We start from the raw sequence: 72,089 nt of genomic DNA, 5'->3' as shown, positions 1-72,089 counted from the left end.
CTCCAGTTAGTGCAATAGTAGGGATAGCGTTGGATAGCGTAGGGGTAAAAATTACTATTCCCACTCCAAAGAGTGCAACTGTAGGGAAAGCGTCGGATAGCGTAGGGGTAAAAATTACTATTCCCACTCCCGTGAGTGCAACAGTAGGGAAAACGTTGGATAGTGTAGGGGTGAAAATTACTATTCCCACTCCAAAGAGTGCAACAGTAGGGAAAGCGTTGGATAGCGGAGGGGTAAAAATTATTATTCTCACTCCAGAGAGTGCAACAGTAGGGAAATCGTTGGATAACAGGAGGGTAAAAATTACTATTCCCATTCCAGTGAGTGCAACAGTAGGGAAAGCGTTGGATAGTGTAGGGGTAAAAATTACTATTCCCACTCCAGTGAGTGCAACAGTAGGGAAAGCATTGGATAGCGTAGGGGTAAAAATTACTATTCCCACTCCAGAGAGTGCAACAGTAGGGAAAGCATTGGATAGCGTAGGGGTAAAAATTACTATTCCAACTTCAGAGAGTGCAACAGTAGGGAAGGTAATGATTTAATATTAAAATAAAATTAAATTCATTATCAATACCAATAAAATATTTATTAAAAACAATTACCCCAATTGATACAAATTAATTACCAATTAATAAAAATTAATAACCAATTAATATTGTATTATCAAATAGTTATCAATACATATATATAAAAATAAATATTTACTTTATTACAATTAAATTACTTCCCACCCTATTTCCCTATAAACCCACAACCCGCTTCAAATAATACAATTAACATAATTATCAATTAATCAATTAATAAAAAATAATTACCAAATAATACAAATTAATAAACCAAGTAATAAAAAATAAATTACCAATTAATAATCAATTATCAAGCAATTAAGTATCAATACATACAAATAAAAATAAATATTAACTTTATTACAATTACATTATTTCCCACCCTATTCCCCTATAAACCCACAACCTGCTCCAAATAAATAATACAATTAACATAATTATCAATTAATAAAAATAAATTACCAATTAATAAAAACTAATTACCAATTAATAAAAATTAATTACCAATTAATAATGAATTATCAATCAAGTAATTATCAATACATGTAAATAAACATTAATATTTAATTTACTATAATTAAATTGCTTCCCACCCTATTGCCCTATTACCCCACAACCCGCTACGGAATTAAATTACGCAAAAATTAAATTACATAACATTCATTACTTTAAAAAAATTAAACATACATTACAAAATTAATACATAATTTTAATACATATACTACCATACATAACACTGAAAAAAATTCGATATTATGGAAATCGATATTTTAAATTTGATATTATGGAAATCAATATTTCCTACCCCAAATTCGATATCCTGACTAACTATATTTTGGTTATTCGATATTCTGTCCTATCTATATTTTGGAGTTGATATTCTGTCCATTTTATATTTTGAATTCTATATTTTGGTCGTTTACCTTCAAAGACACTATCAGGGATGCTTGAGACATTTTTTGCAGTGAGTTTTTCCTCGCTCGATTCGATAAACATGTTTTATTTAATTTGGAAATGCGTTTTGAACATGTAGCTAACATTTACTGCTAATCATTTAAGAAAGCATCACACGAAAATAGCTGGAACTGTATGAGTGTGCAAATTCACTGAAACAAGCAGAAGCTAAGTGAAAACTCTTTCTGAAAGCAGTGTTTGTTTATTTCAGAAGAAAACTTCAAACCAGTGGTGTCAATTTATTTAAGTCATGAATACTCAAATCATGATTTATTGCTTTGTCAAAAGCACTTCAGGTCTTCTTTTGTCTAACTTAAAAAGGCCCACTGTAGGAGCTGTGGCAATTCATTTTTTTATGCAGTTTTTCCTTTAGATTAAAAATTCTTCATATATACATATATGTATAAATAAGGTAGTGTCAATCAAGAATCAACCCTCATTTGATGGTTTTAATAAAGTCATTGTGGAAATCCATTATGGTATCTATATTTTTCGCATTTCGCAATTGGATAAAAATAAGCATAGCATGGCAGTGAATTTGGTTTTCCTTGCTTGCTTGCAGAGACAACATATAAAAAAAAATTCTTGATCAGGGAAACAGAGACTATTGGCATTACTAGGATTTTGGCTAAAAAGATACCCTGCACATAATGGAAAGAGTCCTTGTCCTCCAACTCTAAATAAGGCCCATAGTCTCCACCTCACCCAAAAAATATTTTCTATGCTCTAATCTGATTTTGGTGCACTTTTCGGCTACCCAACTGATACAATGAAAAAGCTTGTGTGTCTATTTGTCTTTATTGTTGACATGTGATCAGCAACGCTGCCTGTTGCCTTATGCCGTAGAATGCCTCATATGTCATGGGCCTTAATTCAAGCAGGGAAACTGCACTTGGTGCCATCCAGTTGTGTACAAAAATACATTTGTAATTGGTTGTTAGGGGTGTGCCTTTTGGGCCTTACCCCCAATCCTTAACTGGGGTTTACTGGGTCCATAGGTTATTGTGACACTCAATCAATTACCTTGATGATAGTGACGCCCCATGCCTCATGTCATGTAATAAAACAATTAAACTTTTAAACTCAATATTGCTGAATAGCGTCAGGCAGTGTGAAGTTCTGAAATGTAACTTTTTTATTTGGGGGGGGCGCTAGAGGGCGCGCTAACAGAATGGCAGCCTAACGATGAGGCTCCTGCAACCTGGAGCAATTATCCTGACAAAATCCTCACCAACTGGAAGAAAATCGGCCCAGACAGCTACAGCTTAGGTAGCTTATGTGATTACTCAGACTCGGTCTAAGTTTGGAACAGCTACAACCCTCGGAGCCCGTGATATCGGCCGGGACAGCTCTCCCCGGGATTGACGTCGGAGCTCCGGTGCTGAGCGGGGGCGGCTGCGGGCGCTGGGAAAGCCCGGGGATCTCCACGAGGCAGTAGGCCCGGCACTGCCGGTAAGCCTCACTGGCATTGAACTGCCCGCTCCTATAAACTGACAGAGATTGACATTCACCCTCCCCTTGGATGCCGCGGAACAGAGCGCAGCATACTTTGAAGTAAAGGAGAGGGGCAGCGATTGTGATCAGGGACTTCCTTACTGGCCTTGTATTAGCTGTGGGTCATCTCTCCCACCCCTGAACCTTGGAGGCTGAGATGGCGTGGGAGGAATCAGAGAACCCGATGGCGAGGTGAGTGCTTGTCAGCACTGCTAAGATACGCCGGAAACCCTATGTCTGCAGGTGTTCCCTGGGCGCCGTGTCCTAGTTATAACAACCCGACAGAACACCTGGGCGCCGTGTCCTAGTTATAACAACCCGACAGGCTGCGGCGCGGTGAGACAGCACAAGAGGGACAGATACGACCCCCACAATTGAAGCGTAATGCTGAAATAGGCCCAGAATCCTACTGGTGTAGCTGCGCAGTACAAAAGGGGGTGGTGATGAATGGAGCATCTGAACCAATCAAACACTCACACCCTGTCAAAAGATCTGGGTTTGATCCATCACCGTTCTTTAGCCCACTCTGCCACCCCAGTTCAGACATGGCTATATGCAAATCAGTCTGACCCTGTGCCTCATGGGAACAGTCCAGCCCGAACTGCAAAGCCATGCCTTCCCTGGACGGGAAACAAGCTTCCGAGGACCGGTTTCTGGCATTCCAGCCGTCTTCAGCCCGGCTTGCTTGAATCCAGTGGCAAAGTGAGCAAGGGACTCACGTCTGAGGATACCCTGCCACACTTATGGCGGCCAAAAGCGGTACAAAAGGGGGTGGAGATGGACGGAGCATCTGAACCAATCAAACACTCACACCCAGTCAAAAGATCCGGGTTTGATCCATCACGTTCTTTAGCCCACTCTGCCACCCCAGTTCAGAAATGGCTACATGCAAATCAGTCTGACCCTGTGCCTCATGGGAACAGTCCAGCCCGAACTGCAAAGCCATGCCTTCCCTGGACCGGAAACAAGCTTCCGAGGACCGGTTTCTGGCATTCCAGCCGTCTTCAGCCCGGCTTGCTTGAATCCAGTGGCAAAGTGAGCAAGGGACTCACGTCTGAGCATACCCTGCCACACTTATGGAGGCCAAAAGCGGTACAAAAGGGGGTGGTGATGGACGGAGCATCTGAACCAATCAAACACTCACACCCAGTCAAAAGATCTGGGTTTGATCCATCACCGTTCTTTAGCCCACTCTGCCACCCCAGTTCAGACATGGCTATATGCAAATCAGTCTGACCCTGTGCCTCATGGGAACAGTCCAGCCCGAACTGCAAAGCCATGCCTTCCCTGGACCGGAAACAAGCTTCCGAGTACCGGTTACTGACATTCCAGCCGTCTTCAGCCCGGCTTGCTTGAATACAGTGGCAAAGTGAGCAAGGGACTCACGTCTGAGCATACCCTGCCACACTTATGGCGGCCAAAAGCGGTACAAAAGGGGGTGGTGATGGACGGACATCTGAACCAATCAAACACTCACACCCAGTCAAAAGATCTGGGTTTGATCCATCACCGTTCTTTAGCCCACTCTGCCACCCCAGTTCCGACATGGCTATATGCAAATCAGTCTGACCCTGTGCCTCGTGGGAACAGTCCAGCCCGAACTGCAAAGCCATGCCTTCCCTGGACCGGAAACAGAGCCTCCGAGGATAGTGGCCATACTCGACGACGTCTTTTGTGCTGGGTGATCTGCTGCATTACGCTGAGCCTTATTCTTTGATGCGTGGCACCACAGCTGCTGGATTGCGATAGCGCTGGGGAAGAACGCGATGGGAAGCAACACCTCCCGGCCTATCACCAGTTAATCCGGATTTGACACACACATCGTTCTGCTACATACCGAACCCTCAAAAAAGGGACACTGGTTGCAAGATAGCTGTTGTTACAGCACTATTCGTTGATTGCAGAGGGGCAGGCCCACACAGCAGACATTGGCAACACTGCAGGCATCCACTGGTGGAGGAGCTGTGCATAGATTTGGCGGCCACTGCAGTTCTTGCTTACCAGAGGCACCATGGTGAGACAAGACAATCGTCAACCTAAACTTACATTCAACGCTGCTAAAAAAGGATCGAAGACACCGACGGCGGACTCGGCCATGAACAGTGCAAGCACGGCGAACAGCGACTCTACCCCAGCAGGATCGGACATTCAGCGGCTCCTGCAAGAGATGCGACAGGGGTTTGCCATGGTAGTGGAAAAGGTCGACAGGATGTCCTCGAGAATGGATGCCCTAGTACACAAGGTGGATCAGCATGAAGAGTGGATAATGACAGCCGAGCAGCGCATTTCAGACGCTGAAGACACAACCGCCTCTCACACAACTCAATTAGCCCGGATGGACAATCTACTGAGGGTCATGGCGGCCAAGAACGAGGATTTGGAGGCCCGCAGTAGACGCAATAACATCCGCGTCGCGGGCATTCCGGAGTTCACAGACACATGCAGGATGTAGCTTTATGTGGAAAAACTACTGCGAGTAGCTGTGGCAGAGGACGCATTCTCGGCTCAGTTCATTGTGAAACGGGCGCACAGAACATTGGGACCCGTCCCCAAACCGGGTACTACGCCACGGCCCATAATCGCACGGCTGTTGAATTATCGCGATCGAGATGTCGCCTTGAGGGCAGCCCGCACCATGCAACAATTGACATACAATGGCATAAACTTCTCCATCTATCCAGATATTACCCGTTCAGGAGGAGAGGCGCAAGTTCCTCGATGTTAAGAAGAAATTACGTGCTGCACAGATAGATTATGTGTTGCTATACCCAGCGAGGCTACGTGCGATGCACCAGGGGAAGCAGCGCTTCTTTACAAATCCCCAAAAAGTCGAGGACTACCTAAAATCTGTCAAGAAGGATCAGAGAGGTGCCCAAAGTCGGGGTGCTGTGAACAGGGATAATCAGTCGGATGCTGAAGGAGAAGTCTGAACAGACATATGGCTGTCCTGACTTGCGCATTGCTGGAACATTGTCTTATTGGACTTCGAGAGAGACTGAGAACTGAGGACATGATGCAGTATCAGAATTGGACATAGCAGGCCCAATCCAGTGGTAATGTATTCCAGGGGCCCCTATCTCTCTCCAGCTGAACTCAAGGGCGGTACAGATGTCAAGGCTGGAGGAAAGAGCAGTGGTTGTGCGCTCTCTAAGTGTTTCCCCACAAAGGTGTACCCCCTACGTGGACGCTGTCCTTTGGGAACTGTTTAACCTCACTGGAGGGCAGGAGGGAGGGGGGTGGGTAGTTCCTTCTGGCAAGTTGGGGATGCTTCAGTGGGTGGGGGTGGGAGTGAAGATGGGAAGTTTGCATAGATCAAATGATACACGGTTACTTACTATGTGCGGGGATAAAGTTGGGGAAGACGGGGAGGGAATGCCTGACATGGTTGGGGTAAATCAGCTAATGGGTGTGGGGGGGGAGGGGAAGTTACTATAAGAAACAAGGCACAGCACAGGTCCAAGTTTATAGGCAGACAAGGGATCATATAGGTGTGGCACAGGGGGAATCCTTCACAGACATTCATACTGCAGTACTGATCAGTAATGGCTGAAAATAATGGAGTACCTTACCTAACCGTACTTTCCTGGAACGTCCGAGGGCTTAATGATGCCAGAAAAAGCAGAAATGTCTTTGCTTATTTAGAACTCTAACAGGTGCACATAGCATTATTACAAGAGACTCACCTTGCACCTCGTCTGACTCACCCCTTTACGACGAAGTGGGCAGCAGTTAGGGTGTTTTCCTCATACTCATCCTATTCCAGGGGCACTGTCATTTTGATCAAGAAGACCCTCCATTTTACAAAGTTTGGGGATTTAAGTGATGCAGAAGGGAGATATGCTATAATTTGGGGTAGGCTTGGTACTGATACGATTACCATTGTCAACTGTTATGCACCCAATGTTGATACGCCAGAGTTTTTCACAATATTGTGGGGGAAAGTTGTCAATATTTGATCCATACATACTTTGGGGTGGGGATTTCAATGTGACATTGACACCTGCATTAGACAGAGCGGATGAATGTGCGCAATATAATAGGAAATCCAGAGATGTCATGTGTGGTATTATAGAAGAGGTAGGCTTAATCGATAGCTGGCGTTTTCTACACCCTGGGAGGAAGGAGGGAACACATTTCACATCCCACACCAACACATGGACCCAACTTGATTACTGTCTTCTCTCCAGAGGTCTAAGCATGGATATGGGCAAGGCTCCCCACCTAGCCAGGACCTACTCGGATCATTGCCCCATACTAGTGCAACTGCGGCTTCCAGGTTATGAGGGAGCCAGGCCCCCGTGGAGATTGCAACCCATGGCCTTACTAGACAATGTCTTCAGCACAGAACTAGGTGATGAAATTACTAATTTTTATCCTCGTAACCAAGGGTCAGTGGAAAATGTGGAGCTGATATGGGAGGCATTTAGAGTCACAGTGAGGGGTCTTTGCAGATCCAAAATCTTTGGAATACTAATAGATATTAGGGGTACCATACACAAATTGGAGAGAGAGTTGAAAGCACTGGAGGCGCAGATGGTCAGGAATAGTGATGCGAGGTTACACAGGGACTTTAGAAAGAAATTGTCAGAATTTGAAGAAGAAGCGGCCAGAGAGATGAAGTTTAGGGGGAAACGTTGGGTGGCCCGCAAGTACTGCGAGGGTGAAAGACCAGGACGGGCATTGGCGGAACTCATTAGGCATCCCCGTTTCGGAAGCACTATACAAGAGGTCACTACAAAGGAAGGTGAACACTGCCGGGACACAAATGGTATTCTCTGCGCCTTCCAGACATACTACAGAACACTTTACACGACACAAGGGCACACGGCTGAGGGTACCGAAGCGTACTTAGACGACATTGCGCTATGCTGGTTAAGCAAAGTACACAGGAAGTTCCTAGCGGCCCCTCTAGAGCAGGATGAGATTAGGGAGGCAATTATGTCATTGAAAAAAGGCAAGGCGTCGGGTAGTGATGGGCTGCCTGCTGAATTTTACAAGCAGTACATTGACATAATGGCCCCAGTCCTTAAGGAAGTCTATGAAGAGTCCTTGGAGATTGGTATTTTGCCCTGCTTGATGCGGGAGGTAGTTTTTACTTCCCTCTTCAAACCCGGGAAAGATCCCGCAGACTGCGATTCTTATCACCCGTTGTCCCTCATCAACTGCGAAGCTAAAATATTGGCCAAGATATTGGCCACACGTCTCTCCCTACTTATGACCAAAATAGTACTCCCAGACCAGGCGGGATTTGTTCCAGGACGTTCCACAAGTCATAATCTGCATACCCTGTTTTCACTGATTCAAACCATAGCACCTGAATTTCCGGTAGCCGCTGTGTTCTTGGATGCCACAAAGGCATTCGACTCGGTTAAATGGCAATACTTGTTCACCATACTGCATAGAATGGGATTCCCCAGATTGTTTATATCATGGATCCAATTACTGTACATGCAACCTACCGCTAAAGTCCTGATTAATGGCAGGTTATCTACACATCTCTCGATCACAAGAGGCACCAGACAGGGGTGCCCCCTTTCTCCCCTATCGTTCGCCATGGTGATAGAGCCATTGGCTTGTCGGATACGACAATTGCATAAGGCGAGCGCTTTCAAATGCTTCCAGCGGCAAATAGGGGTGTCATTGTATGCACATGACTTGACGTTGTACGCCACTGACCCCCAAACGAACCTTAACCCATTGCTGAGAGAATTTTTAGTGTTTGGAAGGATGTCAGGCATACAGGTAAATTGGGGTTAGTCACAGTTTTTTCCCCTCACCGCAGCTGTTAAGGAGTTTCAGCTTGATTACCCACTTGAATGGTGTGGCTCAGACCTTCGATACCTGGGAATACAGGTATCTACAGACAAGGATGAGACGTTAAGACTAAATTATGGGACGGCGATTACCAAATTGAGGGATAATATAACGTGCTGGATATCCTTGCCGCTTTCCCTGGCGGGTAGAGCGTCGCTTATAAAGATGGTCATCTTACCACGCTTCCTTTATCTATTCCTTAATATACCCTACTACCAGGGTGCATTCTTTTTCGCAATGCTACAGTCGGAATTATTGCGGCTGTTTTGGGGAGGTAAGCTACCACGCCTCAAATGAACTACTGTGACACTGCCATATGACAAAGGTGGATTTGATGTGCCAGATTTTGAAGTGTACTATATGAGTGTGCAGGCGCATTACACTTATCATTGGATGTTGCCAACACCATACATGCCGCAACCAGCAGCGGAGGACTGGGTGGCACACCTGCTTCCATTGTCCGGCCTTATACATGGTCCTGTTGCAGCAGTAGATACCAAACCCACCACGGTGTCGTGCACAATAGATGCCTGGCGACAGATAGCACATAAGTTGCAGCTACAGCTGATATACTCCCCACAGATGCCACATACATATCACCCTCAGATGCCTCTACTGCAGGAATCAGGATTCCAAGTTTTGTGAAGGTGACTCGGGATTGCTAGATGGGGGGATCTATTCCAGGACGGGCAACTTCGTAATAAGGAGCAACTGTTTCAGGAGCTCCAGTCCACTCCACTTGAGGTGATCTATTATATCCGCCTATCCCAAGGGTTGAAGGGGGTATTGCCAGATTACCCGATGGAGCCTGCTATAGCGGCGCCATTAGATCGGCTGTTTGGCTCTGATGCTGATGGACACTTAGTGTCAAACATATACAGGAGCATAAGAGCACACAGCCAAGAGGCTGAAGGCCCGGCTCGCACGTGATGGGGGACGGATATTGGAAGTGAAATTACAGACGCGCAGTGGTACTATTGCTGCGCTATAACTGCTCACATATCGGCGAGCTGCCGGCTTAAAGTGATACATTACAAGTTCCTACAATGGATTTATTATACGCCAGTGCTGAAGCTCAGGTTTCGATTGTCAGAGGACAATAGATGCCTAAGATGCAAGGCGGAAGGAGCAGGGTTCATACACTTAGCATGGGAGTGCCCTGGAGTGTGGGAATAATGGACAGAAGTGCATACGGCCCTCCAGGCTATAACGGGGCATGCCTTTGATAGAGACCCACTAATCATGCTTCTGGGTTGCACTATGCAGATACCCAAACAACATCGGAAACTGTTTGACATAGCACTGCTGCTTGCCAAGAGTAGAGTAGCATGTCTTTGGGGGCGAGGCAGGGCACCGAAATTCAAAGACTGGCTAGCAGATCTCACACACTGCCAGGAGCAGTATGCCGTATATGCTAACACACTGCCACTGAAATGTAGACCTAGGGATATCTGGGGCCCCCTCCAAGTATATTTCTTGAGCATCACAGAAACATCGAGTGACACTGAGATGGCTGCGTGCGAGGAGAGTGCCTCCCCCCTGACCTAATCTGTAACTTAATATTTGTGATTGCAAATGGCTGGAGTAGGCGTAGATGATATATGTTATACAAGAGACCTACAAGAGAGGAATGCATGGTTGATCTGAGACTGTACTCACATCGTCATTACCAATAGAACTGTTGTTCTCCATTGTTAAACTGCCAAAAAGTAATGTTACAGAGCTGTAATGTGACTCTCGGATGTAATGGAAAAATGACTCTTTATTTTTCTCCATGAAGCTTGCCGTGTGATCACGGACTCCTGCCTTCACGATATAATTATTTGATAATTACTCTGCTGTGCGCAACAGATGCTGTGATAATGCTCTAGTGCTTCACCGATACCAAACGCTTTTTTCCTTTAATGCCTGTGGAAATGCCTTATTGAACCTTTGTAATGTACTGAAAAAGCGTATAAATAAAGTTAAAAAAAAAACTTTTTTATTTCCATTATTCTCTTCAGGAAGCCCAACTTACCATATCAAGTGGAGTTTTTGCTGCATGCTGAAGACCCTAGGGACATTATAGGTTACTTTTTCTATGCCTTTTGTTGAGTGGGGTATATCTCACTAAAGTATACCGCTCCCTAGTCAGCTCCAGCCTCTGAATATGATTTGTCTGTTCCATTTATTGACAGTCAACATTGTTTATTTGGTGATTCTAAAAAATTAGGTTATTGGTTGACTGGGATGTGAACTCTGATCAAGCAGCAACGACAGTCCTTGTCAGAGTGAAGCACAGGACAACCTTGAATAAACCTGAGCTCAACCCTCTGGTAGCTTGGCATAGAGCAGTCAGGCTTAAACTGGATGATTGTTTATGCACAGATAGATAGGGACACCTTTCTGTAAATGAACAATAGTTTAAGGCAATTTGCTCTTTCTATGTGGGTATTCAGACAAGATATTAAAAACAAAAATATTTTCATACCAAAATATTGTGTCTAAAATGTTGTGATGTAGAAATATCAGCTGCAAGAATATCATTGTCAAGAATATTGATTTTAGGATAAGTATTATCGATTTTGAAAATATCGGAATCATTAATATTGTTTACAAATATATAGGGGTCAATTCAGATTCGGGAAACAAATACGTACGGCGATTCATATTCGAAGCCGTTTCCGTACGATTCGTACAAATCCATCTGAATCACGTAGTACGATCCGTAGGATAGAAATACGTCTGAATCCGTGCGAACCTTACGAAATACAAGGCAAAATCCGTACGAATTAGACTCTCACAGTGAACCGTACGATTCGAAAACATGCCATACGACCCGCCAAGTACGATCCGGACCAGGTAATGAATACGCGTTTTGTACAGAACACGTCGCGTATAGGCAATTTGTTCGGAGAGACACGCATTCACATAAGCACTTTACCCCTAAACGCAAGGGGTATATGCACGGGGTGTATGCAGCATACACCTACGGACTTGGGGGGTATGCCAACATTCATGGGGTGTACGCACAGGGACATACGCACCGTACCCCTGAAATCCAGGGGTGTACGCACCGTACCCTGACACACCGTACCCCTGCTATCATGGGGTGTACGTACCGTACCCGGGGGGTCCGTTTCATACGCATTTCGAGGCGAAATATGCTTTTATGGATGTTTTAAGCTCCCGTAGATAAAGAGTCGTACAGAGTGTTGTCGATACGATTCGTAATTGCTGGGTCGTAAAATACAGCTTCGATTCGTACGGCCTTCACCTACTACGCGTTACGAATGTGATTCATACAGATCAGTGAGTTGTACGGTCTTTGGTACGATTCGCACGGAGAACTGCTTTGGGTACGCACCGTACTAAGTCGTACGTACAGGTTCGGTTCTCCATACGAATCGTACGGGAAAAAAACTTCGTACGGCTATTCGGAGGGCATTTTCCCGAATCGGAATCGGCCCCATAGTTGTTTATAATATTGTTTTTTAAATAATTTTTATATATTTTAGAATGCATGTTAAATGTATATGTTATAAATGTTTTGCATAATTACTGTATGTTTTTTTTATCATAGTTGTTAAGTTTTTATTAGTTATTACATTTTGTTTAACCACATGGCTGCTGAAGGAATTCCCCTCCTGTGCTGGAAATTGTAATACTCCATGGATCATGACGAACTCAGCTCGTCATAAGCACACGACCAGTGTACTGCATGACGAGCTGAGCTCGTCATGAGCAGGGAAGGGATTAATAAATGTTTGTGATATTCAGTATCTGTAGAGGGTGGTAGGGTTTATAGGGGTACAAGGTGGGAAGTAACTTAATTATAATTCATTATTAGTTAATGTTTAATTCATAATATTTATTTCATTGATAATTAATTATGTTAATCGCATAACAATTTATCTTTATGTTAAATTTTAGGTTTCGGTTTTGTGTTTTGTATGGGTATAGGGTGGGAAGTAAATTAATTATAATGAATTAATACTAAATTAAAGTAATATTAATGATGTATTGTTAATTAATTATGCTAATTGTGTAATTACATATTTTTAAGTTAAGTTTCAAGTGCACTTTGTGGGTTTTGTAGTGGAATAGGGTGGGAACTAAATTAACTGTAATGGATAATTAATTATGCTAATTATGTAATACAATTTTTTAAATGTCACATTGTAGGTGCAGGTTGTAGATTTTGTAGGGGTGGCACTGACTGGAGTGGGAATAGTAAATTTTACCACTCTGCAATCCAACACTTTCCGTAATGTTGCACTGACTGGAGTGGGGATAGTAAATTTTACACCTCCACAATCCAACTTTTTCCCTATTGTTGCAGTGAGTGGAGTGGGAATAGTAAATTTAGCCTTCTGCAATACAACACTTGCCATACTGTTGCACTGACTGGAGTGGGAATAGAACATTTTACCCCTCTGAAATCCAACACTCTCCCTACTGTTGACCTGACTGGAGTGGAAATAGTAAATTTCACCCCACCGCAATCTAACACTTTACCGACTGTTGCATACACTGGAGTGGTAATAATACATTTTACCCCTCCGCAACCCAACATTTTCCCTACTGTTGCACAGACTGGGTGGGAGTAATACTTTATACACCTTTACAATCCAACAGTTTCCCTACTGTTTCACTGACTGGATTTGGAATAGTATTTTGTACCCCTCATCAATCTAACACTTTTCCTACTCTGGAACTGACTGGAGTGGAAATAGTACATTTTATCCCCCTGCAATCCAACACTTTCCCTACTGTTGCATATCCTTTACTGGGAATAAAACATTTTACCTCTCCGCAATCCAACACTTTTACTACTGTTGTACTGAAAGGAATGGGAATAGTATTTCTTACCCCTCGAAAATCCAACACTTCCCCTACTGTAGCATAGATCAAAGTGGGACTTCTAAATGTTACCCCTCCTCAATTCAACACTTTCCCTACTGTTGCACTGAGTGCCCTGAGTGCAGTGAAAATAGTTAAATTTACACCTCATAAGTCCAGTTATTTTTCTACTCTTTCACTGACTAGACTGGGAATAGAAAACATTACCCTTCTGATATTAAAACTATTTCCATACAGTTGCACTGAGTGGAGTGGGAGTAGTACATTTTGTTCAACATTTTTCCTACTGTTGTATAAATTGGAGTGATAATAGTGTATGTATTATTTATACAATTTTATATTTTAGCTTTCTTTATTTAAAATTATTTAAAATTAAATAATGTTTTTGTGTGTTAAAAATATAATATTTATAATTAATTATCTTTTCCATATTTAATATATTTTTTGTAAATTGATAGTTTTTATGTTGTTTACTTTTTTAATTGTAAACATATTGTTATGTTTTTTAAATGTAATATGTATATGTATATATATATATATATATATATATATATATATATATATATATATATATATATCTCCACAAAAGTACTCCATTCATCCAAATAGACGTCTCCGACACTCAGAAGTTGCTGTGCACGTAATTTTAATCAGTAGGAAAACAACACGTTTCGCTTTGCAGCTTGATCACGTTTACATGAGGAGACAAAACAATTGTCCTTTTCCTCTTTCAATTGACATAAAAAACGGACTATCACCCTTGTGTGAGAAATAGGTACCAAATGCGGTGGACATGTTTAGGAAGAAACAACACATATAGACAATTAGCAAAATTGCATTCAATTCATATTGTCAAGACTTTTCTAGTGCTTATTATATGCCCAAAACCTTTCTAACGGATATTATAAACAAAGTCATGATTATAAATAAAGTTGGTTGAAATGTACAAAAATATACATACATTTGCTACATAGCATCCACAGGTTGTAAATGTTCCCCGATCCCATATTTACGTATTTCTATGTCTGTGATATACTTGGGAGCAAATATGAGAGCTGTGGAGTTAAGTCACTAATGTTGCGTTTCAATAACGAGCACAATAAAGTTTTGAACACAATCACGTTTTTTTACAATAAAGTTTGACAGCATGCGTTGACTGTCAATCAAGCTGGTAGTTCCACCCTAGTGGGTCAAGGCAATCAAGGTAGGCCATGCCCAATTGGGCTTGCAATAATGCATGCATGAACAACCTCACAGAATTTGCTAAGAATATGTAAAAAAATTTCAAAAAGTCCGTGCCCCAGTGGGCAAAATAATATTATCAGCATAATCAACATTATGAACAGCTCTCCAACACAAAATGTTTTGGAAAAAATTGCCTGTGTTTTTGGGCAGCCACTTGGTCTTCAACAATCAATCATGATTAGCTCCATATTCCTAGTCACACCATTTCATCAATGTACCTATGAAAAAAAAATACATAAAACTTTTAAAACAAAGACCTACGGAGGTTCAACTGCAGAAAATATTCATAATTACACTTCATTTTTCCCACTAGGCAAGATGTACAGCTAATTCTTCATTTATGTTTAATCCATTTGGAGTCGACATTCAAAGTCAAAAATTGTACCTTGACTCCATTTTACGTAAAGCAAGTTTCGTATTTCCTCCACGTACTCCCAGATCCACCCTATCTATGACCACCATCCTCAACAGATTCTCATTTTGGAAATGGTGATCAAAGAAATGCCGAGCTACAGGATACTGTGGGTTGTGATTTTTGATCGCTCTTAGATGTTGTAGGACCCTTTCTTTGGCTTTCAGTGTTGTACTGCCCACATACCACCTGTTACAGGGACAGATGAATAAGTACACGCAGTACATCGTATGACATGAGAGAGATTTCTTGATCATAAACACTCTCCCTGATGTAGGAACTGTGAGCTCTTTACAGTTCACACTATTGCGACAGGCTTTGCATGACCTACAACATTTGAAACCTGGATTGTCTTTGGGTTAAATTTTACTCACAACAGTATTTTGGTTGAGATCATCTTTAAGTGATCTACACTTTCTAAAAGTGATCTGGGGGTTAGGATTCAGATAGGATTTGAGATGGTGATCAATCAGGAGAACATGCCAGTGTTTGTTGAAGATCTTTCCAATCCCATGAGCTTGTCCAGAGTAAGTTGTATTAAACCTTATTGTATTTTCCTCTTCCCTGATTTTATTAGGATTGAGTAACTCATTTCTGATGGTGGCATCCACCCTCTTACATGCCTGTACAATGGTTTTGTTTTTGTACCTGCGTTCCTTGAAACGATGGCACAGTATTTTTCTCCAATTCGTACGCAGCTTCAGTACTACAATTTCTCTTGGCCCCTAGAAGTTCCCCATAGGGTATACTGTCTACAAGGCCTCGAGGATGTGTACTTCTAGCATAAGGTTTATTACAACTTACTCTGGAAAAGCTCATGAGATTAGGAAGATCTTCAACAAACACTGGCATGTTCTCCTGACTGATCACCATCTCAAATCCCATCTGAATCCCAACCCCCAGATCACTTTTAGAAAGTGTAGATCACTTAAAGATGATCTCAGCCAAAATACTCTTGTGAGTAAAATTGAACCCAAAGACAATCCAGGTTTCAAATGTTGTAGGTCATGCAAAGCCTGTCGCAATAGTGTGAACTGTAGAGAGCTCACAGTTCCTACATCAGGGAGAGTGTTCACGATCAAGAAATCTCTCATGTCATACGATGTACTGCGTGTACTTATTCATCTGTCCCTGTAACAGGTGGTATGTGGGCAGTACAACATTGAAAGCAAAAGAAAGGGTCCTACAACATCTAAGAGCGATCAAAAATCACAACCCACAGTATCCTGTAGCTCGGCATTTCTTTGATCACCATTTCCAAAATGAGAATCTGTTGAGGATGGTGGTCATAGATAGGGTGGATCTGGGAGTACGTGGAGGAAATAAGAAACTCGCTTTACGTAAAATGGAGTCGAGGTACATTATTGACTTTGAATGTATGACTCCAAATGGATGAAAGATAAATGAAAAATTAGCTGTACATCTTGCCTAATGGGAACAATGAAGTGTAATTATGAATATTTTCCGCAGTTGGACCTCCGTAGGTCTTTCTTTTAAAAGTTTTATGTATTTTATTTTTCATAGGTACATTGATGAAATGGTGTGACTAGGAATATGGAGCTAATCATGATTGATTGTTGAAGACCAAGTGGCTGTCCAAAACGCACAGGCAATTTTTTCCAAAACATTTTGTGTTGGAGAGCTGTTCATAATGTTGATTATGCTGATAATATTATTTTGCCCACTGGGGCACGGACCTTTTGAACATATTTTGCATATTCTCTGCAAATTCTCTGAGGTTGTTCATACGTGCATTATTGCTAGCCCAATTGGGCATGGCCTACCTTGAGTGCCTTGACCCACTAGGGTGGAACTACCAACTTGATTGACAGTCAACGTATGCTGTCAAACTTTATTGTAAAAAAACGTGATTGTGTTCAAAACTTTATTGTGCTCGGTATTGAAACGCAACATTAGTGACTTAACTCCACAGCTCTCATATTTGCTCCCAAGTATATCACAGACATAGAAATACGTAAACATGGGATCGGGGAACATTTACAACCCGTGGATGCTATGTAGCAAATGTATGTATGTTTTCGTGCATTTCAACCGACTTTATTTATAATCATGACTTTGTTTATAATATCAGTTGGAAAGCTTTTGGGCATATAATAAGCACTAGAAAAGTCTTGACAATATAAATTGAATGCAATTTTGCTAATTGTCTATATGTGTTGTTTCTTCCTAAACATGTCCGCCTTATTTGGTACCTATTTCTCACACAAGGGTGATCGTCCGTTTTTTATGTCAATTGAAAGAGTAAAAGGACAATTGTTTGGTCTCCATATGTAAACGTGATCAAGCTGCAAAGTGAAACGCGTTGTTTTCCTGCTGATTAAAATTACATGCACAGCAACTTCTGAGTGTCGGAGACGTCTATTCGGATGAATGGAGTACTTTTGTGGATATAGTGGGTGACCGGGAGCCCTACTCCGACCTACCCATGAGTGTGACTTACCGGAACTCTGGTTTTCTTGCAATATATATATATATATATATATATATATATATATATATATATATATATATATATATTTATATATATATATATATATATATTACCTACTGGCGGTCGCCAGTAGGTATATATAGTTAGGATTTTTTCTCTATGGGATTTTTGAAAATTCTATGTCTAATAACTTTGGCGTTTGTGGAGGGAATTGGCTGAAATTTTCAGGAAAATGGAACATTTTGTTTCTGAGCAGCCCCTGACAATTTGGGGGGGTTTCATCAAGGGGGGGCCGAGAAAAAAGGGGGGTCCCAAAACGCGTTTTTCCCATGTTAATTTCCATAGGGCGGTTGGCCTCACTTTTAGCTCGAACGGCTGAATGGATTTGCACGAAACTTGGCAAAATTGTAGGGACTGTTAGCCCGATGTGCCTTTGCTAGGTCTCAATATATGTGCTCCAGTGGAGTTTGAGTAATTTAGGTTAAAAAAAAGATATATATCTGGGCGGAGCCTAACCACACATCTGATCTGATTGGCTGTCAGCACTTCATCCAAGAAGTGTTGGCAGCCATCTTGGGACCAATATACATAATAGCACCTCATTAAAAAGCATTGTAGTTAATAGAGGGTTTTAGGACTTTAGTTACATTATAAATCATTTGTTGATGGTACCATACTCGTTTTAGGAATTGTGGTGGGTTCTAAGGTGATTTTACCATGTGAAAAAACCTTCTGCTGTGATATCATGAATATTGTTTGAAAGAAAACTAATATCTCATGATTTTCCCACAGTGGTTTGGAAGGGGATCTATAAGCTAAACTGAAAGCATATTTTCTGTAAATTCACATTATCTTTCTCAGTCATGTGAAAATGAAGTCTGACATTCTCAGTAAAACATGTACATCCAACAAGGACATAGACTGTCAGTTGATTCCTTTGTGTTCTACTGCAGCCTCCTAGAGTGTTCTAAAGAACAACTAGAGTGCTAACAGTCCTACTTATTACAAAGGTATGGCACACCTGAAGCCATCTTGATTGGAATAAAGTGGTAACTCTTAAAACATTTAATTTAAAAAGAAACAACATGAGGGGGTATATTTTGCCATAGAAAGTATGATTAGTGCTGCAGAATGAAAAATTAGGGCACATTTTGAGTGACTTCTCAAATCCTTTTCTATTTCATTAAAACATTCTGACATGCAGTCTCCCAAAATGGCCACCAGAGACAAAAGAGCCCAAATGTAGCCCAAATATCACCCAGATGTAGCCCAATGACAGAATGTCCCAGAGTGTTCTAAAGAACAACTAGAGCGCTAACAGTCCTACTTATTACAAAGGTATGGCACACCTGAAGCCATCTTGATTGGAATAAAGTGGTAACTCTTAAAACATTTAATTTAAAAAGAAACAACATGAGGGGGTATATTTTGCCATAGAAAGTATGATTAGTGCTGCAGAATGAAAAATTAGGGCACATTTTGAGTGACTTCTCAAATCCTTTTCTATTTCATTAAAACATTCTGACATGCAGTCTCCCAAAATGGCCACCAGAGACAAAAGAGCCCAAATGTAGCCCAAATATCACCCAGATGTAGCCCAAGTATAGCCCAATGACAGAATGTCCCAGAGTGTTCTAAAGAACAACTAGAGCGCTAACAGTCCTACTTATTACAAAGGTATAGCACACCTGGAGCCATCGTGATGGGAATAAAGTGGTAACTCTTAAAACATTTAATTTAAAAAGGAACACAATGAGGGGGTATATTATGCAATAGAAGGTATTATTAGTGCTGCAGAAAGAAAAATTAGGGCACATTTTGAGTGACTTTTCAAATCCTCTTCTATTTCATTAAAAAATTCTGACATGCAGTTTCCCAAAATGGCCACCAGAGACAAAAGAGCCCAAATGTAGCCCAAATATCACCCAGATGTAGCCCAAGTATAGCCCAATGACAGAATGTCCCAGAGTGTTCTAAAGAACAACTAGAGCGCTAACAGTCCTACTTATTACAAAGGTATGGCACACCTGAAGCCATCTTAATTGGAATAAAGTGGTAACTCTTAAAACATTTAATTTAAAAAGGAACAAAATGAGGGGGTATATTTTGCCATATGAATTATGATTAGTGCTGCAGAAAGAAAAATTAGGGCACATTTTGAGTGACTTCTCAAACCCTCTTCAATTTCATTAAAAAATTCTGACATACAGTCTCCCAAGATGGCCACCAAAGACAAAAGAGCCTAAATGTAGCCCAAATATCACCCAGATGTACCCCAAGTATAGCCCAATGACAGAATGTCCCAGAGTGTTCTAAAGAACAACTAGAGCGCTAACAGTCTTACTTATGACAAAAGTATGGCACACCAGAAGCCATCTTGATTGGAATGAAGTGGTAAGTCTGAAAACACTCAATTTAAAAAGGAACAACATGAGGGGGTTAATTTTGCCATAGAAAGTATGATTAGTGCTTCAGAAAGAAAAATTAGGGATCATTTTGAGTGACTTCTCAAATCCTCTTCTATTTCATTTAAAAAATTCTGACATGCAGACTGAAACATGCACTTTGAATACCAGCAGCAGACGTCCCTGGTGAGCAGTAGCTTTACTACAGTGATCTAATGTGCAACTAGAGTGCTAACATTCAGAATTTATGGCAAATGTGTGACACATCTGAATGCCTTCTTGATGGAACCAAAGTAAACAAGCATTGAAAATGCAATAGATCTCGCCCTCGTTTAAGTTAAAGCCATTCTGTTTGTAATGAGGTGGCTTTTTAGCTTTGCTTTTATTAGTGTTTTTTCAACTTTCATGTAAATAACATGCATCTGTATGCATATAAGTATATGTATGCATGCATTTATGTTTGTATTTATATAGATATACAGATGATATATGTTTATATATGTATGTATATATATATATTCACTGAAAAAACCATAGGCTATAGACCATATATAGTTAGGAATTAGCATTTACAAAACCTTGAAAATTCACTGAAAAAACCATAGGTTATAGACCATATATAGTTAGGAATTAGCATTTACAAAACCTTGAAAATTCACTGAAAAAACCATAGGTTATAGACCATATATAGTTAGGAATTCGCATTTACAAAACCTTATTTTACTCACACAAAACCATTGAAATTCCATATATAGTTAGTTGCACTAACTATATATCGCGCACCCGCAATCCACTGCTGATGATGTCACATATTACATCATTCATGACATGGTCAGTGACATCACTGATGACATCACTGATGACATCTCAAATGACATCACTGATGACATCACTGATGACAACATCCAGTGACTGTATGTTTCTGTAAAGTTAAAATATGTCTTACATATTGAAGAATGAGTGGATGTATAAGTGTCTGGATGAAGGATTTAGTAGGTGCATGACTGACTGTATGAGTGAGTGATTAAATGTGTCTCACTGAGTGCATGGGTTAGTGACTAAACTGTCTTAATTTGTGCATCATTATGTCTGTTGTTCTGTAAACTGTTGCATGTGTTGATAAGTAGCTATATGAGTAACTATATGGGTTATTGATTGGTTGCCCAAGTATTTGTATGGGAGACTGAGTGTGTGTGTGGGTGGCTGGGAGGTGTATGACTCTGTGCATAGATGTGTGAGCAGTTGATTCACTAGATGTATGGTTTCAAAAGTGCATGTGGAAACAGCTGTATGGGCGGTTGACTGTGTGCATGAGTGTATTGGTGAGTGAATGGATATCTCAGTGCTACATGTCAAAGTAAGTACATATGTAAAACACAGTACATGTGAGAGTTGACATATATAAATAACTGTGCATAAGAGCCAGTGAATGTGTGAGTGGCTGTATGGATCATTGTGAACTTGTATCAGGGATTGTATAAGAGAGTAAATATGTGTTAGTATATGTTTGAATAAGTAAAGTTTGTATAACTGTATAGTTGAGGAAATGGAGGTGTGATTGATTCTTTGCATGACTGACTAGGTGTGTGAGTAACTCCATGGATGAGTGACAGTCTGTGAGTGTCTGTTTACACTGATTGTATCTAAGGTTATATTAGAGTCTGAAGAGGTTCATCGTATTATCACATGAATGATATCATCAGTGATGTGATCAGTAATGTCAAATGAGATGTCATCAGTGATGTCATCAGTGATGTCATTTGAGATGTCATCAGTGATGTCATTTGAGATGTCATCAGTGATGTCATCAGTGATGTCACTGACCATGTCATGAATGATGTAATATGTGACATCATCAGCAGTGGATTGCGGGTGCGCGATATATAGTTAGTGCAACTAACTATATATGGAATTTCAATGGTTTTGTGTGAGTAAAATAAGGTTTTGTAAATGCGAATTCCTAACTATATATGGTCTATAACCTATGGTTTTTTCAGTGAATATATATATATATATATATATATATCTTAGCTCCTTTCTTTACGTCTTTACAAAGAAAACAGCACTGGCGGGAGGAGGATCAGAGTTTTTATTTTCGACCCTCTGAGCACCAGACGCGTTTCGGCTCCTGCCTTTGTCAGTGGTACCACTGACAAAGGCAGGAGCCGAAACGCGTCTGGTGCTCAGAGGGTCAAAAATAAAAACTCCGATCCTCCTTCCGCGAGTGCTGTTTTCTTTGTAAAGACGTAAAGAAAGGAGCTAAGATAATAGCGAGGCACGCCCCTCGCAACACGCACCCATGCATGAGTGCATGACCTGGCGTAACAATATATATATATATATATATATATATATATATATATATATATATATATATATATATATATATATATATATAATATATATATATATATATATATATATATATATGTTTATTTATTAAATGTATTCAATTTATTACATTTAAAATATATATGTGCGTTTTTAATTTTTTGTAAGTTTGGAGTTTCCACCAAGGAATACAAAACTGCTTTTGAGGCTTCCCCTATTTCTATTAAGGGGCACTATACATGCCGGTCTGAGTTTGTGGTTTATGTGCTCCAATGTACTTGCGGGCTCAGGTACGTTGGGAGCACTAAACTACAGGCCTTCAATAGAATACTCCAGCATCTCAGGGCCATAATAAACGCAGATGAGAAATACCCTGTGGCTCGGCACTTTGGCCTAGTACATCAGAAGAATGTAAATCACCTGAGCTATTATATTATTGATGGAGTCCCTAAGAGCATCAGAGGGGGTAACAGGGAGAAATCCCTCAGACAATTAGAAAGCAAGTACATTTTACTATTGGACACGAGGATCCCAAACGGCCTCAATACAGGAGAGGACCTTCATTGCTTTTTATAACATCACGACCTATGACTCAGCTATGCTGACGAGGTTAGGTGCATTATCCAGCCCCTCCGGATAACCAATATCTAGCGTCTTCAAATTTTGGGGAAGGCCAGCTGAGTTTTTTTGGACCTGTAAGAAGTGTGGGCAGTCCATAGTGTACCATCATACCAGCATCCATAATAAGAATTCCATCTTTATACTGCAGTGATGTCTGAGGCTTTCACCCCCTTGTGTTAAATCAGTTCCCCTCACTCTTGTGTGTATATATTTTCCTTTAAACACATCATTGATTATAATTTGGACATTTTGATCCATCCCATCTTGAATTCTGTGTTTACCAGCTGGACAGTAATGTCCAAACTGTTACGTTTTGATACCCTTAAGGCACTATGTCTGAATGTTATCTCTATAGTTGAGATTGTATATATACTTCGGTATTTATCTGTATGGGGTATCCAATTTGTAAGTACTATAGTCATGTTTTATTTAGGGTTGGGAAGTAGGTTGAGTAGTTGTATTTACTCTTGCACATGCAAACCTCCTAATTGGTATAACATGGTTAAGCATGAGTATCTCCCAATTTTTATACTTTTTGACCACAGTGTTAAAACTTTGATAAACTAGTCACATATTAAATCACTTATTTTGATCCTTTTTTTGAAACTCATATTATGGGTTTGTCCTTTTCCCCCCCCATTTTTTGCACACTAGGTGGTCACGTTAGGGGTTCAAATACCAATCAACTCGGGTCTGTGAGCGGGGAAATTTATACATTGAATGAGAAATATAATTGCGCACCATCCTTTGATTTTGCAAATATATGTAATATAACACGACATTGGGTTTGTAAATATATGAAAACAGCAATCTCGATGAATTCACGTGTGCACAATGTTTAGTAACAATGATATAATGAATTGATGGATTGTACATAGTTTGTGCATACGAACAATGTGATCAGTTTATGGATTGTAAACAGTTAGGTATATTTTTTATTCATTTCTTTGTCTGTTTTCCATGACAGGATGATATGCATGAAGTGATTTTTTCAGTTTCCATTATTTCTCCCGCCCCTTTTGTTGATTGGTAAACCCTATATATACATTTTCATTGGTTTTGTTCGTCATGTGATCAAGGTCACCGTGGAGTGACCGAAACGCGTCATGCTGGCGAAATCGTGTGAATAAACTTTGAGAATATTTCATCCTTGCGCTGTGGAGTGGTTTGTACCTGTTGTATCCGGTGTGGCAGATTGGATCTTGGTCCTGATTTGAGGCAGCGGAACAGGACTGTGAATTGCATATATATATATATATATATAATATATATATATATATATATATATATATATATATATATATGTTTATTTATTAAATGTATTCAATTTATTACATTTAAAATATATATGTGCGTTTTTAATTTTTTTGAATAAATATAATAGTTATAGTCATTTCACAATTAATTAAATGTAATTTGTATTACATAAGTGTTATTTTTAATATATTTAGGGGCCGATTTCGATTCGGGTAACAAATCCTTACGACAAATCGTATTCGTAGCCGTTTCTGTACGAATCGTACAAATCCGTCCGAATCGCGTAGTATGATCCGTAGGAAAAGAATACGTACGAATGTGTGCGAACCGTACGAAAAGCAAGGGAAAAAACGTACGATACAGGACTCTCAGTGAACCGTACGAATCGTAAACATGCTGTATGACTTGACAAGTACGATCTGGACCGGGGAACGAGAACGCGATTTGTACAGAAAACATCGTATAAGGAATTCGTACGGAGAACCACACATTGTAAATGTAAAAAAATGTAAATTGATACTTGTATAGCGTACTACTCACCCGCAAGGGTCTCAAGGCGCTTGTACGAATACCGCTGTGGAACCCATCCTGGCTTTCCCTGTGAGGCGTCCACTCCTGGGCACCCCCAAGGTGGAGGCCAGGCATCCTTAGCTTTGTGGGGGCCGTTGTGGAGATTAAGCAAGCTATTGCCCAGAGTTGAAGAGTGGGACTCCATGATTGGAATAGGCACCGAGGCGAGAATTATCAGGTCTGTGGAATTTTGAGCCCAAGACCCGCCGAGGCGGGGAATTGAACCCTGGTCCCGGGCTAGACCTCTGTATCAGGGTCTGCCGCTCTAACCATTGAGCCAAACTTCTCCACTTCTCTCACATACGCAACGTACCCCTGCAATCATGGGAGTATGCACCGTACCCCTATGCTCTGTACCTCTACGCACCATACCCCGATGCACCATACACCTACGCACCGTACACCCTGCACCATACACCCATGCACCATACCCCGATGCACTGTACCCCGTACGCACCATACTCCTGCAATCGTGGGGTGCAGTCACGTACCCGGTGAGGTCCGAAATATGCTTTTACGGATGTTTTAAACTCCCGTAGGAAAAGAGACGTTAGAGTGTTGTCGTAACGAATCGTACTTGCTGGTTAGAGAAAAGCTGCTTCAATCCGTATGGACGTCGCGTACTGCATGTTCCGAATGCGATTTGTACGTATTTTTATATCGTATGGTCTTTCGTACGATTCGTAAGGAGATCTGCTATGGGTTCAGATCGTACTTCATCGTACGTATGGGGAAGTTGAAGGTGTACGATTCCTATGTGAAAATTGCTCTGTACGGCGATTCGTAGGGGATTTTACCGAATCGAAATCGACCCCTTAATGTTTATTATTTGAAGTTATATACATTTTAATAAAAAACGATATTTTGTACAGTGATAATAATGACAACATAATTTTTAATTCAATATTTTTGTTATTTACATTGTAAAGAGAGAATGACAATTTTGAAAATGATATTTTTGTGGCAATATTTTGGTATGGCGATATTTTCAGGGGAATATGTTGTCAGTGAACCTCTTGTGTGCTGCAGAATGCAGCACACATAGAAAGAGCAGAAAACAAGGAGAAATAAAAGTATTTATCCTGTTTGTGCCTCTCCAGTGCCTACTTTTCAATCGTGTTAGTTTTTGGCGTTGTCTCAGATTTACATATTCTTGTAAATCTGGGGTAGCATCAAAAAGCAATGGGTGTTGTGGATAACACCCACCGCAATATCCATTGCATGCCCCTTTGATGCTTAAAATGGTACGATACTTACAAAGTGGCTTAGGGTTAGCATTGTAAATATGGAGATGGCCATTGCGCCACCGGAGAGTCATAAAAAAAGATGCTCCGGTGGCATAATACCCTTGTAAATAGGCCCCCAAGTTATAGAAATAGAGTTATTTTTAATAAATAAAACAAGACCAAAATGACAAACATCCAATTAGTAGACCTGGAGATATGCAATTTTAAAAATGTCCATGAACATAGCCCCCAAAAAGGAGGAAATGTGTATATCTGGTTGTGCCTGATGAGGACAAAATCACAGGTTGAGGATGACTGCACCTGGAGTGCGGGCCTACTACAGGTACCCATTTAGGCCTGTTCAACAAAGTATCTTAAATCCTGCTTTGTAGAGCATTGTGAGGGTTTGCATCAAAGATGCGTCATGCTGCCGTAGCGATGCAATAGTTATGAGATGGGGTGAGGCTGCCATGTGCGATCCTAAATCGCCATTGAGGATCCAGTCGATGAGGGATTGCAATGGGAAGTCTGGTGTCGAGGATCAGTCACCCAGCCGGGAAGATATGCTAGTTGTGACGCTGCAATGAGGAGTCTAGCATTATTGTTGAGGCTGCCGTAATGAGGGCTGCGAGGGCCTGTTCTGAGGTTGCCTGACACAGCAACGGTTCTGATGAATTTTGGCATGCTGCAATGCAATGTGGGTCTTTGTGAGAGTGGAAATCCATGCAGTGGTGCGATGTGTTGGTTCTGCTTAGGATTGTGCTGCACAGCAGATGAAATGCATTGGTTCTGCTTGATCCATAGAACTGACAGAACAACTTAGGCCCACTTCCAGCGGTCTATATTTGGGGTGGCACCACTTGACAGAGTAAACTCACAGATGGCTGAGTCCAGGTGCTGGGGTTGAGTTGCTCTAGCCTTCTGTCGCTGAGGCTCAAGTCTGGAGGCCATCAACCTGCCCTTGGAGCCACTCTGGGATTCTGTGTTCAACAGATCAGGTACAGTCCTTCTCACCCAGGCAAGAGGGCAGCAGGTCAGCACAGCAGGGCAGCAGTCCTCTAGAGCAGCAGTCCAGAAGATTGACAGTCCTTCTTCCCGTCAGAGTATCCACAGCTACAGAAGTGTACTTATGAGTTGGTGTCTTATCACCAATATTTATACCCAGTTCTGCCTTTAAAATGGGAGAATCTTCTAGAGGTTTCTACCCCTCTGAGGTGTTAGGCTTCCCCTTCTTCCCTGTCCTGGCCCCAGCTTGTCTGGGGTCACACTAGACTAGTGACAGACCCTATGTGAGAGTGCCCAGGCAGAGCCTTTCTGATGTGCAAGTGTGGAGAACCAAAATTCTTCATTAACTCAGAGTGGCCCAAACCTGCCAACACCTATCTTCCCTTTGTCTCACTGTTTGGGAGCAATACACAAAGACCAACAGCCAGCTGCACCTAGTCATGTTACCCAGGATCAGGCTGTAGGCACCAAATGGTTAGGGCAAGAAAATGGCAACTTTCTAAAAGTCACTTATTCCGTGGAAGCTCAAATTAATTACTGCCTCCACCATTTATTTTTTTCATAATCTGTAATATTCCCAAAATATTTTTAGCGATATAAAAACTCATATACAGTTGGTCTACATACATGAAACATTATACCAATAAACTTTTCATTTAAAATAATAATCCACAGAACAATATTCGTAAATCATAGTTGATACATGTGAACAAACATCAACAACCTGTAAGCACCTATGTGTGACACATAAAAACAATTGTATCTCTCCTCTGAATTGAATAGGTCCCTGGGAGCCACACTAATTACATAATTTCTAGCTCCATCATTTGGGCAAAACCAGAAGCGTTACTAGAACAACTTAGAGTCAATGGCTGATGACAGGGGTTTATGCTTTACACCATTTATACATAATCATGTTCCCTCTGTGCCAATGATGTCTTTACAACACGCTATCTGGAATTCACACTGTTGACGCGTTTCAAACCCTGCTTAATTTAGGGGTTCTCCTCAGGACACAGAACAACTGGATACTAGGAAGGAAAAAATACTGTGTTTTAGTGATTTGTTATCTCTATGTGTGGGGTTAACAGAAATGTGCGTGGCATAAACTGTTTACCTTATTTATGCTACAAAACTGGTCATGTGATTATCACAATCTTCTTTCAGTATGTATATCCCAATGGTTTCTATAAAGCAAATGCGGAGGTTGTGTTAACAGACTGATTTGCATATAGCTGGGTCCAAACTAAGTTGGCATGGTGTGCATTGTAATGATGGATTGGGCTGCAGCCCGAGTGATAATCAATGGCTTAGATTAATCCAAGCATTGCATCCATCACTGTTTGTATTCCAATTGCATCACCCTAAGTGGGACAGGTATGCCCAGAAGTGGGTCCCATGCACACCGTGACACTGAAACGAAGCTGTATCCGGATGAGGACCCTAGAACTCGGGTGAAACCGGACCTGGGTTGTTGGTGTTCCAGTTCAGGGAGGAATTGGCTTGTCGTTTGGACTCGACAGTTCCTATTGGAGCAGGGTCAAGACTGATTTACATATAGCTTTGTCCAAACTGAGGCAAACTGAGGTGGCACAGTGTGCAAAACAGCAATGGATTGGTATGCGGTCCGAGTAATTACCAGTGGCTTAGATTAATTCAAATATCGCCCTCGCATCCCTAGAGCCACCGTCGAAGGAAGATCCTTCTCCTACCTGGCAGCCAAGTCATGGAACTCCCTCCCCACCCACCTTCGGCGAACCCAGGACCATGTCGCCTTCAGGAAGCAACTCAAGACATGGCTTTTCGAGCAGTAAACGGACCCCTCCCCCCAGCGCCTTGAGACCCGCCCGGGTGAGTAGCGCACTATACAAATGCTATGATTGATTGATTGAGTGATTGAAACATTCCTTCCATCACTGTTTTGAATACTTAGGGGGTCATTAGGATGGCGGGCGGACTTTGCCCGCCCGCCATCCTTGTGATAATAGGGACCACCCGCAATAAGGGCGGGGGTCCCGTGGGGGGTATTAGGATGTTCCCGCCACAGTTGCGGGTGCATCCTGCATGTTAAGCATTGTGGCGGGCGCTGCTCTCAGCACCGCCCGCCACACTGCATAAAAAGCACTTTTGCATTTGCATAATCAAAGCGGCAGGCACCGTGTGGTGCCTGCCGCTTTGATTATTCAAATGCAGGGGGGTACCACAGGTACCCCCGTGTGCACCCCCTACTCTCCTTCACTCTCGGGACCCGCAGGGGACATCATAATGGGCCCCTTATTTGTTGCCCTTAGTGGAGCATGTATGCGCAGATGTGGGCTCATGCACACTCTGTTACTGGAACCAAGCTGTACCTGGCTGATGAGCCCATAACTAGGATGAAACCAGTCCTGGGTTGCTTATGTTCTGTTTCAAGGAGGACCTGCTTCGAAGTTCGGGTTGGACTGGTCCTATTGTAGCAGGGTCAAGACTGATTTGCATAAAGCTGGGTCCAAACTGAGGTGGTATGGTGTGCAAAATAAATAATGGATTGGGATGCGGCTCGAGTGATTACCAATGACTAAGATTATTTCAAGCATTCCATCCATCACAGTTTTATATACTAGTCATGGATGAGACTGAGACTGAGTCATCACCATACAATATGAATATTCGATGTAGGCTCAAGGAGTGTCTGAATGTGCTGCAAGCATCCAAGTGAGAAAGCTACAAGGTTATGTTAATGTTCCATTATGTTGCATCACATAACGTCATGTAATGTATGTATGAATACTTACACAACACATTTAATCACTGTTCTCTTCAGTACCTTCTATTTTCACCTAGGTATCCTTTCTACCCGAACTCGAAGAACTACTGTTTGATATTGTATATTATTTGTTAGTATGTGACTGTGTGTTTAGTGGAGCGTTTAGGTTTGAGATGGTAACCATAAGTTAGTGGGAACATAAATTAAATGGTTCCATCACGAGGATCTTTGTGGTCTTTATGTGTGAGGGCTTTCTGAAAGCTTTTACATACTTCTCATTTCGAGGTTGATTGATCATGTTTTCATTGCTTGGCAAGCACATACTGAAATTTAATATTAATCACAGTCCACGTTATATACTGCAATGTTTTCCTCATGATGAAATACTTTGCAAACTGAATGCCTTTACAGCTGTGTTTTGTGCATGATGGAAAGAGGTTTCTGAATAGAGTGATCGACATGACCATTTGTAGCTGAGGTTGGGTAACAATTGCAGTTAGATGTCCTATCAAGTCCCACATATAGGTTATCTGAGCTGCTGTGTATGCATGTGAAAGGGCCCTGTATTGCCAAATTGTGGGTTCTGTGTTTTGAGTTGCACAATGAGTAGTGAGGGAGAAGTAGTTGCCTACCAAATCAGAGTTTCTCTTATACATTGATTTGTGATGGTGCTTCATGAGGGCGGGTAGTCAGTCCTAATATTGAATGGTCAGTGACATCACTCATAACATCACTGATGACATCTCAAATGACATCCCTGATGACATCATCCAGTGTGTTTTTTTATATATGTATATCTAAAGGTCGATGGAAGAATACATGGGTAAATAAGTGTCTAAATGGATGTTTTTTTGTGTAAAATTGATTGTATAACTGACTTATTAAGTATATCTTAGTGAATAGGTGTACTAGCGAGTAATCTTTAAATCTTTAAATATCTGTATCAGTGTCTCACTTTGGATATAAGTGGCTGCATGGGTTGGTGAGTAGCTACATGAGTGTGCAAATGGGTTATTAGTTGGTTTTTTGAATACCAAAATGAGTGTTTGTACGGTTTGGTAGGGAGTATTACTTAGCGCACAGATGCATGAATGACTGACTCACTGTTTGTATGTGTTTTGAAGACAGCATGTGTGCAGGACTGTATGGGTAGATGAGTGTGTATATGGGTGTGTTAGTGAGTGAATGACTGTCTCAAAAGTATCTTTAAGAGTATCTACATATGTTTTAACTCCCGCCCACACTACCCACATGCCACCACCTCGCATGCTTGCTATCATTTAGCCTGTAAATCAATACATTACCCAATGGCATGTCCCCCAGGGCCATCATTCTTGCAGACCACAAAAACGCTACCAATGACCGCCCTGGGCTTGGTTTGGTCAGCCCCCGCGGTTCCCATATAATGCGGGCACTGACATGAGCACGCTCTCTTTTGCCTTCCTCTTCTGCGATGCCAGACAGACTGTCGAAAACACTGCAGGCTCAGCGAAACCGCAGCCTTTCAAGACACGACAAAAGATGACAGAAGCAAAGGTAAGAGAAGACGTCACAACATCAGCCTACACTGTAAATTGTATATGCATAATGCTATATTTTTTATCCTTCATATAGCTTTCCTACCCCTCAATGGTTTTAAATTGTACTTACATAATTGAAATATTTCTTTATAAGTCACAAGGTCCTATACACCTCTAATCTTAAAAATTGTGCGTGCATACATTTCTGTGTCGTATTTCTGTACTACGACACGTGCTTAGGCCTCTATTATTATTAATTGTGCGTCCATGATAGTATTGTTTTATCTGCGTCACGAGGCCGTCCCAGGCCTCTATTAACTTATTGATCTTCCTTTGTTTGCTGGAGCTGCAACAGTCTTAACTACGGAATATTAAGAACCCACATTAAAATTCACTTTTGATAGTAGTTACGCAACTCAGTTTACGATGATTAATCAAAATGTCCTTTTGTTTCCTTCACCAAACATCGTTCAGAAGCAACCATGGCCTATCGAGCAACAGCAATGGAATTCTCTGCAACTTATTGAATATACTCTGACGTATAGAAGCAGAGTTCAAGTCGAATGGTTAACTCCGGTGGCCGCACTCTTTATACAAGGTAAGCACAGCAGCCTAGATCTAAAAAGCCTTCATAGGAATGCATTAGAAATAAGTCGCCATAACGGGCGTCAGTAGCGCAGTAGGCACTTCCATATAGACGCCACTTGAATGCGGCACTATAACAACTGAAATATACCAGGTACACTGCACTCGTAATACTGTAGTGTTAGCTTTATTTGTGAAATGAGTAAGGGCCATATTATCAAGCCTGGGCGACAAAATTATCGCCACTTTATCGGCAGGAAAGTGTCGCTAAAGTGGCGATAATGGGTTTGATAATATGCTCTATGGAATTCCAATCGAAGCTCATGTTAGATGTCCTTTACATCTAACATGAGCTTCGGTTGGAATTCAAGTTACTCGCTAATATATGTATTCACTAAGATACACTTAATAAGGCAGTTAACCAATCAATTCTTTTAAAAAAAACATCCATTTACACACTTATTTAACCATTTATTCTTCCATCGTCCTTTACAAATACATATATAAAACATATTTATTTTTCTGAAAGACACACATTCACTGGGATGTCATGAGTGATGTCACTGACCATGTCATGAGTGATGTAATATGTGACGTCATCAGCAGTGCATTGCAGGCGCGCAAGTTATAGTGAGTCCAACTAACTATAACGTGGGAAGTTCATTGGTTTTATGTCAGTAAAATTTCCAGCTAACTATAACTGGTGTGAAACCTATGGTTTTTTCAGTGAATTTAATAGGTTTTTTAAATGCTAATTCCTAACTATAACTGGTGTGAAACCTATGGTTTTTTCAGTGAATTTCATAGGTTTTTTAAATGCTACTTCCTAACTATAACTGGTCTGAAACCTATGGTTTTTTCAGTGAATTTCATAGGTTTTTTAAATGCTAATTCCTAACTATATATAAGGCCCCAAACCTATGTTTTTTTCAGTGAATTTCAAAGTTTTTTTAATGGCAAATGTCTATAGCTATGAAATGTAATATTTTTGAAAATGAATCCTATATTATATTTCTATTTAAAAAAATGTTACCCTAATTTTTTCCTGATTTTTTTTTTGCTCCAGTTGAGCCATTTTCAATTCCCTGTTTTTTGTTTCTCCCCATAAAAACAACAATAAATATACAAAATTGTTCATAAAAGCCAAAAAAAGTACAAAATGTTCAAAAAAACAATAAAAAATATAAAACAACAAAAAGAAGAAAAAAACAGTTCTTTTTAGAACTACCTCCAATTTATAAAAAAAGGCTACATTTTTTTAAAACTCTGTCATTCTTTTTTCCCCATGGTACGCTCCCCGGTCCACTCCCCGGTGCGTGTACCGGGCGCTCCCCCCGCGCAAATCAAAAAAAATATTATTTTTTTTGCCCCGCGGGGCCCTTTTATAGCCCCCACATCAAACCTAGGGGGTCAGGAGGGATCTACTCTGCCCCCTTATGGTCATTTCCCCATTTGTTTTGGCCACCTCTTGTGTGTCAATCCTACCGAGACACAAGATGGCGGCCGCTCCGGACTGTTTCGAATGTTTACAGACACCCGAGAGCCAATCAGCTTTCCGTGCGCAAGTCGCGTAGCGCGCCCGGAGCGCTCCCCGGTGCGCGTACCGGGGCGCGGCTATAGATATATATATTTTTTTGAATCTAAATTACTCAAAATCCACTGGAGCACATATCTTGGGACATAGCAAAGGCACATCGGGCTACCAGTCCCTACAATTTTGCCAAGTTTGGGGGAAATCCATTCAGCCGTTCGGGCTAAAAGTGAGGTCGACCGCCCTATGGAAATTAACATAGGGAAAACACCCCCCTTTTATCTCGACTCCCACTTGACAAATCCCCCCCAGACTTTCAGGGAAGGACCTGAGTGCCGGGAGGCAAATTTGAGATAATTTTCAGGCAGATTCCTCAACCGGCGCAAAAGTTATTCACAATAGAATGTTGAGATTTTGCATTGAAAATAATCCTAACTATAACTACCTACTGGCGACCGCCAGTAGGTAATATATATATGTATATATATATATGCTCTCATGCATCAAAAAGTTCATATACCACGCTCTCAGGGCACGTGATCAAGCCGTTTGTCGGCGAAACGCGTTGTGGAATGAACAGCACTGTTTGGAATTGGTGACTACCTCGTTGTGTCCTGAGAGCGTGGTATATGAACTTTTTGATGCATGAGAGCAAATAATTGTCGGAAGAACTCCGCCGACGTACACGCCACCTTTCACGGTCAGTTCTGTGTGGATATGTATATATATACATATATATATATATATATATATATATATATATATATATATATACATTTAAGCCTAAGTCAGTATTTATGCCCATGTCACCAAAGGATGGTCTGGATGTATTTGCGGAAAATGTGATTAAAGATTTAAAAATATTTTCACTATTAAGCACGAAAGAGTTCACCACCAAGAAACACAACCAGACAACTGAATACAATATTCTGATCACCAAAATCCAAACACGACCAGACATTGTGGTCAGGTGGTCGGACAAAGGAGGAAACGTAGTTTTGTGGCCACTTAACATGTATAATGATGAGGCTTTATCCCAACTACAGGATCAAGAGTGCTACAATCGGATTAGTCCAACACACACTGTGGGAAGAAAAAAAAGGTACCACAATGAACTATACCGCTGGAGAGGTTTGGGACTAATCAGCAAACCAGAATTGGACTCTCTTAAAAATGACTATCCCATCACCCCCCAACTATACCTAATACCAAAAGTGCACAAGAACGCACATCAGCCACCAGGAAGACCAATAATCTCGGCCATAGGAAGTTTGTTTGAAAAAACTAGTGTTTTTATAGATCACTTCCTGCAACCCTATGTGCGTGATTTACCAGCATTTATAAAAGATACTGGGGACTTCCTGAAAAAATGGTATGATGTCCATTGGAAGGGCAATTATGTATTCATGACACTTGATGTACAGTCACTATACACGAGCATCAGGCATATGGATGGTTTAAGAGCACTGCAACACTATTTAGGCAAAAGACCGATAAGCCTTCCCCAACACACTTGTATGTTGCTAGAGATGACCGAATGGTGCCTCACAAACAATACATTCATTTTCAACAAACTTCATTACAAACAAACCCAAGGATCAGCCATGTGTACTTGCTTCTCCCCCAGCTATGCTAACCTGCACATGGGCTGGTGGGAGGAGCACGTACTTGGGGTGACCTACCAACATCAGATGTCAGACAATATCAAACTACACACTAGGTTTATAGATGACATCTTCATCCTAAGGGAGGGCTCCACAGAGAGTGCGACACTTTTTGCAACACAGCTTAATGACAACAGCTTAAACCTTAAATTCACCTGTACCACTAGCACAACATTTGTACAGTTTCTAGACCTAGAACTCTTTGTGGTAGATAACAAAATTCAAACCCGGACATTTAGCAAGCCCACAGCGGGTAATGCAATACTACATGCGCAGAGCTTTCACCCGACTAAACTGAAGGAATCCATACCATACGCAGAGTGTCACAGAATGACGCGAAACTGTAGCAGGAAGGAGGACTTGGCGGATGCCAAAGACAACCTCTTCATGCGACTAAGGAATAGGGGTTACACCAGTGAGACACTGAAGAAAGCACAACAAAAGTGTAGGGGAAAAGACAGGAAAGATCTCCTTTTTAACAAGAAAGAGGGCGCTTCAGACATCAGTGAGCCCACCACACGACAAAACCCCAGACTCATCACAGGCTATAACACGTACCACATAAATCTACGTAGGATTCTGACCAGGCACTGGCCTTTGATACGCAATGTTCCGATTTTAGGTCCCACCTGTGATAAGTCTACTTCAGTGACATTCAGGAAAGCAAAATCCATGAGGAGCCAACTAGTGTGCAACGCCCCCGCAAATATAAAAACAACCACATGGCTTCAAACCCAGAAAGGATTTAGGAAGTGCACCAAGTGCAAAGCCTGCAAGCACGGAACCAACACCACCACAGTCAGGCTACCTTTCAGACACTCACCAAATATCATCAGAGGGAGTTACACGTGTAAAACGGAATTTGCTGTTTACATGTTAGAATGTACATGTGGTAAAATATATGTGGGCAGCACGATACACCAGGCACACGTAAGAATACTGCAAAACCTCAGGGCGATCAACACTGATGACCAGGCATACCCTGTCGCAAGACACATTAACTCACATCATGCAGGAAATACCGATGACTTAACATACTTTGTCATCAACAGTATACCCAAGAATATCAGAGGAGGGAATCGACAATTAGCATTGAGACAACTTGAGCCTAGATACATCATCTTATTAGACTCCAAGATCCCTAACGGGTTAAATGCGGATCAGGCGCTTAATGTGCACCTCTAGTCCTAGGCTGCTGTCCAGTTTTTTGACCACTTCCGTAATACAACTGACGTTCACCCACACTACATGTAAATATCACGGTTTGACACAACACTCTAGTCACTTAATTAGTATAGTAGAATTGCACCACGTAGATACACACGCACGTGTTACCCCCCAGTAGCCATAGTGGAGCGCTATCACCCACAATCAGCCTCACTCAAATTTCACCAGGTTGTCATTCAGCAGCCAGGAAATGAGTAAAAAAGATACCCAGTGGGGTAAGATGTTACAGGCAGGTTTGGGGACACTTGCCCCGCACAACCGTCTAGATTGAGTCAACGTGTATGGCATAGGCGTACAGTTGAGCAATGTTGGAACCAGACATGTGAGATAAGCTGGCAACATGTCCAGGTCGGGATCAGGCTCGTAATAATAGAACGCGAGCACTTCCATAGCGAACCCACCAAGGGAGAGCACCTTTTAACTGAATCACTGCATCGGCTCGATCACATATTAGGGCGCCAGTAGACATTAAACTGTGGGAAAGTAGACTGATCGCGCTTGGACGTAAGAGAGTGTAAAATCACAATTTTCATTTTTACTATTTAGCAAACATAGTATATCGTGTTAAACTGTATTGAGTGTATATAAAATGAATTAATTTTTTTATAATTTTATGACAGCACCGAGTGGGTATAATGTGAAGTAACATTGATCAAAACTCTGTATAGCATCATGTACATATATTTTCTTGTACCACGTTAAGTCATAGAAGAACTCTTCTATGTTGATTGTAGTGACATGACTCGTTGCCATAACAAAATAAGATGAACCAGTTGAAACCTGTCAAACTCAACAATACTTTAACAGTGGATTATGTGAATGACAGATGTAGTGAGCAAGGCGGTTGAATACCGCCGAAGAGCGTCTGGGCTGTAATCGGAATAAAGAGACATTACTTTGAAGCATATTCATGGAGTCAGCGCCTTCTTTAAAGACAAAGTTTGGACTGGTGTGCAATATATATATATATATATTTAAAAAAAAAAAATATATATATATATATATATATATATATATATATATATATATATATATATATATATATATATATATATATATATATATATATATATATATATATTGTTTACCAAAGTACCCTTGTACAGCGAGGGGTCACTCAACAAGCGTTTTCCCATCAGGTTTTCAAAATGCAATCCGCCTTTCACATTCATTTACATTTCGATTTTGCCAACTCGTTTCAAGGACTTGATCCTCTTCTTCATGGGCAGCAACAAAGCACATCTGAAGCTCGCATAGTTGTAATTAACACTTTTATTGATGTCCATGCCGTCCATGCACATATATATATTGATCCTGATACCATTTGATTTTCAACAATGTTTTATTCTTTATTTCTATTGTAGTGCTGAACCTATTTTTTGTGAATACTTTACATCTTGATGAAGTAGATAAGCTATTGTAAAATTAGTGACACATATTGATTAATAAGCTTATTGGCATTTTCCTGTTTTTAGTTATGAGAATGAGTGATTGAATGTGGATACGTTTGGAGTGAGTATTTGGATTGAACTATAGTTTATGTTTTTTTTATTGTTAGAAGACAATAAAATGCGCTTTGTACCTTTCTCAATGTTGTCCCTTTAGTTTATTATGAACTATTGTCTGTTTTTGAATGTTACTCAAGTTGCCTTAGGACTTTGCATTTATATTTCTGGGTTATTTACATAAATAAGTATATCATCTGTGTAAAGAGATATTACAAATTTAAATTGATACCAGGCTACACCCAGTGGCAAAATAAAAGTTAAGGGCGGGCAGCATTGTAAGGTGAGGGGGTCCCCATTACCCATGTCCTAACTGCCTTGCTGCTTCTGAGTGTTTCCTTTTTTTGCAGCTGGCAGCCCAGGGGGCCCCCTTTGAGGTGAACAGTGTGGGGGGCTCCATGCACCGTGGGTGCCTCTGTTATGCTCCTTGCTACACCCATACCCATTTTTTCCTGGCTCATGACTGAAAGCCTGCTGATCTATACTTAATCTCATTAGTACTCACTGCAAGTTGGATCTGTGTATTTGAAGTGCTCAATGTTATTCTATTGTGAGGACTGCATGCTGTGAACCCCCTCAGCAGTAGACTTTTTAGGCCATTAAGTGGGAGCTTTCAAACAGACACAGGGAACTGTAGAGGCGAATGAGGTGGTTACATGTTAAAGTGGATTTTCTGGGGACATAAAGATTTTCCTAAAGATTTCAACATGCAGTGTGGACACAGTGTAGATGAGATTTGATCTAGTGTCTGTTATCGCTGGTTTCTGACCAAAGGGAAATGGGAGTTTGCAACCGTATCATGTGCGGTTGCATTGTAATTGCGGTTTCCGATCGCCGCCCCTCAGAATTTTCCCATTCTGGCAGACATCTTAAATCCAGCTAGGGAACACACACCAGAGGACAGAACTTAAGTCATGCCAAAACTGTGAGGCCCAGTGTTGAAGGAGCCAAAATGTCCAGTGAGAAAACTATTCTGCTTTTCTCCCAACAGCTCATGGGGGTAAATCGTTGTAAAAAATAACCACAATACTGATTATGGAAATGGAAAAGTCTCAATTCTAAGACTGTCACCTGTAATGCAGCTAATTGGTAGTCCCATGTTTTTCTAAGATGACAGCATCCTGACATGGAGCATGATCAAGAAGGAAACTGCAGAGATCAAACACTTTCAAAAGACAAGTAGCAAAAGTTGAAATTTCTGCCATGTAAAAACTGCTGAAAACCCAGCAGCATGCAAAGACACAAGCCTCAAAAACTCCATGATAAAAAAAATGGTCACCTGTCTGTAATCATGGAGTCCTCTGGACTATAATTCCTTGACTGAAAATATAAAATACATTTTTAAAATGTGAACTTCTTGCAAAGGACAATGCAAACTCCCCAGAAACCTGAGGTGCACAGACAACCCCAGTCCAACCAATGGCAGGGTTGCCACAAATAAAAAAGCGGGTGTCAAGCAAATGAGATTCACCTTTGTCTACAAAAAAGAAGGGGAATAGTATCAATTTGAGGCAAAGAGTATGCCGGCTGGAGGTCAGTGGTAACTGGCTTCTACTGAGGGTGGGGCAGTCAAACAAAAGAAAAAAGAAATGCACTTACTGATCCTGACGATGGTGACGACATCCTTATCACTCCAACCTCATCCGCTGCTGGGACTGCAGTGCAGGCCCCATCAAGCTACGTTGACCAATCCAGGTCTGCTCACGTGCTGTTAACCAGCATGTGAGCAGTGCCCTGATTGGTGAGATTGGACTTTCTCGCCGCTCCCGAGGGTACTGGATGTCTGCACTTACTCTCAACCTAGCTGTCTTATGACAGCTGGTTTGAGAGGTTTAAAGTGTGCATGTGTGGCTGGCCATCTCAAGACGACTGGCCAAAAACACATGCGCACTTTAAGCAGGTGCAAAGACAGCCCCCTGCCCACCACTCCTCCCTGCTCACTGAGCAGGACCAGCCCTGTCCTGATGCCCATGTTCAGGTCGGTACAAAAAGAATGGTATCAGGACCCGCCCTGTCCTGATGCCCATGTTCAGGTCGGGACAATAAAAATAAAAAGGTACTGGATTACCATGTAATTTTTTTAACCCTGGGGCTTTGGAGGGACATAAGTGGGGCGGAGCTTCTCAGCTATGCATTCCCTATGAAAGCCACAAGGGACACTTGCAAAACATCAGACAAGAGCTAAATGCTGAATGTGTACCCCTTTTGCCACTGACAATGGAGTAATAGGGGGCATGTTGAGTGAGGAGGACTACCCTAGACTCACCAAAATATTTCCACTCAGAATTCTACCCATTAGTTCTAGTATGCCACTTCCCTGCTAGGAGAGCTTTCAAGCTTGCATGTGTAAGGCTTTTAATCTTAAATGTGAGGTGATCTTGTGTTGCAATAAATGCATGTACACTGGGATAAAGCGACTGAGATCAATATCCAGTTTGCCAAGCATCCCAACAAGCTGTTAAGCATAAAGTGAATCTCTAATAGCTGCTTGCTCACAATAATTAATTGCCTGAGGAGACTAGGATTAGTAACAACTGGTAAAACGTCTTAAATAGTTACGAGCAAGTATTTGGCAGTAATTGCCATTCGGTTTCAAAGCTAGTTTGAAACAGTAACTCTCTGTAGTGGAGGGGAACGGCAATGAAGACAGGAAACTCAGTAATATGAATTCAGGCTACTATTTATTTATGGTAATATACAGGAAAAGGAGCCCACAGTATAAGCAGTTGCAGGAGCATGAATCAAACAGCAACTGACTGGGCAAACACAGAGTGACTCATAACATAACAGCATTCTATAATAAAGGTTTTAAATGATTAAAGAAACAGTTAAACTACATACCACATACCCTCCCCCATATAATGCAAAAAAAGCTTCAACACAATACATAATCATGAAACTTGACATGCATTCTACAAACTCGTTGATCACGTACAGGTGCCATAGTAGGTGAAATACAAGAACGAGTAGGTGAAACCATGTTGGTGCAATTTGGTGAACAAATGTTGACATTGGTAGCATTAGAGAAACTAGTGAAATCAAAACCAGGCCGAAAAGTAAAATCAGTATCATTTTCATCAGACCTGTTGGCATAAACTTCGTTAAATATATTAACTTGGTTGTCAGTAAGTTTCACAACATTGTCCTTATTCCGCCAACCTCTATTCTCTAAGAGAACATAAGATTTGGTGACTCTGATAACCCAAACTGGTAATGTGAATCTAGATTGACCTTTACAAACTTTTTAGGGTTTTTTGATGAGACCCTAATCATTAGTTTTGATGTTAGGGCCAAGTGATGTAGATGGACCACCGTAGGATTTCTTTTGTAAAGATGGCTTATCAGCCACTCTGGTTTTAAAAATTTGAGGATCTACCACGGTATTTCTTTTGAGATGTAAAGCAGAACCTACTGCCAAGTAAAGGGAACCATTTTGGCATGAGCTTGGACCTAGCTTCCCAGCCCTGAGAGCTTTAAAAGGAGTAACACCAGTTGTGGAATGCGGTGTCGTTAAATAAGCCCAAACTTTTTCTTGTAAGAAATCACCTACATCAATATTGGTTGCTTTAGCAGTTTGGATCCCTTCTTTAAGGAAACAATTGGGCCTTTCCACAAGTACATTAGAAGAAGGACTATACAATGCAACTTGACAATGTTTAATCTCATGACTTTCTATGAATTTGGTGACTTGATGGGAAAGAAAAGGTTGGCCATTGAAGAAATGAAATGACAGTTGAAGAGTTAGCTACTTGTACAAAAGAATAATAAATCTATTTGGAATGATAGTCAATTACAACTAAACAGTACCCTTTCTCTGAAGGTAATAAATTAAAGGGTCCTGAAAAGTCCAAGGCAATTTTCTCCCAAGGAGAGTCCGGGAATGGAACAGGAAGCAAAGGCTTCTTGTTGGTTTTCTAATGCTTGTCGGAAACAATACAACTAGGACATTTGTCTATAAAAAGAGCAACTTGTTTGTCTAGGCCTGGCCACCAGTAAATATCCTTTATTCATTTGCAGGTTGCAGGAATGCCTAAATGACCTTCATGGCCAATATTGGTGATCTTCTCTCTCAGTGAGATGGGAGGTACAAACAAACCATTCCTTACGCAAATTCCATTTTCAAAAGATAATTCTCCACTAATTTGTGCAAATTGCTTCACATTATTGCTCAAATTTTTATTAGTAGGCCACTTACTTTTAATGAAAACTTCCACTTTTTTGAGAGTTGCATCAAGTGCCATGGCTGATGCCCATTCATCTTGTGAGATGCTGCCATGACACATGGAAACAGCATCTATGAGACCAATCACACAATCTTTATGGATATCGTTTTCACCTTCACTGCAATCAGGTAAAGGAATACGGGAAAGACAAACAGTTCGGATGTTTTTACCTCCTTGAAAATATTTTACAGTGAGGTTGTATTCTTGTAATTTGGAAAGCAAAGTCTTGCTGAAGACTTACCCAAACCATTACCAGACAATAATGAGACTAAGGGTTTGTGGTCAGTAAAAATCTCACATTGAGTACCCCAAATGCATGTTTTGAATTTCTGAACGGCCCAAACTATAGCAAGAGCCTCCCGTTCAATCGTGCTGTAGTTGCATTCAGTAGGGTTTAGAGCACGAGAGGCAAAAGCAGTAGTATTTTCTTTGCCTTTGACCCATTGCCCAAAGTCTACTCGAAAGTCCCATTTAGCTAGCATCTACAGACACGAAAGAACTGGCATTGGAGATAAACAGTTGTAACACAGGAGCATTGATTACTAATAATTTAATTTTTTCAAATGCATCACACAGAGTATCATCCATTCAAATGTTATACCTTTTTTGAGTAGAGTTCTAAGTGGTTGAACTAATTGTGCATAGCCAGGTACGAATCTGGCATAGTATTCACAGAGTCCTAGGAACGAACATAGAGAATCTTTGTCATAAGGAGAAGGAGCATTGCGTATGGCTTCACATGTTGTGACCCAGATGCTCAACCTCGTTAACAAGTAATTTACACTTATTAACTTTTACTGTCATACCTTTGTCTTGTAAAATTTTGAGTACTTTGTTACGTTTTTGTAAATGTTCCTCCTTTGTTTCTGTGTGGATTAAGATATCATCTTGAAATGCCTGCACTTGGGAAAAATCACTAAATAGACTATCCATAAGTTTTTGAAAGACACTCGCGGCTGAGGCGAGGCTGAAAGGAAGTTTCAAATATTTAAAAGCCACAAAAGGCTTTACAAAAGCGGTAAGTGCTTCACAGTTTGGGGAAAGTTGAATCTGGTGGTAGGCAGAATGTAAGTCTATAGTGGAAAAAAACTTTGACTTCCCAAGGTTGGAGAGCATTTCATGTATGAAGGGTAAAGGATGGCAGTCAACAAGGATGTTTTGATTTAGAGATCTTAAATCCACCAGAGCCTCATGTCCCCAGTCTTTTTTTTTCGTAAAACGACCGGAGAAATCTATTCTGATGAATCTATAGGAGAAATGATATCTTGATTTTTGAGATCATTAAGTAATGACTTCAAATCCTCTCTGATGCTAAGGGGTACCGATCTGACTTTATGTATTATAGGAACAGCGTTTTCCTTTAACATAATGGTGTGTTCATAATCTTTGACAGTGCCAACAGAGTCTTTAAATACATTAGGAGAAGATTTAAACAGATTTTCAACATCTGAATCTGGTTGACTGATGGACAAAATACTGGAGGGTATATCACCTAAAATTATTGGGGGACCTTGGCCAGGATGTAAAATGATACCCAAAAGAGTAAGGTCTATCCAGCCAATAATATCTCTTCCTTTGATGGCTATACACATATTAGTTTTAACAGATCTGCCAAGACACTCCAATGTATCCCAAAAATAACCCAAAAGATCAATATCTTGTTCTCCGAAGGCTTTGGGGTTAATATCTGGAGTAAGGAGGGTCATAGTGTTAGGCCAAAACTTGTAGAATGTTTTGTCTGCGAAAATGGTGACAGGAGCTCCTGAATCAGCCATGGCTAAAATGATTCTACCGTTGATGGAGATGTCAACTAAAGGTCCTTTAATGGGTTTGTCTGAAGATTCAGGAACTTCAACAGTAACTACTATGTTATTGAATTGAGTGACTCAATCTTGGGCATCAGGAGTGTCCGAAGAAATATTAAAAATGTTAACTTTGTTCGCTAATGTAGAATACATACCACCCCTACATAGTCCTTGAAAATGTCCACATTTCTGGCATTTTGTACATTTTTTCCCAGGGCAGGACAATTAGGATTGTTCGCTATATGATTCCTAGAACCACATCTAAAAAAATGAGTTGATTTCTATAAGGCCTTTTGTTAAACATTGGTTTGGTATTCATAGCACAAGCAGTATTGTCATCAGAAACCAAATTCACATTGGACAGAACAGAAGATTGAGTGGGACTAAGTGTGGTTTGATTGGAATGAGTAGATAGTACTTTAGATGTAACAATCGATCTTTCAATACTTTTGGCGATATTGATTGTTACAGCTAAAGTAGGATTGGGAGAAGTAAGAAGACGCTCTTGATTTTTCTTTGAGTGGCAATAGAGCACAAATTGATCTCTTATATAAATATCTATATTAACACTAAAATCACATTTCTCTGCTAGAACTCTTAGAGATGCTATATAGTCTTTTACAGACTACTCAGGAGATTGCTTACACTTAGCAAAAGTTAAATCTTTCTAAAAGAACACTTGTAGAGTCAGAATACTGTTTGCCCATGCATAGTTTGGTTTCAATGAAAACATTCCACACCACATCCTCAGCTTTAGGAGGAGGTTAGCGTGGCAAATTATCAAAAACTCTGCGACCAGCTGTGCCAAGATGATTTATTAATAGGGCTAACTTCCTTGAAGGGGAGTAAACATCTGTGTCAATAGCAGTAAGATAGTTTTCAAAGTCTCTCAGCCATTCGACCCACTTTAAATCAGGTTTGCCTGGTTTTGAAAACGTGCTGGCTGAATAACTCCTAGGCTGGATTCCATTGTATGAAAGGTAAATCATTGACAAGGATAAATTGCTATTTGTAAGTGCCAGTCAAATGTATAAACTAGTTCAATAAAAATGAAGTATGAAACATACCTACAACAAAGTATTGATGATGTAAAATATGGTAGAGTAATGTAATTGAGCATTGAATTATTCGGGCATAAAGTAGAAACTCCCCACACTTACATGTACCTACATGCACATTTATCAAATATACACAACCAGCTACACATACATACACCCGTACTGATAAGAACATGCTCATACATGCTCCTCCACTCCGGTCAGTGAGGATACCTGCACTACCTCTAAGCAAACTTTACGCTTCACCTCAGTGGGATGGAATCAGATAAAATGGCTATTCCAAGCATTTTCCTATCGCAACCACTGACATAACCTCCATTTCATCCTATACAATACTCAAATGACTCATTTTTAAATCTGTTCTAATGTGCTCACCATAATTATTACATCACCACAAATATGATGTCCTTTTGGTTGTTTAATATTTGTTTATAACAGCAGGATTACCATTTTTCAATGATGACAATCTTATTGTGAATGTTGTGTACCTACATGTTACATTCTAGTTGATACATGTTCGATGTTATACCTTTGATACAGTTTGATATTAGGAGAGCTCTACTCAGTAAGCATCAGATCTTTAATTTATCAGACATATAATCAATTTTCTGATGTGGGATGCCCTGTTATATCGTACTATTTGATTGAAAATTGATGCAGTCACCTCTGTTTCATGCCCATAGATGTCTGAAATGTCGGTTTTATCCATCACCACTTAACATCTACTTGCTCGCATTCTCTTTAAGCATTCTTCTAGCATACTGGCACTAACACTTTCCTCTCCACTCTCCTCTCCTTTCACACGGGAAGAATACCTTCATCAAACAGTGAAAACTAACCATGGCAGATATATTATCCAATGAATTTTGCTGAATTGAACGTCAATGCCTTTTCATTAACTTCAAGGTGATTTACAAATGTTTTCCATTGGCTTCTCATGTAACTTCTGAAGTTTCACTGTAATTCCTTTTACTTATTACACCTGTTCCTTTTTTGCATCTCTGGAATGCTTTCACTTGAAGATGTTTATTAAAGTGTTAATTAAAAAAAATCCTATTTCAATGCTTCAATTAGCTTAAGGATGTTGCTTTTTGGAACTGAAGTATTCACTTTTCTGCATCTTATATTTGGCTATGACCTGCTTTTTCATCTATAGAATGCATGAATGAATGAATGAATGAATGAATGAATGAATGAATGAATGAATGATGGAATTGATCAAGCGTCGGATTCACCCCGAGGGGTATCACTGTGCTAGAGGTGTAGGTATGCAAGGCCTGAGAGATCAGTTACTGTAAAGTTCAGTTTTCAGGAGTTTTCTGAAACGAAGGAGATCTGGGCACTCATGTCGATGTACAGGTAGAGAGTTCCAGTACCATGGGGCAAGGTATGAGAAAGCTTTGCCCCCAGTGCAGAGTTCTCTGTAACTGGGGATCACAAGAAAAGCTTTTTGCCCTGAGCGAAGAGATCTGCCAGGCTGATAGTACCTACGTTTTTCCATGAGGTAACTTGGACCTCTGCCATTGATTGCTTTATGGACTAGACCACTCATTCTGAACTTGATTCTTTGGTGGATGGGTAGCCAGTGACGATGTCACAGCAATGGCAGGGAAGATGTTCTAGGGGGCATGTTAAGTGCCAGGTGGGCTGCCTTGTTCTGAATCACCTGCAGTCAGTTCAGCAAGGATTAATTTGCAACCGCAAGAAGGGTGTTGCAATAGTCGAGGCGACTAATTACCAAGGCTTGAATTAGGGTCCTGTGAACATATAGAGGAAAAGGATGGAGCACTCTACAGAGATGACTCAACGTGTGGAAGCAAGTACCTGAAGTGGCCATTACTTGGTCTCTCATAGAAAGAGAGTGGTCCAGAAGGATGACCAGGTTTGTATTTTGCCATTATTTCTGTATTAGGGGCTAAGCCCAACTCCGGGAGCCACCAGTCAGGGCCCCATAAAGTTTGAGCACTACCAAATAATAAGATTTCAGTTTTATTGCCTTTAAGCTGGAGGAAGTTTTCCGTCATCCAGCCAGAAACTGTTCGCATACCATCAGTAAAGAGAAAAATGGTTGAGGCCGTATTGTTATCAAATGATGAAAGAAGTTGGGTGTCGTCTGCATAAGAAAAGGGAGTGAACCCATGAGCTCTAATGATCTTTGCGGGGGGACCACACACACATTAAGCAAAGTAGGGCTAAGACAAGAGCCCTGTGGTACCCCCTTCATGAGCTCCATGATGCGGTAGCGAAAAGACTCATGTTAACAGTTTGGGTGTGCTGGTCTAGAAAACTCACAAGCCATTTTAGCGTAAGCCCACAGATTCCATTCTCATTCTCTCTTTGGAGTAGCTTGTGGTGAGACACGGTGTCGAAGATGCGGACAAGTCCAACAGCACAGCACAGCCTTATTGTTGTCCAGGGCAAGTTCAATGTAGTCTGATGCAGTTGGTGACACCTAAAGAGGGGATTTAGTGGAGTGATTAGATCTGAAACCATAGTGGGAGTGGTCGAGGCAGCCTTGTGATTCTATGAACTCTGTATGCTTAGTATTGATATATCCTTCCAAGAGTTTATTCATAAGCAAAAGGAGTGAAATAGGGTGGAAGTTTGTAAACTCAGTTTCGGCTACATGTGCCTTCTTACAGATCAGAAGCACTTGTGCCACCTTCCATTCATGTTGAGCTTTCCCTTCATTCAAAGAAGCATTTATTATAGTACCAATGGAGGGGCCTAGTTGCTTAACTAATAAGGCAAACAGATTGGCTGGCATAATGTCGAGGGTTGAACCAGATTCAACTCTCTTCCACTTTTGTTATCTGCAAAGCAGGGAAACTCTCTAAGTAGGCATCCTTCTCCCTCTGAGCTGTGGACAGTAGGTCAGTAATATCCAGTGATTCAGAGGCTCTTGGAAATGTATCATATATTTTGTCAATTTTTTACTTAAAATATTTGGCAATATTATCACATAATGCTTGAGAGAGGGGATCTGATTGATATAGTCAGTTGGGTTGGTAAAGGAATTGAGGCCTTTATAGAGTTCTTTAATAGAGTTGCCTGCTTGGTTTAGCCTAGAGGTAATATGGGTTTTCCATGCGTTTTGAATATTTTTGTGGTAAAGTGCTAAGGCAGTTTTATAAATTACTTTCTCCTTCACAGTTTGAGATTTTTGCCATGTCTCTTCCTATTTTTTGAAAATAAACTTTTCCTTACGAAGTTAAGATATATACCAAGCTGCATGCTTACTTTGGGGATTGGCATGGGGTCCTTTTAAGGGCGCAAGAGTGTGTGTGACTGATTTTGTGGCCTCATTGAATACGTTTACCCATGTGTTGGTATCACCAGGTTCTTCATATATGGGGGGTATAAACTTTTTTGCAAAAGAGTCTTGTGTGATCTTGCACCATTGTCAATAAGGTTACAAATGGGATTAGTAGGGGTACTGGTAGATTGGGTGCATGTAATCTGGAAATTAATCAAAGAAATGGTTCGACCAGATAACTGGGCAAGGGGGTTCTGCAAGTATACCAAATCGCATGCCCCACTTCTGGGAAATATCTTGTTATCAAACTTTTATATGCCGACGACTTGGTTTTAATAAGCCGGTCTCCAATTGGACTCCAACACCTTCTGGACACCACAAAAAAATGTTCACAAATTAATGTAATAAAGATCAACTTAAACAAATCAAAAGTAATGACTGCGAATTATAATAAATCAAAGAAACTTTCATGGTACCTGGAAGGGCAGAGGTTAGACTTGGTAACCAACTACAAATACCTGGGGGTACTATGAACAGCAGATGATCGTTTCTACCACAACTAGAGGCCCTGCGTCAGAAAGGAACCACATTCTACTTCTCTATGAACCTCTTGAAAAAGGTCCTTCCAGACCGAAACTTAGATCCTCTCTTACAAGTGATCAGAGCACAACTGCAGCCAATGCTCACATACGGGAGTGAACCAATGCAAGGGAAAGATGCAATAGTTTTACACAAAATAGTCAGTAGAACATACAGAGTTATCTTCCAGATGCCCAACTACGTGTCACCTGCCCAAATACATCTTGAATTTGGCCTACAGAGACAAACAGTCTGGAGAAGAGGTGCTTACATAAAAAACTGGCGTAAAATCAGAGGAGCAGAGCAAGGATCCTAAAATGCCCACCTCTGGACCGAACTGTCAACCCGAGATAAATCACCAGCCAGGAAGTACCTTTTTGAATCATTGCAATATCTCGAACTGACAAACCTTTGGGAGTCATCCATAGATAATAAAAGTTTCAAAAAAATACAACAAACAACAACACTAATATTAACAATAGAAGATAAGGACACCCTGGCCAAGAGGGCTCATGGATGGACAGTACTAAATGATCATATAGCTCCCAAGCCTTAGGCATACCTGAAAATGGGACTGACACAGAAGACAAAAGACATTTCTTTTAAACTGCGCTTTGGCATTCTACCAATTCTCCCTAATCTGGCACCCTGGAAAAGGAAAGAAGAAGACCAGTCCTGCATTTTTGTGGAAAAGGAAAATAGGATCTAGCACACATAATCTGTACCTGCCTGAGCTTGATCGACATAAGACGTGCCTTTCTTTGAGTAATATGGAATCAAAAGGGCATAAGAATCTGTAGGCAGGTCGTGAAGCTGGGTTTAACCCAGATGAGATCCAACTAAACTGCCGATTAACAAAGTACTTTGACGTAGTGGTTGGAAGACTCAAGAACTAGCAAAAGGTGCAAGGAAGACAGTAAGCAACTATAGCACTTCACCAAGAACAGTGATGGCCAGTCTTGATACAGGGGTTGTCAAATTATGTCTAGTACCCAGAAGCATAAGGACTTTATTGTCCTCGAATTGGAAGCATTGATAAGAAACTGAGATAGCCCATCTAGAACCAGGCCTTGTTAAATTTGTTTCCTGAATTCCGAAGCAAGAGCACTTTATCACACTGGAAAAGGAGAGCGCATAAACAGAAACTGTGATTGCCAAGACCTTTACTTCAGAGTATAAAAGTTTTAAATCTAATAGTATAAGATAATGCCGAACATCATTTTCTCGCTGAATGATTTTTTTTTATATTGTGAGTTTTAACTAACTGTACAATAAATTATTATCATCCATGTGTTAGTATCACCAGGTTCTTCAAATATGGGGGGTATAAACTTTTTCGCAAAAGAGTCTTGCGTGATCTTGTACCATTGTCTTCTAAGATTACAAATGGGATTAGTAGGGGTACAGGAAGTTTGGGTGCATGTAATCTGGAAATTAATCAAAAAATGGTCCGACCAGATCACTGGGCAAGGGGGTTCTGCATGTATACAGGGTGAGTTGTTCAGAATAATGTCCAGGGTATGCCCTGCTGAATGAGTAGGGCCTACATTGATCTTTACCAAACATAGGGACCCCTATTTTTTTTACATAACTGTTACATTACCACTGACATCAACTTCCACACCAAACGCAGAGCCCAATTACGGAAAGCATTCCTAACACTACTCTCGATCTCCTCCACTAGAAAATCTCCACATGGTCTAGCAATCACTATTGCACCATCACAGCTCTTTCATGCTACAGCAACAATTACCATCTAAAATAAAGGCACTATCCTCATGCAATCCACAAATTATAATCTAAATTTACTAGAGAACATCTTCCCCATCATTAAAAACCATATATCCATCCCCTTACTTCGACCCAACCCTTCCCCTCTACTCAACCCACCCCTTCTGCCAACACATCTGTTGCCACATCAACATCCCGCTCTATCACCCTCCTCCCCCCTCATCCCCACCCTCCACAGGCATCGGATCCATATGCCCCTACCTCCCAGAATACCCCCACCTCAAACACACCCCATCCCACCTCTATCTACCAACTCACGCCTGTCTCACTTAGCACGACTGAGACAACACACACCTCTTCCACCCCGCTTTCCCCTCCCCAACACACCCCATCTCACACTATCTCCTACATGTTTCCTCCACTTAGCATGATTGAGTCTACACCCGCACCCCCATCAGAATTGGAACCCCCAACTAGCACTAACAAGGGTCTCCCTCCTACCACCACCACCACCTCCCCCTCATCCCTCTCTCCCACGACACCACCCATACCGCACAACGCCACCACTAACACAGAACCCTCACATCCCACTCAATCCCTTACGCCTCACTCACCAACACTTAAAAAAGCACCCCACCACCATCACACAGATCTAATGCTGGCACACTTGTCGGCTTCCCTCCACTCCCATCCCAAACACACTCCCCCCAGCCCTCACTCCGCTTCCAGCTACACCCACTACTCCCATTCATCAACAACACACCCTAACACCTCTGTTACCCGCATTAACAGTTCCCCCACACACATATACACCACCACCCACTACTCTATATGTGACCGCAACAAACTTTACACCCATCCAGGCAACGGCACAACCCCACACACACATATCTCAGCCACCCTCCCCACTCCCATCCGCCCCTGATACCACAATGGTTGAGCCATCACACACATCTACCCCACTCATAATAGCTCCAGATACCAGTCTGGATAGGATTATGTCTGCACTCCTACAAATCAAAGATGAACTCCACGCTGTCAAAGAGATGATTGCTAGTCAACCAATGCACATCAGATCTGGAAACACGTCTAGATCAAGGTGCCCCCCACCACGCCCTTTCACGCTCACCCAAGCATAATCGCCCCATCTGGAATTCCATTCCATCCCCAATCTCCCTTCCCGCCCAATATGAAGCACCAACCCATTCTCGGAGAGTGAAATTTGCTCCCTTCTTCTTTCCTACAATCCTACTCTCATCACCCCTATCGCCGCCACACACACGGCCATCCCGACTATTGCCCCCAACCCACATAGGTCCTCCACTCACAACAATAGAGGAATCATCGACAATAATCTTAGAAGAATCACACTCACACTTGATCCCACCCCATCCCTATTAACCCCCTGTCTTAAATGCACCCTCCTGAACTGTAGAGCGGCCGCTAGACAAGCAGCAGATATCGCCGACCTCATCATCTCTCATGAGCTTGACTTGCTTGTGCTAACAGAGACGTGGCTAACTGAATCCTCTTCGCACCTCTTGGACATTCTGGTACCACCAAACTACGAAGTCATCAGACTGGATAGAAGCGAAAAATCTGGTGGAGGAATAGCATGCATACACCGGAGCACCATCCTATTAAATAAATAGAGCCTTATCCCTCACACTCTCCTCTTGTGAATACATGTGCATCGACATCACCAGCAATGGCACTCCAGTATGCTCCCTACACATCATATATCATCCACATTGTGATAACCTTACGTTCACCGAACACTTCATGGACATGGTCACAACGACCACCAGACGTCAAATCTCTCAAATATTCCTAGGCGATTTCAATCTCCACTGGAACGACATCAACGACTCAATGGTCAACAGTCTAAAAAACTTCATCGGCGAGCTCGACCTCACCCAAATTTGCAACAGCCCCATACACAACAAAGGTGCAATCCTGGGTTTTATAATCTCCAAAAATAACTCCATTCATCTTGACTCAATCCTTCCTTCTGATTGGTCAGACCACCACATCATCACTTTCTTTATCAGGGAAACCGTGAAACTCAATGCAGCCCAATCCACTAAAACAAAGATATGGAAAAGAGACTTGAAAAAACTCAGCCCCAACACTTTGCCCGCCCACACCCATAAACTATTCCAGCCTCCGGCCGGCCTCTCCAACGTACATGACTTCACCAACCACTACCTTAACTCAATGTCTGCGGTTATCAATGAGGTTGCTCCTCTGCAACTAAAGAGAGTTTCCTCGAAAAACTCTAAACCTTGGTACAATGACCTGCTGAACGATGACAGACGTGATCTTAGAACTTCTGAACGCATTTGGAGTTTAGTCCCATCTTCCAAGCACCTTAAAATTCTAAGCTATAAGAGAAATGATTACTATAGAAAGATCAAATGCACTAAAGCCGAATTTTCCACCCACCAATTAGACCAAGCAAGAAATTGTCCCCAAAAACTTTTTGAATTAATCAAATCCCAATCTAAGGATGAACCTCAACAACAACAAGACATCTCTCGCACTCAACCCATGTGTGACGAATTCTCTGCTTTCTTTAATCTAAAGACCGAAAACATCAAGAAAGATCACCTCAACAACCTTACAGTCTTATAGTCAAGCCCTCACACCAAAATTCCTCCCACTCTTCCAACGCTGCCACAACAAGCATCCCCAAAATTTTAACTAAAAAACGAGGCAGCCTGGTCCTCCTTCTATACCTACACTGAGGAAGAAATAGGCAAGATTCTCAGCACCCTCAAGACGTCGAATCATACCACCGATCCTCTCCCCGCTAACGCAGTTAAAGATCTAACCCCTCTGATTCTGAAGCTCTGGACCAATATCATCAATAGCTCGCTGCTTCAAGGCTGCATCCCTGACACCCTCAAAATTGGTCAAGTGTCACCCATCCCAAAAAAAACACAGCTGACCCGATGGACCTTAACAACTATCGACAACTATGACAAAACACATTGACCACTTCGACCTGCTTAACAATCACCAATCTGGCTTCAGAACAGGGCACAGCACCGAATCAGCCTTGACACACATTATCGAAGACGCGATACAAATACTCGATCAGAATGGATCATGCCTACTCATCCTATTGGATCTCTCCTCAGCCTTTGATGCGGTCAAACATGAGAAACTGATTGATCTGCGGAATCTCAGAATGGGCATATCAGGCTCAGTGCTCAATTGGTTTACCTCCTTTCTTCAAAACCGGACTCAAAAATTCAAGGTCAATAACTCCATGTCCAAATCCGTGCCAGTAACTCTGAGAGTCCCACAAGGGTCCGCACTATCCCCGACACTGTTCAATCTATTCATGAAACTGTCTTGTTGCAAGCATCCAAAGTCCAATTTCACATGTACGTAGATGATACACAACTTTACCTTAAGATTAATACTCCAGAAGACATTAACTGGCAGATGCATCAAAGTTATGTTTTGTGAGTCCTTAATAGCGAATTTTAAGGAATCGCTATTAAAGACTCGCAAAACGGGATGCATGTAGGAATCGCAATGTTATTAGCGATTCCTACATATTCCTTATTAGCGATTCGGTAATAGCTAATCGCTAATAAGGAATGGCTTTCTCATTCATTCCTATGAAAGGCCCATAGGAATGAATGGGAAAGCCATTCCTTATTAGCGATTAGCTATTACCGAATCGCTAATGTTCCACTTTTTCAAGGGTGCCAGGGTGTCCAAAGGACACCCTGTTGCACCCCTGAAATGGACCTGTGCACAAATATTTTGTAGTGATGGAAAATACAGCTATAGTGTCTTTGCAGGGAATTCCGCAATACTTTGAGCAAACAAAAGGCTTTCACATCTCGCTCACGACAAATTAAAATAAGAGACCTACATAATGGAAAGAGTTGAAAGGGCACAGACTACAGCAATTATTTCCTTTCTAACATTATACACTTTAACAGAGGTTTTCAAGAGTTTGGGGGTGCAGGATATCTGCAAAAATATTTAATTTTTGTACTGTTATGAGATGTGTAAAAAAGGAGCAGAGAATGGAGTTTAACTGTAGGAAAATAATAAGCAGAGCTATGGAAAATAAGCTGCACAATCAACATTTGAACGGTGTATTTGTTGGAGACAAAAACACTTCTTGCCCTCGCACGTAGAATGGAAAGACATTAACAATGCAGTAGAATACGGCAATAACAAATTCTGGTAAAATATTTGGATTCGGCTAATGGTGATTCAGAATGAAACGTGAACTGGCCATGGTGGTAATGTGGGGCCAGAACTTCCATAAGGCAAAGTGCGGCAGCTCAACACAACAAAATGTAGAGGGTAAGAAAATAGGTACATGAGCTCCCTTGCCTACACTATATTCCAAATGAACAATCCTAAAGTTCCAAAGTGAATACCATTATCAATGAACAAGTAGTAATGGTACAAAGTACTGGCAAACAGTGTGGAGTTTAGGATAATGATACAAAAAAAGGGTCTTGTGACACACTGTTGATAGCTAGAAGTGTATTTGCCTTAGAGAAATGATTTAAGGATTATCCTATAAATATGAGTACACCAAGGGAGTATAGGGCATCCTCCTCATCAGTATATAATCTTAGGATCATCTTTTGTTAAAAACCTCTGTCAATATTTTCTCAACAAGCATGCAAAGGGCAGAAAGAATTGAGTGCACCCCCTTTTTATTATTAGCCATATTTAAAATGTTGTGGTCAGGGCTTAAATTACACTTTTATGCTTCAGAATGTGAACTTAAAGGGTCAAAGTGGTATTACTTCTTTTACAAGTCAACAATAAACTTCATGTAGCTAAAAACACTAAACATTAATGCCTACCAATATGGGAGTTGAATGGATGTTTCAGTGCTTTTTTGAGGGTCTGCAAAGAACCTGGGCATACGTCAGGACATGTGTAACATAAGGGCTACTTCCTGAAAACAATGTACAATTAAATCCTAGGCCAGCTTCCCAAACTGCCACGTTAAGAACAGAGAATTGTGGTGCAGTCATATTAGAGTTCTTGGGTATAAAATATATTAGATGAGCTAGCACTGTCTGCTTGTGCTGTTAAAGTTAGGGCCTGATATAGATCTAGGCGGTACTACGGCCATCTTCCCGTGGTGGTAGTCCCAAATGGTATACACCCGTTACAACGCATCTTTTACTCCGCACTACCATTACAACGCGACTTTTACAACGCATACCATTACAACGCATTGCGCTGGGGGGGGGCTCTAGGATAGGGAATAAGTATAATTTACTATCCAACACCTTCCCTAGGGTCCACGGGGACTGGAGTTAGAATAGTAAATTATACTTACCACTATCCAGCACCTCAAAGCGCTATGCGTTGTAATGGTATGCGTTGTAATTGTCGCGTTGTAACGGTAGGTAGTTGTAATAGTATGCGTTGTAACATGGTACATCCAGTCTCAAATACTCTGTCAAGCTAACAGCAGTCCACAAGCCCTATTTAGATGTATATTGGCTGACTCTCCATTCACGTCAATAAAGGGTTTACCACCGGCTTACCACAGCCTACTACACAGACTCCTCGGCTGCTGAATAGTTCTACGTTGCCTTAAGTGCTTCAGGATTGCGTTGGAACGATTTAAGTTTCACAGTTGTGCTGGCAGTGTTCTAGCAGCGGGTTGCCTATAAAGTGATTGTGTCGTGAGACATGGTTAACATTGAACTGTTCCTGTGGCTGATGTGTGTTGGACTTGGCCCTTTTTGCAGGGCTTTCCCCAAACTTTTAGCTTTTTCCTCCTACTTTTTCCTGACCTGCTGTTGTTGGCTTTAGGACTCAGGGCACCATACCACTGCTAATCAGTGCTAAAGTGCATATGTTCTCTGTGTAAATTGTTATCATGATTGGTTCTCCCTGATTGGCATATTTGATTTACTAGTAGGTCCCTAGTAAAGTGCACCAACTGAGCCAGGGCTGGTAAACCAAATGCTACTAGTGTGCCTGCAGCACTGATTGTGCCACCCACATAAGTAGAAAGGATGTCTCAGGCCTGCCTCTGCAGTGCCTGTGCACAGTTTGGTAACTTGCCATGTCGACTTGGCAAGTACACTTGCCAGGCCCTAACCTTCTCTTTTCTTACATGTAGGACACCCCTGTGGTAGTCCAAAGGTACCCCACTGGCAGGGTGCAGTGTATGTGAAATGTAGGACATATACTGGTATGTGTAACCTGTCCTGATAGGGAAATACTGCCAATATTGTTTTTCACTATTGAAAGGCTATCTTGCCCTATAGGACAGAATGAGGAATGCTTTGTAACATTTTACAAGCATATATTCCCATAGGGATAAGACAAAAATAAAGTTTAGGCTCTCTGAACTCAGAACGTAATAACACATCTTTTACTAAATATGGTTTTTAAATTTTGTGTGTGAAAATGCCACTTTTAGAAAGTAGGTATTTTCTTGTTTGACCATTCTGTATTTACTGACTGGTTTGGGAGTGACAGGGGCTGAGGAGGTGCATTCTCTCAGACAGCCACCGGGGGTTTGATGTGTGCCCTGCCTTTCCTGAATTATTCAGGGCTGGGATGAATAGACCTGGGCTGTATTCAGAGTAGGGGGAGGAGTTCTCACTAGCACCTGAATAGGCCTGTCTGCATATAGAGTGGTGGGAAGAGATTTCCCTTGCACCTGACGGGAAGCTGAACAAGAGAGGACAGAACTGGTTTGAACTGGGCTCAGAGACCCTTGCTTAGAGAAAACAAAGACATTTTGGGGTAAAAGTATTAGACCTAAAACCCCTAAACTTCAGACTACTTCTGAAATTAAGAGGAACCTTTGCTGAGGACAAAAGTTGGAGAAACTGAGGAGAAGTACTGCCCTTGCTGTGTGTCTTGAGTTGGCCTGCAGTTGTTGTTTCTGCCAAAGAAAGGAGAAGGACTTTGCTGTGTGCTATGTCCCATGCTTGAGGAAAGTCTCCAAGGGCTTGAGGAGAGATTTCCTACAGTTTTGAAGTCCCAGGAACACAAATACTTCACCCCTAGCTCCCTTGAACTTCCTTGCTTTGGGTTCTGACCTGCCAGGAGTGACTGTGACTGTGTGTGGCCTCTGGAGGTTGTTTCTGCTAATGGGAGATTGAAAGTAACGTAACAACAATGAAAATTGACGCATTGCTCTTCTTGCGACAGTTTTTCTAATGCAAAGCTGTGGTACAAGAAATATTTCCCCCAACGCTGCCGAAACTGGCGCAGCGCCTGTTGCCTCTGCAAGAATCAACACATCGAGGGATTGCGGCTGAAGAAACAGATGCCGCGCCATTCAACACTGCTGCATCGTTTGAATTTCCACGCATCGTCCCTGTGCCGCAAGTGTTCCCCGACGCATCACCTGCGGATTACAGTCATCTCAGAATCGATGCATCACTTCCCCCTACAAGCTGGACCCGACGCACCGCTCCCCTGTGTCCAGCGGAACCAGCGCATCACATCCACAAAGGTCTCAGGAATTTACGCATCTCTTTGTTTTCAACACTTCCCATCGCTGCAGCTGTTTGGCTTGGTAAATTTTGACGCCATGACAGGTACTTTGCAAGAAATCACGCATTCATAGTTTTGTATGGACTCAGTTGCTAAAACCTTTTGAATGGCATTTTTCTTAATACTTGCATGTTAGATTTTTGTTGTTCTGGTCTTGTTAAAGTTTAGATAAAGATACTTTGTTTTTCTAAACCGGTGTTGTGTCCATTTGTGGTGTTATCACTGTGTTACTGTGAGTGTTGGTACAAATACTTTACACATTGCCTTTGAGATAAGCCTGTCTGCTAGTTCCATGCTACCCAGGGGGTGAGCCGGGGTTATCTAGAGCGTGTATCCCCCTTACCCCCCTTACCCTGACTAGAAGCAAGAGTCCCTATTTGGACAAATGTACCTACCTCTGCCAACTAGAGACCCCCATTTCTAACAATGTGCTTTGGGAAATTGTTTGTACCTGCATACCACATTATAAAACTTTATATCAGACCATGATCCTTTGCCATACCACAGCACCACAACATTTGAAAGGCAACATTTTTGTCACTGAAGTAAGGTTAATTTGTTGCTGTTCCCTGTCTCTTGTACCTTTTTCTTTTTTCATTTATTTTCTTGGGGGTAAGTAATTGTATTTCTACATTTTATTTGGATAATGCCAGGGCAGAAAAATTCACATTTTACTGAGGGAGAATTGACAGTCATGGTGGATGAAACTAGAGCCACTATTGTTTGTAACTAAGTCCAAAATCCCCCCATTGCAGAAATGGAAAATGTGGTCCAGAATAGTTGACAGAGTGAAGGCTGTAGCAAAGAACCTGCTCACACCGGAGGAAATTAGGAAGAGGTGTACAAACTGGGGGATAGAGTGCATTCCCTTGCCTCCAAGCATCACCTGGAGGCCCAGAGGATGTGTGGTGGTTCTTCCAGGCCACCCTTACAACACATGCCCTTGGAAGATAAGGCCTTGCTGATCTTACATCCTGAATGCTTGACAAGAATCCCTGTTGGAGGAGAGACTGGTAAGTTATACTTTTGAATGTGTCAGTAAACCTAGGTGTACTGTTTGCTTGAAGTTAGCTGTTGCTAATGTATTCAGCACCATATATAGTTTACATAGAAAGGTACATATATATTAGTAACATCTTGTTTACCTTATTTGTTTGAATGTATTGAGTTGTATTTAAGATAACAGGTTTCAATAACCATCTCACTTTAAATGATGTAATGGTGCTTGTAAGTGTTTGTACTCCAAATACCAAATACATATATGTGTTCCACACATTAAATGTCTGTTCTCTTTGTACTGGATATTTACACAAGGTATGTTCAAGTCACAATTTAGCAGGTGTTGTGAATGTTTCATAATAATTACAAATACATGATGCCTTGTTTCAGGTATGTAGTAATATTTCTACTTCATTGTGCTCATTCTCCCTTTTCTTTTACATTTTCACCAATGGTAAAGTGTCATTTATTGATCAGTCTCTTTTGAAAACTGTGTTGAATTTTGTGTGTTGTCCTTTGCTTGTTATAGATTTGAATTGCAGCCGCGGCTGGCAGTGGGAGTAAATGCAGGGCGGTGACGTGGGGAGGGGCAGGGTGAGGGGTAGTAATGTATGGATTACAGAGTTTTACAGGTAAGTAAACATTTAAATAAATAAAACAAATTTTGTTGAGCGCACTGCATCGCATTTTGGGATGCAGTGTACTCAACTAAATTTGTTTTATTTATTTAAATGTTTATTTACCTGTAAAACTCTGTAATCCTTTACATTACTACCCCCCACCCTGCCACTCCCCCTCCCCACGTCATCGCCCTGCATTTACTCCCACTGCCTGCTGCGGCTGTTGAATTGATTGCAAAGGAAGCACAATGTTCAGATGGAAAATCTGATCTCCAATTTGGGCTCCCTGACATGGGTGCTGCAGTATATGTATTCTCATATGTGCAGGGCTTTACCTGCACCTTCTTCCCCTTTCTTTGGTCCAACTACATCTGGGCCTACCACATCCGCCTTTGCCACAGAAAGGGAGGCCCTGTCATAAGAGGCAACACCTGCACCTACATCAGTCCCTGCAGCTGTGGATCCAGCAGCCCCCTCTGGAGCACATGTTCACTCACACTGCCAGGAGAGGATATCTACACTCCCACCATCACCAAGAGACTCAAAACCTAATTTCCTCCAGTGTATGACTTCCATTCACTGTGTGGGCTATTTTCTAGTCACATTAACCTTTTAGAGTCCAGTTGGATTTTCGAAATTGTATTTCAAACAATTTCAGCTCCACAAACATAGTTTCATTCACCATGACTGACGTTTTCTAATTTTGTCTGTTTTTTGGTTTACATGCACTTTTACTTTATTTGCTTTTGTTTAATAAAAGCAACAAAAAAAAACAAAGTCAAATACTGGTGTTGAAGTTCATTTATGTATTAATTTAACTGTTGTTCCTACCTTCATACATTTCAAAATGTAATAAATTAATTGCAAGTAGTTAATGTTTCTCACTAATTTCTACCATGACAACAAAATCCAAATACCAAAAACCTGATCGACTAGTATTTCATTAAATTTGAAACAGATTATTCTGTCAATTGCTTTTTAAACATTACAAACCATACATAACACAAATACTCTGGTGCCATTTTTGCATTTCTAGTTCCACAAATTGCCACCATGAAAGAAGTGGATATAATCAAATGAATAAGATTCCAAATACAAAATATAATTGAATTATGTCATCAGCTGGAGCCAGATATTTTTCACAATTGCACAACAATAATATCAATTGTCCTAAATCCTGGCAGTACTCACTTTTGTGGCATCAGTTCAAAAAACTGTTGTAGTATCTCTGGTATGTCACAAACAGCTTTAAATGGTGTACTGCAAGAAGTTATTTCTACAATGATGAGACACATCAACATATTTATACACTTAACACAAAATGTGAATTTGGCCAATGTGAAGGAGGGTGATTATTCTTTTGGTTCTCTGCAAATGTGGTTAGAGGAAATCAAGCAGCACATATTAGCTTGGTGCCACCATTCAACAAAAAATAACTCAAATGCAGTATTAAAAATTCCATTCAATCACTGTGCAAATTGTCTTAAAACAAGATGTGTGCACAAAAAGTCTGTGTGTGTCTTTCAACAGGAACAACCCATGGTCCCATTGTACTTTCAAACAGCACCATTTAACTGCAAATGTCACAACTTTCAAATATCCAAATGAAGATGACACGGTGAAGATACCAAAAAAAGATTAAAACAAAAACATGTTTAATGAAACATAGTGAAATAGACACATTACCAAACCATCTTTTTGATGGAAAATTTTCAAAAACACAATCAGAAACAAACGATGCAAATATACACAAATGTCAATGTGATGTCTTAAGGCCTGGATTTCCCTGATCTTGCTGTTCCTAGGAACTGACCAGCACATTCGTTTTTCTCTCATTACATCAATAGTAAGGGCGGGCGGCAAACTTTGCTCTGCCGGTGGAGTTTTCAGAGTTTTTGTCACTCTGAGTTCCTCTTGGAACACAGAGTTTGGCAAAAAACTCTTTGTCCCACTACTGCGTATTAGAGTTTACCACCCACCACCACAAGTGAGCCCCGCTGTAGCTCTATACATGCACCCTGGCACCCGGCTCTTTAGTCTGTGGCGTGCAGCAAGAATGGAAATAAGGTAACTCCTTAATAAAATAAATTACCTTATTCCCTTTCTTGTTGTGTGGCACAGACTAAGGATCCGGGTGGTAAGGCAAATTTTTATTTATTTATTTAGGAGTTTTATATAGCACTAGCCAGACCCAAAGGTATTGGAGCGCTTTACAACATTTGTCGAATGACAGTAGAGTATACAAAGAGTGGAACAGTAAACACAGTGTTCAAAGGTGGGTCATCGAGAGGTATAAGTCATAGTAAGGGGGAGTAATGGGCGGGTCAAGAGGAAGATGCTGTAAGGAGTTATTCTTATTGTAGGGACTGGATCCTCAGTTGGTGGCGGATCGGTATTGTAAGTACGTTGTCACTTCGTGAGAGCTCGATTGAGGAAGAGTACTTTGAGCTGGCTTTTGAATTCTTTGGAGGAAGGGTTAGTCGTGATATGTATAGGGATGGCATTCCAAATTCAGGGTGCAGGACCGAGATAAGGTCTTTTGTTTGTGGGTTTTCGGGGGGATGAGTAGCAGGGTGTTGGTGCTCTTGAGATTTCTTGTCCGTCCCGCTTTGTTGAGTTTGGCGGCTAGATAGGTTAGTTTACCAGTGTGCAGAGCATTGTGGGTGAAACAGGCAGTTCTGAAGTTAGCATGCATTTCTATCGGGAGCCAATTAAGCTCTTTGAGAGTGGGAGAAGATGTGTTTGTATTTCTTTACTCATGTCACCATTCTGGCTGCTGCATTTAGGGTTGATCTAACAGAAGCAAGGTGTAGTTTAGCCATGCCTGTGAGGGTGGCGTTCCCGTAGTCAAATCTGGATAGTACAAGGGATTGCTTGACTTGCTTAAGATCTTTTGCAGGGATTAAGGGTTTGATTTTGTTTAGTAGTTTTAAGTTGAAAAAGACATATCTTGCGCTGACCTTGATGTGTTTGGCCATGTCAAGGTTGGGGTCTCGAGTGATTCCCAGTGACTTCACGGAGTCTGCAGGGATGAGAGTGCAGTTGAGTGCATAAATAGACTTTATTCATTCCGTGTTTCAGGGGGTCTGGTTTTTGTTGGCTCTGAGGAGGATTTCTGTTTTTGACTTGGTTGAGTTTCAGATGGTTTTGGGACAGCCATTTTGGACTTCTATTAGGGTGTCATTGAGTCTTTGCATGTCCGCTATGGTGGAGGTTTCGAGTTAGATCTGGGTGTCATCGGCGTGGAGGTGTTTTTTTGAGGATGATGGTGAGTGGCTCCATGCAAATGTTGAACAGTGTGGGTGAGAGAGCTGAACTTGGGGAATGCCTCTGATTATGGGGTGTAGGTCGGACATGAAGTTTCTAATTTGTATTCTTTGTGAACGGTTTTGCAGGAAGAAAGTGAACCATTGTAAGACCACCCCTTCTGCTCCTACTCTTTCTCGGAGTACTTTGATGAGTAGTGTGTGGTCAACTGTGTCAAAGGCCGCCGAAAGGTCCAGGAGTATGAGTAGACAGCAGCAGTCCTTGTCCAGTGATTTGTGGATGTCATCAATGAGCATATGAGCGGGGCTTACAGTTGCTGTAGGTTTCCAGTGTGCATGCGTACAATGAAACACATGCGCACACAGAGAATCCTCTAGAAGCTGAAATGGGATACAGGTGGCAGCGGGAGAGCATCACCGTCGCCTCCGCACCAACCTCGAGGATCCAGGGACTCGGAGAAGGTAGGGTGCATGTGACGCGCTGGCCGAGCCCCACTGCAGTCTAAGTCAACGGGTGGAGCAGAATTCAACTGAGTTTTTATTGAACTACACGGAATTCCATGGAGTAACACTCCACGAGCTTCTCCCACCCCTAATCAATTGTTGGTTTAACAGTTAATGTGATAATATGTAAAAAAAGTACTTACAATCTGCAAGTTGTAAAAGACATCATTATATAAGTCAATTCCTTCCTCCTCTCCACCTTCATCATATTCATTTGGCACAGGTCTATGTTGTGCATCATGCAGCAGGCCATGGTGATTTGGCATACCTTATTAGCTGAGTAGAGGAGGGCTAATCCAGTCTTGTCCAGACAATGAAATCTAACTTTTCATAGGACAAAAGCCTGCTCCATTGGCCTCATGTTCTTACATTGGGCCTCATTTAAATGGACTTCCCCTGGTGTTGCTTGACTCTGGCGTGTATATGTACTCTGTGAGCCACTGACCACCCTCGTATTGGATTCCAATACTAGGAGGGTCAGAGTTTAACTCATCTCACCGAATGATGGAAGCAACGCGTACATGTGTACATGCCTGAGTCAACCTCCGGCGCCAAGTCGGCATTCTCCTGGTGCAGCTCACAGAGTACTTATACACGCCCGAGTCAGGACTCCTTTACCCTCGGGGTCCCGGATGTTGCTTTGAACGAAGTGCCATACGGGCGCCTGGCTTTGGCGTAGTAAGTACTTAGTGACACAACATTAAGGTAAAGAACCATTTTGTGTTTCCTATAGTGACCATATTCCATCTCCTAGCGTGTGACTACTATCCACCGCCCCCGCTAGGATCCATGATGTAAGGTGTCCCTACATCACATGTAAGCCTGATTTTCTTTCTCTGCCATTCTTCCCATACCTGATGCCTCACGCCATACGATTGTGTATCGCTCCTTTTTTAATCATGTTCACCTCGTTTTTAATTGTTCTTTTACACAGACCTACAATGCCGGACCTGGCATGCAGGTATTTAGTGCAAGTTGCACTTTGAACCGGCTTATTATGATTGATTACCTGGGCAAAATCTAGTCACCTAAAATCCGATCGCTCACTAAGTGTTACAAACCCACGCACTTGTTTTACCACTATCCCCATAAGCTACAATATACCAATTTAATGGACACACCCAGAAGAGCACGCATGGCAGCATGAGCAATGTGACCCACACAGTGTTATCGCTTTTCTGTACAAAACCTGTAATATGGCATGTTTGTTTTTATTTGTGTTTTGTCTTTCAGAATCTTAGTGCTTTCAGAAATTATTGAAGGCATCACCTTAACCGTAAGTTCAGTGGTGTTGTTTGTCACAAGTGCGAGTGCACCTTAGCGTGTGCATACCCCCGAGGCATTTTGGTCCTGAAGAAAGCCTCGCTACGGGCATTAGGAGACTGAAACTTGTAGACCACTATTTGTACTACCACTTTGGAATGTGACTGGTAAATTTAACCAGTTTGATAAATCCACTTCACTTTGTTTTAATCTTGCCTTACTTCTCCACCAATAAAACTTGTTGGACAAGTAAAGGCAATTTTAACATTTGCACTCTCACTGATTGCACTCCAACACGAAAAATTGAAAACCCGCTCCTCTATAATCAGGCGTCATAGCACACCAGAGAGGAACTCTGCCTCTCTGGTGGAAACCCAATGATGATGCATGTCACCAACCAGGTTGGTGAGTGAGTGTTCTTCTAAAAAACAGGCGTGACTCCTCATAATGACATTGCAACAGTTTGCTTGGATTCTGAAACATATATATTACTTATGAATTCACGTCAAATCTATATATGATCCTGTTGATTTTAGGCATGAAAATATTTGCATATGAAGGAGCCCCTGCAAATCTAATTTTGAAAAGGATCGTATTTTTACAGATCAAGAATGGGATGAGAAACTGATCTTTTATTGTCAAAACCGTGGTTTCTGGCACTATGGACATTAGGCATCAAGTCAATGAAGCTGGCCCTCCGGGTGTCTGTTAACAATGCACCAAGATGTTTATCCTTCAGCAGTTCACAATGTTTTGCAGTGATCTGAGAAAGATTGCATCACTGAAAATATAGGAGCCCCCTAGGTGATGACACTGGCCCGGATTTTTGAGTTTAGGCCATGACCAGGGATGAGAGTATTCAATAGGTCACAACAAAATGATTCATTAATATATTTGTTTTGGTGAAAATACACATGCTGTAAGGTAACTTATGAGTGATGCTTGTGATAGATGTAGTAAAATTGTGTTACATCAATACAGACAAAAAAGCCACAAGCCACAATACCATTCTTTTTCTTTTCTTGCATCCATAGAGATCAACTCCCATCGAAAGCTGGATAGCTGGAAGGCCATTACCAGGAAGGTGCTGATCCTGCGGTCTACAAAATGTGCGGCCGCCAGTGCAGGAAGAGGTGGGACCAGAAAGTTAAACAAAGTCCAGCTTGGGCAGTCCTCCCAACAAGGGAACAAGGGGGTAAGTTCTTATTTGAGTTTCACATGGTACATGACTAGTTATTTTTTACAGCCACGATTTTTCCCATCAACATTAAGGATGACCCATGTCCAATGCACATGAAGAGTTCTTGAAGGTGAATACCCACATGCCCCCTCACATTCACATGTACCATAATCACACCCAGCAGCACCTCAACAGCCCATTCATCCACACAACAAGCACATTAGAATCCACAACCACAAAACATAAACAATCATCCCAACAACAAACACTTAGGAAGAAACATACACCCAAACGTGGGCAACATACACCAGACCCACTGGCTCCAATACCCTCAACAGACACATGCACATCAGACATTGTCACTCCTGCTGCCTCCCAATCACACCCAGCAGCACCTCAACAGCCCATTCATCCACACAACAAGGACATTAGAATCCACAACCACAAAACATAAACTCCCACAATCATCCCAACAACAAACACTTAGGAAGAAACATACACCCAAACGTGGGCAACATACACCAGACCCACTGGCTCCAATACCCTCAACAGACACATGCACATCAGACATTGTCACTCCTGCTGCCTCCCAAACCCAAATCTCTGTTGAATATCTTACCAGTGTTCCTGTAGAGGCTGTCCAGTGGTTAGTTGTCTTTTGTTTTTGCTCCACACTCTCCAGGATCCAATATTTTCCAAACTCACCTTCTGATTTTAGTGACTTTTGCCATCTTCCTTCCAACTAATATGGGGAGTATCATGGTTTCCACTTCTGTAATTCTTTTTATTCTCACTTTTCTCTCTGTATCTCTCCCTTTGTGTCTCCTGTTCTTCTCTGAAAGGTTTGCATCTATCCTTATCTGAATATTGCTTGAATTGTTCATACATTGTTCAACTCAATATAGTTCACTTTCTTGTTATTACAAGTGTTGAGAACTATAGGGTAATAATTATCTCAGTTTGGTTTCCTGGATGGTTAAAGATATCCATGATCCTATAAAAAACAAAGAGTTCTCACACAACTTCCAGACAAATCTCCCAAATAGCTCTCTTGCAAGAAATTCATCATTTGTAAAAAATATTACTTCACTAAAGAAACAATGGGTATTTCAAGTTTTGCGTGCACCTGCTAATAACAATGAGAACTGCGTTTTATTATATTTCATAAATCCCTTAATCTGGATATTGAAACAACCATTATGGATGAAAAGGGTAGAAGGCTTCTTGTGACTCTCAAAGTGAACAATACGCCACTCTAGATATATAATGTATATGGACCACTGGTGTCGATTTTCAGTTTTGGGATAACATTCCTTTAATTTGCTGTGCTCTTGCCCTAATGACAATTTAATTCTAGGCGAGTACTGTAACCAACTGATGGACCAAGTCATTGATAGAATAAAATGCAAAAAACATTTTAAAAATCTAGTCTCTCAAGCAGTTTAATTGATGCATGGAGGATTGTCAACACTTTTTATTTCCCTGTACATCAGTCAAGATCTAGAATAGATTACATATTTGTAACTCAGCATATTTTAAAATCCTTAGTTAAGGCAGTGATTAGTCCTAAACTAATTTCTGATCATGCTTCAGTCACTGTTGACATAGATTATGTAATGGCACCTATCCTAAGCGATGATATTTTAATAATGCCTCATTAAAGGATCTTATATTTGTGCAAAGACTTGAACAATTTGCCAGACTATTTTGTTATTAACCAAAATACAGATACATATATGAACTTTATTTGGGATGCCTCTAATCAACTGCAAGAGGCTTCATTATTGAGTATGTGGCAATAAAGAAAAAAAACATTGAAAATATATAGTGCTTTATTACAACATATCAAAGATATTGAACACAACTATGTTTCCTCTAATCTTAAAACAATTTAGGCCATTTAACTGGAGTCAAAATTAGGTTTAATTGGAAATCTACTGAAAATGCTTGTGAGACCTTACTGCAAATAAATGCTTAATAGTACAGTGGATGTAGAAGGGCAGGCAAATTACTTGCAAGTTACCTTGAAGTCAAAAAGCAAAAATCTAAAATATGGTTCATGATCAACTGGGTGATAGACATCTCACTGACCAGGAGATTTTGGATTGTTTTATGGATTATTACACCCAACTGTATACTCCAGGAATATTCTCAATCAACAGAGGCCCTGGAGACATTTTTCGACTCTATTCCTAAAACATAGCACAGCTCAGCTGTTTTTTCTTAAGGGGAACAGACCGTTTGATTCAAGGTGTATGGTACCTTTTCAGAAGCTATGCTTTCTTTAATCCCAAAAAAGGACAAGGAGTCATCTCAGTGTGGGAAATATCAGTGTTCATTGGGATTCTATGTTTAGAGCTCTACAATGGCATGGTTTTAAAATACACGCTTTGCTTTATTCCTCTCCTTCTACCTCTATTTTTTGTTAATGGATGGCGATACCCTACATTTTCAGCTACACAGAAGTACTCAACAAGGATGTCTTTTATCACCATTATTGTTTATTTCATCACTAGAACCTTTTCCAGAAAAGTTACATAGAACTCCTGCCTTTTTCAGTTATAAACACGACATTGATGTTAAATTTGCAGCATATGCAGATGGTGTATTATTATTCACATCAAACCCTGTGCAGACAATCCCTGAATTTTTTCATTTATTGACAGAATATTCGTCCATATCTGGTTATAAACTTTTTTTTAACAGATACTTTATTAGGTTTCAGAGTTTGTAAGCATGGTTTACATTACACATAATTTTTTCAACCTTATGCATGCAGTGGACAACTGTCTCAAATAATATCACAAATATCTATTGATACTTCATGCCTGTACATAAGCATTAGTGCAAGTATTGAAGGTGATTGTGCACTTCCAAATAATAATCCAGATATTTTATTAATATCAGTGTGATTTCTAAAGAACTTTTAAACCCTCCGGCTAACTCCCTCCCACAATACTTACCCTCCCATAAACATCCCCTCAAACTTTGTTTTTGTGGTCTAATCAGCCATGTCTGAGGTTACAACCAGCTGGGGAGACAGTTTTGGTACAGGGAGGTAGAGGGATGCGGGGGCTAAGGGGGGGACGTAGAAGAAAGAGGGGGTGGGTGAGGGAGGGGGAGAGCAGATATATGTTTTCGCCTAGCATTACAGTCTTGCACCAAACACTTCAAACAGGGTCAACTTTTTGTGTGTGCTGTTGATCCTCAGACTCTTCACAAGAACCTACTCTAAATTGTTGTATCAATTGGGCCCAGTCCATGGAGATCAGTTTTTTCCATAGTCCTCTGTATTCCTTGCGCTGTAGTGCAATGCGGGATTTCCAGCGTTGTGTGACTAGCCTTTTAGCGAGCATCAGGGCGAGTCCCGCAAAGCTGTGCAATATAACTGCCTTTTTTGGTGAGAGGGAAAAGGCCCAGGAGACAGGCCTCTATAGTAGATCAAGGGGAGCGCTCAGTAATTTGGGTAATACCTTGTGTGACCTCAGACCAAAACTATCTAAATGAGGGGCAAGCCAATAGTATAAGAATAGTCAGCATCCTGACGAAAACATCTTGGACAGTCCGAAGAAGCGGTGAGATAAGTTTTCTGTATCTTCAATGGCGTGAGGTATGCCCTGTGAAATATTACCAGCTGTATTGTTTTTAGTCGGGAATCAAGGGAGACCATTCTCTGGCATCCAATTCCCTAGCTAACACTGTTTCCCATTTTTGATGAAGGGCCATTAGTAGGGTACTCAGATGTTCCCTCTGCCCACGGCATAACTATCTGACCAGGTGACTCCTGTGCCCCAGTATGTGGATTGCCTTCAGTCTCTGAAAAGTATGGGGTTCCTTCTGGTTTACCAACAAATACCTGCATATAAATTGTGTGATAGCTGCATGAGTGAGGAATAATGTATCTGGAACTGCTTGAGTGCTTACAAACTCATCATGGAGCATCAAACTACCATCCAAAAATAAGTCACCTACCATCTCCATTTCGGCCCATGTACAGCTCTGTAATCTAATAGTTGATAATATTCTGGGCCGGGTGGGCAGGCCACAAAGTAGAATATTTGGGGCATATGGAGTAGATATTTTTTACATATTTTAGTGCCAGCTTCCAGTAGTGTAGAGCTATTTGTATGTCTCTTTTGGCCCCGGAGCATGACAATGCCTACAGTGTTCCAAGTTGTAGTCGCTCGGGGAGGGGGTAACCAATTTCGAAAATATTGTGACCAGCTAACCAGTATGCCAGCCATTGCAGTTGCCTGACGACGCACCATGCCTTAATATCACGCGCCCCCATACCGCCGGCGGTGTTCGACAACTGCATCTTGACCAAAGCTACTCTATGTAGACCTATTCCCCAGAGCAAAGATGACACTAAAGTATCAAGTATTTTAAAAATCCATGCCGGGCGGGCTACAGGGATATTTGCAAAATGATAGAGGAGTCTGGGCAGCATGATGCTTTCAGACACTGCCAGACGGCCTGCTATCGTTAATGGCAAGGTATTCCAGAACGCTATCTGAGATCGGAGGGAGTTAATAGTCCTAACCACATTCCCATCTATGGTGTCAGTGCTGGTCCTGTAGATGTGTATTCCAAGGTACTTAAAAGTAGTGGGCTCTAATCTGAACTGTAATAGGCCAAACTACAGACTGGGCCTGTTATAAGTTCATAAAAGGAGTTTGCCACAGACTTTGAAGCGTTAAGATATAGGCCCCTTATTTCCCCGAACTGTGAAAATCGGGAGGCTATGAGTTGCATGTCTATATTTAGATCCCTTAAATACAATAACATGTCGTTGGTGTAAAGTGATACAGAATGCTAGTACAAACAATAGGGGTGACGGGGCACCCTTGACGCACTCCGCTGTAGATATGATATGCCGGAGAGATGGTGGCACACGCCTTAGTACGTGCCTTGGGATCAGTATAAAGTAATTTCACCCAATTGCGGTATTCCGGGGGTAACCCAAATTAGCCAATACAGCCAGCATATATGGCCAATCAGGGTATCAAACGCTTGGCATATATCAAATGACAGATATCCTGCATGGGGAGTTAGAGTATGGGCTGGGTGGATCAGGACGTGTAAATGGCGAATATTTAGTGAGGTTCTACGATTAAGTATGAAACCACATTGATCTGTATGCATTAATTTGGGGAGCAGGGGGAGCAGTCTGGACACTAAGATTTTGCTGAGTTTTTTATATTCAGTATTGAGAATTGATAGGACGACAGGTAAATCGGGGGCTTATCAGGTTTCAGAAAGGAAGTCTCTATGGCTTCGCTGGTTGTGGGAGGCAGCGTGTCCGCTGGAAGCGAGGTGTTATAGAGTTGTAATAATTTTGGAACCAGTGGTGTCGCAAAAGTTTAATGTATTTCAATAGGGAGCCCATCTGAAATTGAGTTTTATTACGTTCCAGTGCCTTGATAGCACTATGGACCTCCGCAGGGGTGAGCGGGCCTGCCAAGTCTTCAGCGGTGTGTCTGAAATAGTAGAAAGTTCTACAATCCCAAGGAATCGAGCGGTTGCTTATGTAGTATCAAGGGGAGGAGCTGTGTAAAGATTTGTGTAATATTTCTGAAATGCCCTATTTATGTCTGCTTGGAAAGTAATCAAAGTGTGGTGGCTATTTTGGACCACCAGGATTGGTGTAGTTGATGTTTGCGGTTTTATCAATTGCGCTAATAATGTGCTGGCCCTATCTGCTTCTGCATGAGTGCGTAGTGTATATTCAGCTAAATCAATCATTTGCAGCTGTTCTAATAATTCAGCATATTTTATCCTAGCCTCTTGTACTTCTTCAGCTCCCTTCGTGCCTGTCCGGGCAGCTCATTCCACTGCCTGCAAGTTATCCTCCAAGTCTGTTATGTCTTGGTTTATCTCCCGTCTGTCAACCACTAATGTCCCCATGGAGACTCCCACTGGATCTTTTAATTGTAAGGGCTGCAAACGCCACGTTGGAATAGGCATGGGGATATGACCCCAGCTTAGTGACAATTATATTGGATTATGGTCTGATATGGTTTTACCCAAATAAGTACTCTGTATGATCGCTGAGAATAAGACTGGTGTACAAAGGAAGTGATCCAGACGGTGTACAATTCGTGCGATCTGG

Source organism: Lissotriton vulgaris, chromosome 4_1 (assembly GCF_964263255.1).
Source record: "Lissotriton vulgaris chromosome 4_1, aLisVul1.2, whole genome shotgun sequence".
Classification (NCBI taxonomy): Eukaryota; Metazoa; Chordata; class Amphibia; order Caudata; family Salamandridae; genus Lissotriton; species Lissotriton vulgaris.
This window is presented reverse-complemented; position numbering follows the sequence as displayed.